Genomic DNA, 72,089 nt, shown 5'->3' with positions numbered 1-72,089 from the left:
GAATTATGTGATGTGTGGAAGAATGCTAGTATTTCATGTAAAAGAATGTGTAAACTATAATGGTCTTCGACCTATCAAATTGTTGAGTCTATTGAATTTTACTTAACTTGCTGGGACTAAAACCGCTGTAACTTGCCACTGGATTCCATGAGCCACCTTAAATATTCAAAATTATTTTTCCGATCTCTTGTGATTAGTCTCGATACTAGTATATTAAAGTCTTGGGATATTTCAGTTATTTTCTCCTTTTTCTTAATATGTAAATCTTATTCAAAGGTTGGATGGGTAATACTATAACTCATAAATTGGTAATTCAAAAACTGGTGTATCTTTGCTTACTAGACAACAAAAGAATGTAAAATAACTAAATTATTTTGGTAATTCATCAAATGCCGATACAAAATATGTGGTCTGGTATAATGACGTCAACGGTGTTACTTATATGTTTAACTCGGGTGCAAAATTTGAACTATTATCGCTGGTAAATTTGGACATGTGGAACTTGTGTAACTCCTCGAAGCATAATGAAATATTACAAGGTGTCCTGGAAACCTAGTTGGAAAAATTTTGTCTGTTCTAACATGTGTGGTTGAACCATTTTGGTTCAGTGTGGTCTGTAAATATGCACTTGGTCCCTCGCTTTTGCTCGTGTGTGTGGTGTTTCAGTTTTAATCGCGCGGCGTTACACCCATGCATCTGCTGAACGGAGAACTAGTGTATGAAATATCTATGGTTGCTTACTACGCCATGTGCTGGTGTGATTAAACTATGTTGTGTACTGTCAACTTGTGTGGTGTGTGATGTGACGCTGGCCACGTTGCATCTCCTTCGGTCACACTCAACGTGTTTATCTGCTGGTATTTGGTGAAGTTCTGCTATCCCTCAACCAAGTAAGACCTTTCCATGTTACTGTACTTAATATGTTGGACTATCATCTCTGTATCAACGTGTGAAGATTTATTTTGGACATTGAAATTGTATCATATAATTTTGTATCCCAACATCTTGACACTTCGCCTCCCCGTGTTTTGGCTTACGGAGGGGAGAACTGAGACAATAATTTACGATACCCTCATTGTTGGACATATACATTTGTGTGTGGGGGCTTTTATCTGCAATTCTCGGCCATTGTTTGCATTGCCGTTAAATTATGTGCCTGAAACTGTGGCGATTTAAAATGTATCTTCTTCCCATTGTTACGTCGGTTGCTTCGAAATTCTGATTGGCTCAAAAACCAAATTTTTGACTTGAGCGTGCGCAGTGTCGATGTTCAACTGAGCGACGCGCGGCTTGACTGCACTGAACGCCAGTCTGTTCCCGGCAGATCGCCAAGATGGACGCGTTTGGAGAAGTTGTGTACAAAATGCGATTGAAAGTTGTTGGAGTGGAGTTTGATAAACCAGGCTAATAGCCTCATTAATTAAGGCATTGCCTTAATTGTAGCGTAATAATGTTGTGTGTTTCAAATTTACAGTTTTTTAATATTAGTGTGACCGAACTATCTGAAGGAGGGTTCTTCATTACAAAATGAGCTAGAATGTAAGCTATTGGATCACAGTATATTAAATTGGACACCCAAAAATGTAAGTACAAGTATCTATTTAATTGTTTCGAAACTGTTCTGCTGCCGGATTATTTGGAGAAGAACGTGTGTATCAAGCAATCTGCGACAACTATTATATTAGAAGAAATGTTTTGGCAACGCTGTTAATATTACTTCGTCTCTACTCCGCTACTGTAATTGAAATTAGGCCTATAGTTTATGGACCTGGCGACCACCGTTTATTCATTGAATTAAGCTGGACTTTCTTCTTCATCGGACATTTTAATGATATAAATTGTATCTGCTAAATATTAAAATGTAACTTAACGTGATTTTGGTAATGTTCTATATCCAAATTATTCTTGTGGAGTTTCTGGAACATGGTATATGCGCGGGTGAGAGACCTATTATTCCATTACTTTAATTTAACTGAGATTATCGTTGTGCTGCCTTTTTCTGTTTCTTAAAGTTATTATTATTATTAATTTGGTTGGTGGATTACTTTTTACATTTCTTGGTTCATATTTGTGGCATCCGATGGACTGTTGACAACGTTTTGAAAGACGTTATGTGCTAGTATTGTTTTCGTAATGGCTCATTGTTTAATTACTTAATGGGATAGTTTATTTCCGGTCTTATTCGGCCATTACCGTTTTCCAAGGCCTCCTAAAATTAAAATTGTGTAACCGGCATTTAAATCCTTTATTAATATTTTGGTTGGAAGAAATGTTAAATTTAAAAGACTATACATAATTATTGTAATATTTTGGTTATAATAAACTGGAATTTGTTCCCTATTTCTTGATGATACTTTTGCCCTCCTCAGATTATTCGCGTCCGTTTTTCTTTCCTTCTTCTTTCATTATTGCGTGCCATGTTTTTATCTTATCTCCGGTACGCTAATTTCGTGTGGGCTTTGCCTATTGTCTCCTTAAGTTGGATGTTGGCTTCGGTTTTGGGAAGCTGTATGCTTCGTGTGTACCATTGTTTGGTTGTCTGTGAAATTTTATGTGTTTCCCTTCGTAATTTGTAGTTTATTTGAGACATATTTTTATTCGGGTTCGTGCGATTTTCTCTTGTGTCCTTTCAATTATTTACGTGTGGAAATTTTTTTTTTTTGCGTCTGCTATCGTTGCCTTAAATATTGTGTGTGTTTCCGTGTTTCGGGGTGATTGAAATCCTTGTGTACTGGTTCCGGAAGCAAATTCCAGTTTATTGTGATTAATTGTAGTATACTTACTCACCAAGAAAAGCTGGCCAGTTATGTAATTAATATTTAATGCACGGATCCGTTTTAACATTTGTCATTCATTTATCTAAGGCAAACTGTAGCTTGTAATCTGAGTGTGTTTTCACGATTTTATTTATCCTAAAAATAGACATTTGTCTCCTAATTTAATGAGTTGAATTATTATAATTTTTATCTTTCTTTTATTTACTTATTTATTACTACATGAAAATTATTTTACGTTGTTATCCGAGTGCGCACTCATAGTAATTTTTGCTTTAAAAATTTATTTTTACCTATAATTGAAAGACATTATTTACAAATTTATTATTTGTTCTACAGTTTTCATTCCTAAATTCTGTTTAAATTTTTCCCTAATTTTAAGTAAAGTTCAAGTTATTTAAACATTAATCTTGCTTTCATTTAGCAATCTTGACCTGGCAACCCCTCAAGTAGTTAGCTCGATCCAGTCCTTTCCCTTATGTTCTGTGCCCTCCACACTGGTTTTGTTAATACTGCTACTGCTCGATGGTAAGTATTTTGCTTCTTGTGCACATTTGGTTATATTTATGGGGTTTTATTATCATTCCTGTTTTTATCTTTGTCGGGTTGCACATTTTATTCTCATAGACAGCGTTAACCTGCGGGATACTTATTGTTTCTGGACCCACTTTTCCATACTCTTATCACGATAATGATGAATACTCTGCTTAAACGGTTTGTCCTATTGAACAATGGATCGCACCAAGTGCCTGAAATTTGATTTCACTGAAAAGAGTTTGTATGAATATTCTTCGTATCTCCAATAGTTTTAGAGGACAAAAATATTTTGCTGTGTTTTGGTGTATGCTTTATTCTTGGTCTCTTTATCTTAGTTTCTTTCACGTATAAACTACTTGAGGGACCATGCTGAAATTTGGCAAGCATATAACTGGAACTTTTGGTTAACATATAGGCTACCTCTATTGCAGTATCGGGCGAGTTGGCCGTGCCGTTAGGGGCACACAGCTACGAGCTTGCATCTGGAAGATAGTGGGTTCGCACTCCATTACCGGCAGCCCTGAAGATGGTTATCCGTGGTTTCCTATTTTCACACCAGGCAAATGTTTTTTTTGCTAGTGGCCTTACGTCGCACCGACACAGGTAGGTCTTATGGCGACGATGGGATAGGAAAGGCCTACGAGCTGGAAGGAAGCGGCCGTGGCCTTAAGGTACAGCCCCAGCATTTACCTGGTGTGAAAATGGGAAACCACGGAAAATCATCTTCAGGCATGCCGACAGTGGCATTAGAACCCGCTATCTTCCAGATGCAACTCGCCCGGTGGGAAAATGCTGGGGCTGTACCTTAATTATGGCCATGGCCACTTCCTTCCCATTCATATGCCTTTCCTCTCCCATCGTCCCTTTAAGGCCTACCTGTGTCGGTGACTGTTAAAAATTGTTTATAAAACTATTACAGTGTATCTTAAGTAGGTCCTTCAGGGAAATAAAGTGTGAAGAAGGTGATAGGAAATTGTATATCTGGACCCTTAAATGTGAATACCCTGTCTCAACGAATAGTCCCATTAAATAATAATAACACAATGCAACAAATTTTAAGGTCACAGTTTTTTTTCGAAAATGTAGGCGTTCCTCATGTATTTCGACCTCCTAAATACGAAAATGATACTGAAAACATCGTATCACCTACAGTTTTTGCACAAATCGCGTAAATTTGTAATTAATGGTGAAGCCATTTAATGATATAATATGTAAAAGCAGTGGCCACGAAGGTTAGATTTTTTCCAGGGGACGAAAGTATCAAGTGTGACCCTCTAGTGGAAAGAGACAGAATAATCTTGCCATCTCTGCACCTCAAACTGGGCATAACGAAGCAGGTTTTCAAAGCATTACCTAGGTGTGGCAACTGCTTCAAATATGTATGTAACAAGTTCCCCAACCTGTCAGATACTTAGTTGAAGGAGGGCATGTTCACTGCTTCCGATATTCGGCAACAAATGCTAGATGAAGATTTCCTTCATTCGGTGAATACCGTGAAGTGGGAATCCTGGACTGCCTTTAATTGTACGGTTCAAAACTTCCTGGGAAACAATCGTAGCCCAGAGTATGTCGACATAGTGGAGAACATGCTGACGAAGTTGAAAATTTTGGAATGCACAATGAGTTTGAATTTACATTTTTTGCATTCTCACCTCGACTTTTTCCCTCCAAACCAGGCTGCTGTAAGTGAGGAACGGGGTGGGAAGTTCCATCAGGATATAAAGGACATGGAACGACGAATCCAGGGAACTTGGGATGTTTGGATGATGGGCGACTACTGCTGGATGCTCCACCGTGAGCACACGGAATGGCCCATAAGAGGAAAAGCAGGGGCTACGCCATGACAACTTAGAAAGCACGGAATGAATTACGTCAGTGCATGTTTTCTACCACATTCCTTGTATACATCTGTTCAATGTGTGCATATTTCAATATGTTGTTGGTTTAAACTTGTATTCTAATTCACTATGATTCGTGTGCCATATATATGTACTACTTCAATATATTATATCATTCTTAGCAAAGTATACGTTTTGTGCCCAAACTGTAGGTGATACGATATTTTCAGTGCCATTTTGGAATTCAGGAGGCAGAAATACATAAAGTACACCTACTTTTGTGGAAAAAATTCCCCCTTACACTGTGTAATACTTATGATTATTAACAAATATTCTTGGGAGATAAGAAGAATGCACATGCCAGATGAGGCACGGGGCGAAGGGGTTTTCACCGGCAGAGCCAGTGACGCAATGGTTACCATAGCAACTCCGCTACTACCCAGGCGACTTTATATTATTTTCTACTGGCATCTCTTCGCTATTGTCAGTTGTAATCCAGCAAACTGCAAAGTGTGAGTCAATGTTTTCGTGTGGCAGATAAGAGCCGATCTGTCTGGGCAGAACGGGAAGTTCGTCCTTGCAGGCCACATTCCCCATTCTTGCATTCTTCTCATCTCTACACAGTACATCGCAATTGGGAAATGTACCGGTGGCAATGGTTCCTTACAACAGTGTATTAATTAGGCAAAGTTGAAACGTAATTACCCAAAAACAACAGCAACAAAAGTACAATAAGGAATTCCATAGAAATAAAATATTACAAGAAATACTACTAGCTTAACGTTCTAAATCCAGGATCGCCATATACAATTTCACACACAACTTAAATATTTCCACGGTTTAAGACTACGGCTTACAGTAATATAGGTTGAGCTTACTACTAGCTTAACAATACAAGTGATAATAAAGTTCAAACATAATTACACAACAACAACAACAACAACCACAACAACAACCACAACAACAAGAGTACAACCAGCAAATCCATGGAAATAAAATATTACAAGAAATACTACTAGTTTAACATTCTAATTCCAGCATCATCATATACCCAATTCTGTTTGTCATCGAATGTAGTTAAAACTATACTTCCTAGGAAAATGTTTGCAAGCATTTCCTTCGTAATTCTACCCGTATTCCAGTAAAGATATTTTACTATCATGTCATCTCTTAAACGGACCATGGGAAATAAGTAACGAAAGAAAATGTGAAGCAAATCAGAGAAACACATACTTCTGGGACACTTAAAATTGAATATAAGCAGCCTCTTATACATTTGAGCAGATTAGATGACCTTAAAATTCGATTTCCCAGAAAAATGTTTATACGAATTTTCTTCGTAACTCGAATAATTTCCGAGGAAAGAATATACCTGTGTTTCGGCACATACTTCTGAGGGTTACAGTGTGATGTCCTTACCTTGAAAGAGTCAATAAGTTACAAAATGACGAAATCTGTACCATTTAATTCAAGAACTGATGTACACATTCGCGTATGAATCGCGGCGCCCACTCACCCTCTCACATTTTCTTTACTTTCCACAATAACTAAGTACAAACCGTATACAGTACAACTGCCTCCGGTTCAATTTGAGGGCACTACAATAGCGCCGTGTGCGAGTCTATCTTATTTTGATTGCCTTTGATTGGCAAAGAATATGAATGGGTTAAACAAACGACGAAACAAAAACCGAAACACACTCGATTAGCTATTGCGGCATGGAGGTTCACTGCAATATAATATAATATAATACAATATAATATAATATAATATAATATTCAATTTTGAGTTTAAAATGTCAGTATGAACATGGAATGTCATAAATGGTATCACCACTCTCATACGCGACATACTTAAGCAATGGTTGCTCTTTTAGACGCATTCAATGACATTTTCTGGTGTATTAGTGACTTTTTCATATATATCGATGTTATCTACATTACCTGTACCATCAGTGACGAGATTTCTGTTAATTTATTCTAATTGTTTCGAGTGTTGCCTACGCTATAACACAGGGCCTTGAAACGCACTCATGAAAACGGGTGACATCCTAGTTAACCATTCAGCCAGATCTCGTTCTTGCCCCATTGTGTTCGCAAGGCAGTATAACGTCAGTAAGTAAATTATATCCCAGATAAAGAGAGCTGAATATTGTTGTGAGTATTTACAATACCTTGTTTGTAGATCGGTGCTTAATTGGCTTGGATAGGCCACTAAAGTTTTAAAACTTTCCTGGCTCTTATAAAGTTTGAAAACTTTCTCTCTTCTACTTGAGTGGCTCGAAGCAATGTTTTCTAATAGAGGTCTCAGAAATATTCGGAGTAGAAAAAGAGGTAGTTTTTCCTCTTTACACTTTCTATATTTAATTTCACTGATGAACATATCTTTCAGAAAAAAAGTACAAATATTCAGTAACTGTGTTCGGGGCAAGTAATGCACAGCAGAGGTGACGAATTCCGTCGTACACTGAAGAAATGCCACAAACGATTCTTTCAAGTATCTGAGGGCTCCTCGATACAATGATTGACTTTGAGTAACTGGAGAAGAGATATGTTTTATACAGCATTCACAATCTGTCTGTTCTTCTGTTCCACGCACTAAGTATCCTGCTAGCACAGTCCAGAGACAAATTAATCATATTTATAAACAAGCCAACACTTTACAATCAAGTATTGTTCAAACAGATTTGATGAGATTTACCTTGCAAGGGTTTTTAATAATATACATTACGTGCTCAGGAAGCTGCGAAATTTCCACATTCTTGTGACTTTCATGTCTCCTATCTTTTTCATCTATCTGGGACTCTCTAGATTGTAGCAAACTGATTCGTACACTATGGGTCTTCTCTCCATCCCTCAGCTCATCATTGCCATGTTTTGATGCCGCAATAATCCCAGTGTGGAGCGTTGTTTCGATCGCGTTAAGGAATGACCTTGAGTCGATCGTGTCATTGTATCCCACTTTGAGTAGTAGGTGGCCGATGAAGAACTCGATGTTATCGTTTGTTAGGTTCCTCTTCAAGACAAAATGGAAATGATGTATACTTACGAGGTATTTAACGGAGACAACAGTGGACTGGGTAGTCAAGACCAATGCCTGATATGTTTCCTTCATGAACCATTTCGCTTTCTCTGAATGCATTTGAATTTAATATGTGACTGGAAATCATTCATTACCCAAGTGGGGCGTTCTTCTTCAATGCAGAAAAATGCCAGTTTGTTCCCATTCCTGGAATATGTCCCATATGAGATGTTGCAGACGTCATGCGTGTCAAACCATTTCAGAAAAGGCTCCATTAAACAGTTTATTTTAAACTGTCCCTGTCTTTAGTACACTCGGGACAAACCACCTCCATACTTTTCAAACTCGAGATTGTTTCAGAGGAAAATACAGTTTTAGCTCTCGCTACATTCATTTTCCCCATATTTATCGGGCAAATTACTTTTCTGGTTCGTTTCATTACCGGCTTCATAACTGAAGTTTTCTGAAGTTTGAAAAGGCCTCTAAAATGATCGCCAGTCATATTAGGATTGTTTACAAAAAATCCAGTGACATATATTGGAATCGCACGATTTTTATGACGTGACTGAGATCAAATCTTAGGAACACAGGCCTAGTTTCATCGGCTGGATGCCGCATCACATGCATAGTGCTTCCTCCACTTAACGTTTCGAACATTCAACATGCACTGGAAACTTGTGAGATGAAATTCCACTGCATTTAAGTTCTCATGAACAAGAAACACAGCAAAAAAACCATGATTGGAAATTAACATCAGAAGAATACACACTTTCACAGCCAACTCACTCAATAAACACGTTTAAAGACGTGAACCTGGTAGAAAGGGGGCAAGAAAGCGATCCTAGCGGTCCGGCATTGAACTTCAGTGTGACCACTTCGATAGCATCTTATGGGTTCTATTTCAAGGCCTTGTATTATAATGTAGGCAAAGGTTTCGAGGCTTGTGATGCAGCCATTTTGTTTAACTTTTCTTTGACATTGATCATACACTGGGAAGATTCTACGAAGCCGCGCTCCTAAGAGAAGAAAAATACAAGTCAAAACAAAACGGCATCAACTAGTTGGCAAGAACTCGAACTATTGAATGTTACCTGCTTTCATGCATAGCACCGTCACAATCATCTCTTGCACAATCCATGACACGCCATTTTATTTCTAATTTAGCGCGTGAATAGCGCTGTGCCCGAATAACTTCACACACCATGCCGAATTTCAAGACTACGAGAACACCATAAGGAGAATTTTGACAACGGTTTTAACATGAAGGGCAATGAAGTTGCTTCAGAAGGGCTCGTCAAGGACACAAGTAGCATTAGTAATTTGTCAAGACGTATAAACGAAGTGCCTTGTCCTCATTGCTGTAAATTCTTCAAGGGTTACAGTGGTCTTGCGATCCATATTAGTAAGTCACATATTGATGTACTCAGAGAAAATTCTGAGCCGCCCCATATCCTGAAGGATAATTGACACGGCTCTTCGATATGTATACCCATTAACGGTTAGGAAATGAAGAATTTGCCACTGTCAAAATTGTTCCATTTCTTGTTAACTTAAAATCAGTTGTCCCTGTTCTGCGTCGTGTTCCTAGAAGTGCTCGCTCAACTGTAGCCGACGCCTTGTGTGAAGTTGTTCGGCGTGTGGTGGATACCAACGATACTAGTGCTTGGACTGATCTTCTTCTTTTTCCTTTTTCTGCTCTCACTGTTTCTTAGAAATCATATAAGGTAATTAAACTTACGTCGTGGGTTAAACTGAGAGTTCGATGTTGGAATGAGGTCCGCGCTTTACCGTATCCTTCCCTTCTTTACATGATCGGAATTCTCACTCTTCTTTCAGTTCAGTCAGTTCACAGCGTGAAGAACACACTTGCCGATGGTGACGTTCTTGGAGCAGTTCAGTATTTATGATGACACTGTTACCACGCCTGGTGCTTCTGTAATGGAAGCCCTTCGTGAGAAACATCCTGCCCACTTAGGTCGAGTCGTTCTTCCAGGTCCTCCGAATACATCAAGTTTTGTTTCTGGTGTGATGACCACAAAACTGTTTATGCCGTCTCCTCTTTTTCTTCTGGATCTGGTGGTGGACTGGATGGCCTTCGTCCGTGGGCCCTGAAAGGCCTTCTCCAATGTCAAGAGCATGATTCTAAGGAGCGATTCATACGATTCTTTCGTGGTTTACTTAACCTCATAATTTCAGACAGAGTCCCTTTGGAGGTTCGCCCAATATTTTATGGTGCCTCACTCACTGCATTGAAGAAGAAATGTGGTGGCATTAACCCTATTGCTGTCGATACCGTTTGGCGTCGAGTGACTGCGAAAATCTTATGCTACAGAATCCGCACACCAGCTATAGACTTCCTATCACCCCACGAACTTAGAGTGTGTGTTCAAAATGGAGCTGAAGCTGCTGTCGATGTCACACGTACCTATTACTCGTCCCCTCATCAGTGCCCGAGAGCTTTCATTAAATTAGACATTCATAATGTTTTCAACGAGTTTCATCGTGATGCTATGTTGTTGGCAGTGAAGAATGAGTTTCCTTCCATTTATCCGTACGTCTATCAGTGCTACTCCCAGCCTAATGACCTTTTCCATGATGAAGAAATTATACTTTCTCAATGTGAAGTTCAACAAGGTGATCGACTCGGTCCTGCTCTTTTCGCAGTTACTCTAGAGCCGACTGTCAACTATATTAACACCGAATTAAACATTTGGTATTTGGATGATGGTACCATTGCTGATGAATCTGACTTTAACCTTTTATCTCTGGATAATATTCGCACAAGAGCTTCAGAAACTGGTCTACACCTTAATTTTTCTAAATGCGAGGTGGGTTTTCTTGGTTCTAAGTGCGAAGTGGGTTTTCTTGGCGTTCATCGGGAACAAGCTGAGATCCTTTACGAGCAGTTTAAAGCTTCTGCCCCTGTAATTCGTCTCTTAACAACATCCATTACTTGTCTACTTGGTGCAGCGCTCTCCTCTGAAACTCTGTACAGGATAATGGCTGAAAAGACGACGAAACTTAAGTTGCTCATTTCACGTCCTTCCATGGTTTGTGCACATTCAACCTTCTTCTTGCTCCGCGCATCGTTTTCCATCACGCGATTGATGTACTCCCTGCGTTGTTCTCCGTCTTGGCAAGAAGCCACACGGTTGGAGGAATTCATTTTGTGTCGAAAACTGGCCTCGAAACCATCCTCAATTACTCCCTGAGTGGCAATGCCTGGTTACAGGCTTCTCTTCCTGTTGGTTTTGGTGGCCTCGGCATTCGTCATGCTGTGTATTTGGCGATTCCGTCATTTTAGCGTGTTTCTACGGTTCTCTTCGTCTTGTTGAAGCTCTCCTTCCATCTGGTGGATGCCTGGACCCTGATGCTGCCATACAAGAGAGCACATCTCGGTAGTCAACCTTAGTCGTAGTTCCCCCATATATTAGCAAAAGAAGTATTCAAGCTGCTTGGGACGCTCCTCTTATCAGTAATCTCCACTCGTTTCTGCAGAAGCCAACTGGTAGCCTTCAAAACAAAGCCCGTCTCCGCGCTGCTGCTTTTCCTGAACCTGGTGCATTGCTCCAAGCATTACCTTCGCCTTCTCTTGGTCTTCAGCTTTCCAATGAGAGTTTCCGTATCACTGTGGCTTTATGTTTGAGAGCAGCTGTTTGCGAGCCTCGCCGATGCTCAGCTTGTGGTGCCTATGTTGATCAACGTGGCCTCCATGGCCTTTCCGTTTAAAAAGCAAAGATACATACGCCACTCAACTATAAACGATGTCACCTTACTGGTTCTGATTTCAGGAGAAGTTCCTTCCATACGAGAGCACACTGACTGCTGCCGTTCAGACGGTAAAAGGCCGGACGGAATGACACTTGTGCCATGGAAAAGGTTTAAATCTCTCTTGTGGGATTTTACCCGCGCCGACACTTTCGCCCAGTCCAATCTTCGCCTTTTTTCCACTGAGTGATGGAGGTGCAGCCGCGAATAGAGAAAATGCAAAAAGAAGAAAATACAGCCATTTGTTGGACAAATTCTTCTTCGTGCCATCAGCCGTTAAATTGGGGGGTACCTGGGGTAATGAGGGCCTCAATCGGATTTCCGACAATAAGCGATCAACTACTTATCTTACTCAGCAGATCAGCATAGCTCTAATTCGTGGTAATATCACATCCATTCTCGGGACACTACCACCTGGTAAATAGCTGGATGAAACTTTTCTTCTTTAATGCACGAATTTGTATTTGATGGATATTCAGGATATATAAGATTACTAATTTAATAACTCTTTGCACAACGTGCGAATTCAATAAATTATTGTCTATTCTAATATAATATGAATGTAATATAACGTAGATCGTTTTACCTCTTGCTCAGTCACAGCCTTCCCGATTCTTAACATTCTCCAAGTTGTGAAATATTTTAGCGGTATGTCTTGGAAACATACTGATTTTAGGGAAATGTTTTAACCATATCCATACGTAGGCCAATTATCCCATATATAGCCAATAATAAAATAACAATAATATATATCATTATTTTTTCTTTAAATTTGTACTTACGCAGATTCACATTAAAAAGAGCCTTTTAAGTTAACAACGCTGCCTTTTTGGCTTTCTCTCCATTGGCAGATCCTTTAAAACTTTCTGAGGGTGTGAAAAGGCAGGTGAAGAGTTAGTTTCTACCATTATAATTAAAACTGCCCAAATCTATTGTGACCGGCAGTAGGCAAGGGTACCTGCCATAACAATTCAAACTCCTTAACGCGGTCTTCACACGAGAAACGACGTATGGTGACCTCCCCGTGGAATTTCTAGGGCTACACTGAGAGCTAAGAATTTATTAAAATCATACTGACAGCGAGTACACTACTTCACGTAAAATTCTGTATACAATGCCCGGCTCCATGGCTAAATGGTTAGCGTGATGGCCTTTGGCCACAGGGATCCCGGGTTCAATTCCCGGTAGGGTCGGAAACTTTAACCATCATTGGTTGATTTCGCTGGCACGGGGGCTGGGTGTATGTGTCGTCTTCATCATAATTTCATCTGCATCACGACGCGCAGGTCGCCTAGAGACGTCAAATCAAAAGACCTGCACCTGGCGTGCTGAACATGTCCTTGGATACTCCCGGCATTAAAAGACATATGCCATTTCATTTTTTTTCTGTATACAATGTAGAATTCCGTTGCAAAGTGTGGGTATATCGGCTAGTCCAAATATAATAAACCATAATGATATCAAATTAAGTGTTTCAGCAGAATACTAAATTAAAAATAGAAGCGCAGCTCTGGACTGCAAGTGCGCATGGGATGGAGGGCCGGCAACATCGCTGTCAGTGGACGTGTAAGACAAACACTGTTGTCTCCTCTCTCTCTGCCTGGCCAAGGGCCTTGCCTAATGGTGACTGGTATATAGTGAAAGCGAAATGTCCCAAATAGACTACTGGATGACGAGACGAAGAGACCTTGCGATGGTCAAGGATAAAAAAGTGATTTCATATAACAGCATTGCTCCTCAACACCGACCACTATTACTAGATACCAAATGAGGTCTACACCTAAAATTGAACGCATTAAATGGTGGAAGCTAGTAGAATATTGAGCTGCTTTCAAAGCAGCATGTGAATCATCGATCTCAAATTCTACAATGCCATCAGTAGAATATATCTAGAACGCACTGTCTAAATCCATCAAGACATGTGACACATCCACCCTGGATGTCACAAAACGAAATGAGACGTTATTGACAAGTAGACCTGGTGGTGGAATGGTGATGTGCAGCAGGCAACCAGGCAAAAAGGTCTGATTTTAAGGCATAGCATCAGACACGCAGCACAGAGAATTTAGAACGGTTCCGAGCTCTTAAGTCCACCGCCAAATGAGCTGCAGCAACTCCAAAAGCAGCACATTATCATGTCATCTACGACCAACTGGGATAAGCCTGATAGCACGAATATAATATGCAAACCTGCCCGCAATCGCGATCACACCACATAAGATCTAGGTCAAGTTATAAATATCATGACGAAAGTGGGCTCCTGCAACAAGGGGAAGGAGTATTTTGAGGATACATTAAATTAGGTGTTCCATCATCCACCTCTACCTGCAGCCGATCCCATTCATGACCCATTGACCATCATCACTTCGGAAAGTCTTCACTGCCGTAAAAGAAATGAAGCCGGAAAAGTAACTGGTGTAAACGTTATCCCAGCCTAAATATGGAATATTCTTGAAGAACAAGGTGTTATATGGCTTACTGACTTCGTCGAGAATATTATTAAGAAGTCCTGGCAAACCAGTACAACAATTTCGATTTGGAAAGGGACAGGAGACATACATGATTTGCTCAAATTACAGGCTAATCCATCTCTTGTGCAATACCATGAACATTTCTGCGCGATTATGAAACATCATCTCTGCCTCATCTAACTTGTGTGTTTTTGTCACTAACAGCGGAACAACAGATCATCCATGCGCTTCATCTACTGACCCAAAGGCACCACGAGAAAAAGAAAGACAGTTCACTTGGTCTTTCTTGATTTGATAAAGGCATTTGGACATGATCTCATTTAGCTGGCAATTGGAATAGAGAATGTATCTGAAGTCTATGTCAACTGGGTGAAACTTCTAATGTATAAATTCGATACGATGTGAAGCAGGAGTGCCCAGTCCCTTCGAAATCAATGTTGGTATCCATCAAGGATCAGCCTAGTCCCCATTGCCCTTCATACTCTACATGAGGGCCATCACAAATGACATCTAGACGAGGCACCATACAAGTTATTATACACTGGTAATGTCATCATAGCTAACGAGCCTCGAACAGGAAGTACAAATGTGGAAGTTGTAACTCAAAAAATTTGGTATGAAATTAAATCTGAAGAAGATGGAGTACTTGGAATGTAGTGACCAAACAGATGTAGCGATGTCTTCGGGAATCAACTTAAAAACGACCCAATTCAAGTACATGGGGTTATACAACACCTCGGACTGCAGCACCATTCTCAATGGATGAAGTGGTACCATGTTACTAGAGTCATGTGCGATAAGAAAGTTCCATTGCACCTAAAATTCTAGAGTCTAAAGTACGCTGGTTAAATAACTGGCTTCTTATGGAGCTGAATGCTGACTTGCAACATCGAAGCATGAACAGGCAAACATGCAATGGAAATGAAGATGCTGTAAAGGTAATGGTTTGGCTCGACTGGACCATATCAGCAACGATGATGTGTTGAAGAAATTATAGGTTACCTCATTCACAAAGAAAATACATGAATCACGCTCGCTTCTCCCTTTATTTACACACAGTTCTTCGCAGACATTCCTTTGCTCTTTCTACTACAGCATCCCTGTATAACTCATTCTCTTTCTACATCTTGGATCTTCTTACTAATAATAAATTCACAAAATGGAAAACACTCATCAAGCAATGATTATTATATACAACATAGTGTCGGTATCCCGGAATGCTAAATTGGGTACAAAACTGTAATCCTCCCCGCAGTTTTACATGGAATAGAGTAGTTTCTGAATATATGCTCGGATAGAATAATAAGCAAAACAGTAAAGGGAATCTTAAGGAAAATGATTGGTTCCTATTTGGGAGAATGGCATAAACACCTGAGACCAGAACAAGATTTATACAAAAACATAAGAAAAAATAGGCGATGCGTTCAGAAAAGGAAGATTAATTTTGTTAGAGGTTACCTGTACAGACTGGACAGATTAACAAAAACAATTTTGAACATTATGCAAATAAAAACAAAACCAGCATTTTTCAAAGAAGCCTAAGAAAATTTGGAGCGACTCAACTTTAGAAAAGAACAAATTGGAAATAGATAAGAATTTAGAAAACAGTGTTTGATGGTAAATTTCCAGAGAAAGCCAAGAAGAAATCAGGCATTAAATGAACAGAAGAAAAACACCCAGAAAGGATGAAAGAGTTTTCGGGAGACAAGAAGAAGAAAACTGTTTCATGTGATTTCACGTGTGAAAGAATTAAATAAAAATAATGTTTAATTGTTTCGAAGACCTTGTAAAATGTTTTTGTTTGCTAGACTGACTGCCGTGCACGTCGTCACTATTCACCGTGGTCAATGCAGACCATGACGGTAATTTAACAAAATCAATAGTGGAACCGACAAATACAATGGTGACATATGCTTGGCACACCAATTATTGTGGCTTCTATTAGGAGTGAATGAAGGCCCCTCCCTTTCCAATTAACGTGACATGCTCGCAGGTGATCAATTCTGTATTACATCACACTGTCTTCTTCAGATGTTGCTTAAATTATACTGGAAAGCGTTCTCTGCATTGTATTCTGACTGACTGCAGCCTGCATTGTTAATGAGTTCAACTCCATACAGCAGTTCTCAGCCGACTACAACTTACTGACGAGTGTCCCTCCAAGACATCGAGGAATTGTTAAGACTAACTTCATTGATAATAATAGAGTCGACCCCTTTTGTTGGCTTCAGCACACTCTTAACTGTAATTCCATATACCGGCAGGTGAAAAGATTGCACTAAGCCCTGAAATTTTAGATTATTAAATAATAAAATTAGGTTTCTCAAACAGAAAAATGTAAAAGATAAGCATCAGACTATTATGATGTTGCAATAACTATTACAGTTACATTAAAATATTAATATAATATTATTATTATAATAGTTAAGTCTGAAAAGTAGTCTCGTGATTCACGTAATTATGACGAAATGTCTTATGGAAATATTAATATGTTTTAACAGGCTATTTTATTTACAACCTGTACTTTTTATTAAATCTCTACACCCACAATCCACTCATTTAGTTAGTGCTCCTGACATAACCTGGACAATGAAATGTTTTGATATATTTTCAGGAATTTATAACCGTTAGGTTCTTAGTTTGGGCAGACTGTTTTAAATTAACTGAGTCCAATCTGAAAAAGAGAAGTAATCAGATATTACAGAAAAACATTTTCAGAAGTAAAACTTCTTCTGTCTTCTGTTAATGTCTTCTTAAACGCTGAAAAACAGCGCTCTACGCCTCACGAGCTAAGGGGTGCGCTAAATTCATATCGGAGGTTTCTTTAGGAGCCAAAGCCAGAGTATCTTCCAACTTCTCTCCACGGGGAACACGGCCTACTAAAGGAAATAATCTCGTTCACTATGGAATGCTGCTCTGGAATTTCCTCAGCTAAATGTTGGCCCTCCCTATATATTGTTCCACATTGCAGATCATTCCTTTCAATGAACATCGTCTGTCAACTAATTTATGCTACAATCAACACCAATACTATTTTAGCGAGTTTCTTAGGTAATTCATTTTTAAAATTTCAAACTTCTCAAAAATTTTGTACTGCTAGTTTTCTGATGCACAAAACATAGTGTAAGTTTGTAATTACTTATTTCTAACTGGAAACTTTGAATATGACGAGAATCCATACACTTATCACCCGTTGCTTTAGAGTGCACCTTTCAAAATCATATACAGTACTCTAGTAAAAAAAAAACGTACTGAAAGGCAAGCCTAGACACTAGACAAAGAACGAATGGAAAATGCCCTGCTATATGAGTTCAAGATAGGCACAGTTTGTGACACACAAGGAAAATAGCTTTAGCATATTGCTACCAATCATTTGAGGATTAAGGAGTCATATTTGGGTGGTTTGATCTCATCCCACGACGTCTTCCAGCAAAAACCCTGAATTTTCATTAATTCCGAACTGTAAAGTTAATTTGCTATATTCAACTAATTTCAACTTTATAGTTACCTGTCTTAATTTTTCCTTATGTATGAGAGAGCTAATCCTTGGACTCATCTATCATTGAGTGATATTATACAATATCGTCGTTCCCAGAACAAAACTTTCTACGTGATAATATTTTTGGAGATATACTGACCCGCAACACATACATTATGAAGACAGAGAATGCCTTGACCATATTCACACAATATTGCACCTTAGATGACAGAACTTTGCCGGTCAAAGTTCTAAGCTAAAATATTTCACGTAGGAGGTTTTGTCCCGTCAGCGATGATATTGTTTTCGTTAATTTTTTCCTTCTCGGTCAATGATTTCGCTGATTGAGTAGAAAACGTACCGTTAACTGGAACTTACTTGGAGTCAGTGTGTGACACTTTTGAGAGATAGTGCCCTTCACTACAACCACTAAGAAAAACGAGGTACCAGTGGAAAATCATCGTTCAAAGCTTAAAAACACCCATCCATATCTACAGCGTCTGAGAATGATTCTATACGTGAGGCTGGTTTGAATGCGGTCGGATTTTGGAAGATAGTTGGAGAGCGATGCTGAAAGTAGGCAAGGTTCAGCTCGCAGAGAGAACGCTCTAAAGCACTTTTAATAATTTTAATTTACGTCCCACAAACTACTACAAAGTTTCCAGAGGCGCAGAGGAGCCGAAGAGTATGTACTGCAAGAATTCAGTTCTACCGGCACGAGGTTGGTCCGTGAGAGTCTGCCATATATGAGGGTCGAAGAATGTTCAAAGCGAACTAAACACTCATGGGGGCCATGGGTATTATTCTGGCTGGCGTTAGGGGGTATTCAGTGAACCCACTTCACCGTCTACATGTCATGCTCTAAATGTATATCTGCTTCAGCTAAGTTGTGCAGAAATCTGTGCCTTCCCAAACGTAATGGGTAGCTCAACCAGTTATAAATAAAACGGAGGAAAAACGATGTGTGATTTGGCGTTTGTGCTCTAATTAGAAGTTTTCAGTCCCTTTTGAACTTTGTTTGATGATGATCCACAAGAATTTCTTCCAATTGGTGATTATTTTGAAAATACCTTCATTCGCGGAAGAAGAACAAGGGGGAAACCAACAAGCACTTCCTCCTCGATATCCAGTAGAACGATGGAACCAATATGATACAGTACGTCAGCGACTTTTGAGGACCAATAACCTTTCCGAGGGGTAGTGTAATTGCCTACAACCTGTTGTGGAACGCCATCATTAGTTCTTAACCGGACTACAGAAGGAACACGTAGACACTGAAACAATACTAAGCCTACTACAACTTGGAGAAACAGTGAGGAAATTGCAATGCCAGTGTCAAAAAAAATTGAGTCCCACATTTTAAACATTGTCTTCCTAATTCCAATAATAGAAAGGGCACTTAAAATCTAATGGACATTGAATTCATTGAATTTGGAACTAGCTTGTTTGCCGATGTTTTACTCGGGAATCAACGTTAATTGTGAACAACATTTTTGGGAACTACATTTATTGAGAAAAATGTATCGGGAAATATGTCTGCTAATCAGATATATCCTGGTGTTCTTAAAATAGTCGGGCGAGAACTACGGCAACTTACCCACCAGCCGCGTTGTGCATTTCAACACTAAAACCTCAAGTAAAACATGTACATTGAACTTAAGAAAACAGTGGTTTTTCGAAACCTGTAGTAATGCGAGGAAAGTAATGAACAGAGTTTTCAAGTATCCTTAACGGGAGAAATTCAGAAGATGCACAATATTTCACTCGGCTTGGATATTAACCATACGTAGTGTAACTGAAGACCGAGGAAACCTGAGAATTCCTGGATGATGATGCTGTAATAATAATAATAATAATAATAATAATAATAATAATAATGATAATAATAATAATAATAATAATCTGCACACAAAATCTCATGGCTCATGTATCTGCACTTTTATTCATGCGTGATGCTGATCATCTGAAGGATTAATCCCTTTGGTGTCAGTCTGTCTGCTTATCTATGTGTTCGGGCGCCTAAAACTGGAAAACTGCTGGATATATGGTGGTGGGGGGGGGCTATCAAAAAGTTTCCGTTCGACGGCCGTATAGTCTTTAATCGGGATGCCAATCAGGCAAAATAGCCATGAGTGTCGAGGCACTCATCCCACGGACGCACCAGGTTGAAGATCTCCGTGTGCTAAAACACCGTGTCCTGCTGCGTGAAGAAGTCAATAACCGCCTGCTGTACATCCTCGTCCGACAGAAAGCATAGACCTTTCGAGGCCCTTTCGAGGGGACCTAAAGCGTGATAATCACATGGGGAGAGATCAGGACTATAGGGCGGGTGCTCGAGTGTCTCCCACTTGAGTTCCTGTCCGTATTGGTTGAGGCTGGTCTCTCAGATCGACCGGCGTCTTGTGTCGAAACGCTACCCGCACAGAACTGGGTGCACCAGTCCACAACGGTGGTTTTTGACAGACATGCATCCCCATACACAGTCTTCATTCCCCGATGAATGTCTACCGGTGATGGTCCTTCGGCAGCCAAGAGCAGAATAACAGCACGCTGGTCCTGTTTGGATGCATTTGGTAATAACGTCGACATTTGGCTGAATTTGATGCACGCACCTCGGCACGACACGACTGCCACACTAAAACCTTTGCCTACATGTCCGTGATTATTTACCCGCATCGGAGTCGCGCGACGTTGCATGTGCGCTGCAGGAACGCCCTCAAACGGAAACGTTTTGATCACGCCTTATATTTTAAAAAAACTCCGTACATGGAATCTACCCATTCAGAATTGTGTTATCAGGTGTATATGACTTCAAAGTCATAATATGGAGCTTGAGTTTATAGGAAAATTATTCCTAAGAATCTTCGTTAACATTAGGTCTACCAATAAATTGTATTTAATGGACTTCTAAGAATTAAATTCCGTTCGTTTATGCCATATATGTGTTTATCTACGACGCATAATATCGCAGATGTTTACAAAAAATGGATATTTAGGAGAAGTCCCGTGGGGTACTTGATGCATGTCACTTCAAGGTGGGTTTACGTGGAGGAGAAAAGGGCCATTTTACTCTTTTCGATAGAGCAGCTAATAAAGGAGGTATCATCAACAATGAATTTCATGAGTCTTCATTCACAGCGCTACGCCGCGCCGGAGGACAGAGAAACAACAACATATGACTTAGAAGCAGGGAGACTTTAGCACAACTTCGAAACAGAACTGCACCGTACATAAATTCGGAGATTGTCCTCATTTTGTATCGACTCTGTTCATCTTGGTCGTACTTCACGTTACTGCCATGTGCTTTTGGAGAAAAATATCAGAGCAACATGCTGTATTAAACGTGTGAATGAAACTATGATATTTCGCATAAATTTATGAACGAAACTTTGTAAATTCCCGTTCGCGAAATGGATACGAATGCTACGAATAGCATTAGATCAAGGGATTAATTAATGGCCAAAGATATCTCGATTTCCTAAAGTATAATGAACAGCAAAGATTACGTTCTGAATACCTATTCAATTTTATTGTCCGTAGGCGTTATGATGACTTCAAACTAGAATGCAAATCTCGGAACTGTACTTTATACAGGAGAAAGTTTGCTTTAAGGAAGTATTATTATTATTATTATTAGCGTATGGTAACGTACACAAAACAACACAAAGATTAAATATACAGCAGTGACAAAGAATAATACGCAGTTTATAAATTATAATTAGCTCCTGGTCTCTCTAGGACATGGATCGAATGTTCCTAAGGTAAATAAATCTTTATACTCCTCACCTCTGATTAGCATATTTCATACTCCATGTTGTGGTGACTACCATCAGTCAAGGTCTTTCTTAGGCTAGCAATCTTTTCAGTAAAGGTATAGGTCACAGAAGCAGCTTGAATGTGTTTTATAAAACTATTTATGAAATGCATTTCCGTTCCGAGCTAATGTACAATTGTATGAAGTATGTTGTGGAGGATTAACGATTCCATTATTTGCTCTCTGTATGGATACTTTTAGTACCTTCTTTGACCTCACTATGTTTTTTGTCTTTGTACGAAGTGAAGTGTAATTAAGAAAACTTATGTTTACATATACGACATACGTGGTGCCGAAACCCAGGAAGTTTGGAGAAATACGGAATGAATTACGAAGATTCACCAACACGAGACGACAAGTTTGAAAACTTTCACTAGTTAATTTAGAATTTGCGAATAAAGTGAACGAAACTGTCAACATTTGAATTAAACGAGCTTCACATCGCGATCACATGGTACTCCGCCACGAGACATCGGGAACGCTGATAACTATCCAAATTACTTATGTGAATTACTTTGAGATATTATACAGGAGTTATTCATTGAACGTTTGCCAGTTAAGGGTTGATTTGAGGTTGTATACCTAAATGCCAGATTATTTTATTTGCGAGAGAGTGGCCGGTAATATTGAAGGAAAGAGCAGCCATCTTGTTTTCTTAGATACAATGAGTGCTAAAGGAATCTAAGAACGTACATGTGACTAGTGCTGCTATCTATCGGATACTCACAGCAACATAACCGACAAGAACTTCCCTAGCAGTCTGTTTAAAGTAATATTTCACGAGTATGGCAGCCGAGAACGGAGACAATGCGTTAATGTTGATGAAGAGGAAACGAAAGACAGTGCAAGCAAACATAACCCAATTCAGTAATGACATTACAAAAGCAGAGTCAGATGCAGAAATAGATCACGAAAATAACCGGACGAGATTGCAAGAGACCTTAGATCCACCCATTTCCCTAGATAATGGCATTTACGAACTTCTACCAGACGCTGAATATGACGCAGACGTCATGGAGTGTGAGAAAACATCGAGGTCGCGAAGCGCGCGATATTTAATTCGACACGCGTCATTCGTGACAAATTATCTGAATCGTTCGGAAACATGAATCTTGACCCTTCCAGACCTTCATCCGCAGTACCAGAGCCATCACACTTATCCATCATGCAATCTGTAAAATTACCCACTATCAAACTAGAACCATTCGTAGAAGATGTAGAAAAATGGTCCCGGTTTTGGAAGCAATTCCAGTCAGCGGTACACAACAACCCGGCCGTCAACACTATCGACAAGCACGTCTTTCTTCGTAGAAACTTGGAGGGAGAATCTAAGGAGATAATCGATGGAATAGGGGTGACTGCAGACGCATACGAGGAAATCAAGAGGATTCTTATTGGACGATATGGCGATAGGAACCGCATCATCCAGACGCATCTGGATTAGCTGGAGACCATGAGACCAGTTAGCGATGCTACGCCCGACGCCCTCAATTGTACATATATAGAATGTAATAGACGTATTCAGGCTTTAAGGGCATTAGGGGAAAACGTCGACCAGTACGAGAGAATGCTATTCCCCAAACTTTTACGTGAATTTCCGGATGATGTCTGTAAAAGGTGGATCATCTACGTGAAGAGAGAGAAGATTTCCGAAGCGCACATAACAAGACTTATGGAATTCCTCAATGGAGAAGTGCAAGCCACATTGACGGCGCAGAAAATCAACAGCTGCTGCCTTGCAACTCACCAGTAGGATGGGCCAGACGGCCATGAAGGCGAAGACGTCACCTTGTGTCACCTTTTTGAGCTTTTGCGAAGGGAAAGACCATTGGGCTCAAAATTATACCATGATAACAGATGTCAAACAACGCATAGGCAAGCTGAAGTCTATTTTTTTTTGCTAGTTGTTTTACGTCGCACCGACACAGATAGGTCTTACGGCGACGATGGGACAGGAAAGGGCTAGGAGTGGGAAGGAAGCGGCCGTGGCCTTAATTAAGGTACAGGCCCAGCATTTGCCTGGTGTGAAAATGGAAAACCACGGAAAACCATTTTCAGAGCGGCCGACAGTGTGGTTCGAACCTACTATCTCCCGAATACTGGATACTGTCCGCACTTAAGCGACTACAGCTATCGAGCTCGGTTGAAGTCTATTCAACGACGCTTTTTGCACCTAAACAGAAGTCACACCTTGAGAAACTGGAGCAAGAAGAACGAAGCGTTCTGCACTAACTGTAAGGGACCACATCACATATTATCCATCTGTGAAGGACGAGTAGGAGTAAGTGTAGGGAAAGTAGATGTTAGCATGCCGACATACCTCCAAACAGCTGGAATTTGGGTCATCGGACCAACTAGTCTTCTGAAAAGAACGCGTTGCATTCTGGAAGCCGGAAGTCAGTCAGGCTTCATCAGCTCGGAACTGGTAGATGATCTGAAGCCGAAAGTCATTGATCAAAGAGATCTGTCAGTCACAGCATTTGAAGCACCATTGAGTACATCAATGACTCGCAGATTGGCCAACTTCAGCATAAGTGGAATGTGGACGAAAGAGTCCGTGCGAATCTCGGCATTCGAGAGCAGGAACACGTACTCACCACACCCAACCGTCCCACGTGACATCCAGAGTCTATCATGCCTTCGCAAACTGCAACTAGCAGATCCTCAAGATGATGCAGAAGATCTGACGATTGAGGTCCTGATAGGAGGAGACCAGTACTTCCAGGTGATGAAGGACGAACAGTCAATACGCCTCTCGAGTTCCATGGTACTTCTTCCCTCTAGGTTTGGTTGGATTCTTGGTGGGAATAAGTCTGGTACTACAGTGAATCACGTGCCCTTAAACTACGTCAGTATCAATGCAGAATTAATATTTTCCGAGGACAATCTACGTAAGTTTTGGGATCTAGAGACACTAGGGGGAAAAAAAAGTCAGCAACGAGCGCTCACTGCGAGAGAATCTGCAATTTTTGAAGGCTTCTATGAGTCATTCAGAATAGAAGATGGACGGAGGTTTGTCTCCCTACCAACGAAGGAAGGAGTAATACTGCAATCAAATCGCAAAAACGCTTGGAGAAGTTTTGATTCCCTTAAGTACAAACTTAATGGAAACAAAGAGTTCCGAGAGATATACCACACTGTAATGACCGACTACTTCGCAAAGGAACATGAAGAGATGGTCTCCGAGGCTTAATCGATTACCAACACCTTCTATTTGCCTCACCATGCTATAAAGATGCAAAGAGACAGCACAACGAAGTGGGGAATAGTTTTTGATGCTTCAACTCATGAAAGGGGTTCCTTGAAGGCAGGGCCTAATCTCCTACCATAAATTCTGGCAACACTACTCCGCTTCCGATTCTACCGACTAGCTTTAACTGGGGATGGAACCCAAGCCTTTCTGCAGTTGTGTCTGGATAAAAATTACAGAGACTTAACGGCATTACTATGGTTTGTAATGGAGAGAGGGGAAAATGGAGAATGGAAGACAACTTACAACACTGCAGTATCCAGATTCGCCCGTTTGCCGTTTGGACTTACATGCAGCCCATTCCCTTTATCAGCTACATTAAGTGAATTATCTTCCAGATTTTGTGACAAATATCCCTTGGCTACAAAACTGCTATATCAAGGGACCTTTATGGATGATTTCACTGCCAGTATATAAGACGACAATGAAATCATTGCTGTGCACTACGAGATAACAAGGCTTCTCCGAGTAATACAAATGCCATTGTCAAAGTCGGCGACCAATTCAGCACTGTTGAATGATATATGGAGAGCCGAAAGGTGCGAGGAGAATATAGTCGAGTTTTGGGTGTTAACTGGAACACGCACTCGGATTGTCTTCTTTTCGACCCTAAAGACGTCATCGGAATGCTACCAGAAGAGCCGGCAGCGAAGAGACAGGTACTACAAGCTAAAGCAAGTTTTACGATCTGCTTGGTTTCCTGTCGCCAATATCTATTACAGGAAACATCCTGTTCCAGGACATTTGGTGTAGAGGGGTAGCATGGAACGATCTCCTACCCATAGACCTAGCAAGAAGGTGGCAAATCTGGACTTCCAGACTCATTCACTTGTCTGCCATTCAAATCCCTCGATGGACAGGATGCTCTTCTACAACTCCAGAGAACTATCAAGTGTATGCATTCTGTGATGCTTCGGAGAGGGCTTATGGTGCCGTACTTTATCTCAGAGTGGTGGAGAGCAATACAGTCTCGGTACACTTGGTTTGCAGCAAGAATAGACTGTCACCTATCAAACGAGTGACCCTCTCAAGACTCGAACTCCTTTCAGCGCTAGTGGGTATAAGCCTTCTAAAGTATTTCTGTCAGTCTATCACGAGGGCAACACTACGGAGTAATTTATGGTGACACTAGGCTGGATTCACAACAGTCCAAATAGATGGGAACCATTCGTCTCCAATCGTGTCACGGAAATCCAGCTGAGGTCCAATCCTGCAGATATACTGTCACAGGGGGTGTTCGCGAGAAAGTTGCAGAGCTCAGGATGGTGGCACGTATCACGGTGGCTTGCCAACGCTCCCTACTCCTGGCCTCAACACTCGGTGTCTAACACCACCCCACTCCCAGAGGCACGAATGAACGCCCAGGTATTAACAGTTAGCACATGGGAAAGTCCCATAGACGCCAGTCGATTCAGCTCGTATTGGAAGATGATTCGGATCATGGGTTAGATTTCACGGTTTATTAAGTATGTTCGAAGCACGGAGAAACACGACGATGAATTAACTGCCACGGAGTTGGAGACTGCGAAACTGCATTCGATCTACACCGTATAACTTGGAAGCTTTGGTGCAGAGCATGCATGTATACGAGAGAAAATGAATCTCCCATGTATGTCCAAAATTGCACGCTACAATATTTTCCTGGAGGGAGATCTCATCAGACTGGGGGGACGCCTGGATTATGCAGATCTAACAACTCAAGAGAAGCATCCACTCCTCCTCGAAGGATCCCAATAATTTTCAAAACTGTTGATCAAGCAGACGCACATCCATCTACAGCATCTGGGAGAATTGTGCTGAGCGAACTAAGCTCGCAGTACTGTATCTTAAAGGTACGCCAGTCCATTAAGAACGTCATTCACGCTTGCCTACCTTGCAAAATCGCCACTAACCACCGAGGAGACAAAATAGAAGCGCTCCTACTTGTGGATCTCACACAATCCACTAAACCTTTCATGGTCACGGGAGTGGACTTCGCCGGTCCACTATATGTCAGGGTGGGGATCGTGTTACAGAAATCGTATATCGCACTGTACACGTGCGGCACTGAAAGGGCATTGCGCCTGGAATTAACATCGGACATGAGTACTGACAAATTCATCATGTCATTCAGACGCTTCTCTAGCAGACACGGATTACCTCACACCAATTACTCGGACAATGCGAAGACCATTCTCGCTACGAGCAGAGAACTGGCGGAATATTCTCGGATATTCACGGACCCACGTACGAGCCAGCATTTCGCGCACAGCGGCGTATCCTGGAAGTTTATTTTTCCACGGGCGGCGTGGTGGGGAGGCTTGTGGGAACGAATGGTGGGCAAAACAAAACGATGCTTGAGAAAAGTGTTGGGCACGTCTCAAGTGGACGAGGAAACTCTGCGGACAATACCGGCAGACACAGAAGCCGCCTTTAACAGCAGAAAAATTACACAAGACGGTCCCAACGTACTGACAAAAAACCACTTCATAAACGGGGGAATATTAACAACGTTACCCAATGGTCCAGAACCTAGCGTCTATACAGATCTGCGGAAAGGAGCAAGACTAAGGGCAAAGATGCTAGACGACTTCTGGAAGAGGTAGAAGAAGGACTACCTTCTCGCACTAAGAAGATTCCACGAGGTGCGGCAACCAGACGGAAGATCGACCAAGTGCCGGAAGCGGGTGTCGTCCTCTTTCATGAAGATCTGCGTCCACGTCACGTAATACAACGAGCTCCCATCTCTGTAGTGAGACCTGGCCGAGACGGGAAGGCGAGGACTCTCATCTTCCGACTCAGCGATGGAACGCAGATCACTCGAACTGGTCGTACCATTGGAGATTGACCAGGGTGGGGAGGATGTGGAGGATTAACGATGCCATTATTTTCACTCAGTATGAATACTTTTTGTATCTTCCTTGACTTCACAATGTTTTTTTTTCTCTTTGTACGAAGTAAAGTGTAGTAAAGAAAACTTGTGTTTACATTCTTCTTGTTAAGACGTCGTCTCCAAACGGAGGTAGACGATCCACACGTCCATGCCTTGTGAATTGATTGGAATATCTCTCAGGATATTTAATCCAGTGGTTTCCCGTTGCCTTCTGTATCTTAATTCCGTTCACATATACGACATATATTGCTAACAAAGTAGCTCTTTACTCATAGAATGATTAAGCAAATTATTTCACGGGAGGACACCATACGGATTATATGGTGTATACAGTGAACGTTCTCTTAACCATTCATTAGATTAACCGGCACAACCGATGAATAAGGAAATGACGTGAAATCACTTTAAAAGACACTGGAAACAAGAAGGAGCAAAACATCATTACCGTACAGCTAACTGAAAGTAAATTTAGTATTTTAATGAGATAATCTACTTTTTTACGTTTTCTTAAGTGAGTACAGTAAGTTATTTTGCTGTGAAGTGAAAAATAAAGCTAATGAACCATGAACTGAATCTCATATTTCGTATGATGACAGACAAGATCATTGGTATGTACATTATGTACCATAATAATAACCTTTTTTTTCATGTTCAAATAAGTTGTACCGGGTGAGTTGGCCGTGGGGTTAGAGTCGCGCAGCCGTGAGCTTGCATCAGGGAGATAGTGGGTACGAGCCCCACTGTCGGCAGCCCTGAAGATGTTTTTCCATGGTTTCCCATTTTCACACCAGGCAAATGCTGGGGCTGTACCTTAATTAAGGCCATGGCCGCTTCCTTCCCACTCCTACGCCTTTCCTATCCCATGGCCGCCAGAAGACCTATCTGTGTCCGTGCGAAGTAAAGCAAATAACAAAAAAAAAGTTGTGAATTGAAACTATGGTTGTTGAAACATGAACTGGATCTATTTCATATCATGGCAGACACCACACGCCTAATGGTTTTCTAAATACGATCAAAGCATATATATTAAATTTAAGTATAATGCAACAAATTGCTGGATAAGTTCTTTATTTTAATATTATTGGTTTAACCGCCCACTTCGTTGTCCGACCAGCCTGGTCCAAAGCAGCCCTGTTAAGATTGGATCCATTGTAGACGTGGGTTTTTTTTTCACTAACTCAGAACCAGCCATGTTGAACGTCCGTACAGACACAGAAATTCCACAAGCTGCTATGCTATAAAAAATATTCCACTGTAGAAAATCCACATGTTGATGAAACTTACTCAGAATGTTTTTTTCACATTCATCCGTGTTGTACAAGTCTGCCAACATTACATTCATGTGCTGAATTAAGTCCCTTAATCCACGTTTGTATTTCAAACCAGTTGTTAGAAAACTGATTCCTAGTATTCGAACAATAATTTCCTTTAGGCACATTATTCACATGCAAAGAGCGGCGCGCTGACTCTGGTACAGTGGATAACACACCAACTCCGAACGTGTTTATCTCAATCGAGTTTGAAATATTAGCTAAATCCATATCCAGTATCATACTCTGTCTTCCTACATTTCGCTGCTTTTGACTGAGTCTCACCTTTCAACGCGAAATTCTCCATGACTAAGAAGATTCGTGTTCTTGAACGCGTCACGAGCTGTCAGCGAACAAGAAAACAATGAATCTAGCGGAGAGAATATGCTCGCGCTAGTTTAAACTTAGTTTTACGGATGTCATGTCTACCACAAAGAAAACAGCTCAGCGTTGAGGGAATACATTAGCGTCCAGGTTTTCTGAGGTTCAAACCACTGAAACACAGAGTATGCTCTGAAGGCATGTAGCTCATCTAATGTAGCCCAATAACGTTAATGTTGGTGTTTTTGTGTCACTCTTCAGCTCGGAGAAAAGAACTACTAGGAAGAACTCTTGGTTCCTGTAAACAAACTCTCCTCCATTTTAACGCCTTCTAGGTTAAGACATATTACCACATGCCTTTACTCCTTGAGCAACTTGTAGTACTCTCAATACAGGACTTTGATGCCCCGTTGCATTGGTGAATGGTCAGCATATTGACTTTCGGTCCTCCGGGCTCCGGATTCGATTCCCGGGCGGGTAGAGGAATGTTTATCTTAAATCTTTAATTCCCACCATACTAACACTCAGTTTCTATACACAACAGATGCTGCCAACCCTCGAAGGAGGGTCTGACTTACAAGGGCTGCGCGAGTCATACGAAATTATTATTATTATTATTGTTATGTAGGTTGCGTGGTGGACAGAGGTAAAACAAAATGTGCGGGTATGAGTGGGTGGATATAACACCATCGAAAGATTGATTTAAAACTTTAAAAATTGCAGTTTTATTTCTTCCCTTAAGCTTCCCCGCCCCCCTTTCTTTCAATATGTTCAATTTTATGAGAACAATTCGCTAAACAAATAACACAATCTTCACAGTTTGCCAAATAATTAACAAAGCTAGCCCGTAGCTTGAAATAATACCTTTAGAGAGATCTAAGATAACAATTTTACATGCTGAGCTTGAAGCTCTCAATTACAACTTTACACGAGTACAACTGCTCTCTTCCAACCCCCAGTCACGGAGAAAGATCTCCCAATTCCTTTTACACCATTAGAAGACAGAGTATCCAAAATATGCAATCTTCCAAGAGCAGTTTTGCTCCACAAAATTATGTAGGAGGCTACTCTGCAAATATTATACCTTTCCAGCTTTCAAAAGGCACCATTCAACCTTTACATTAATCGGAGGAGCGTCTTTGCACTATCGGTTTACAATTAGGAATCTATTTTCGAAAATTCTTACTTCCCAGGCCTCTCTAGGCACAACCTACATTTAACATAACAGTATTAACTGTCTTCAATGCTCAACAGTCAGGTATCTTTAACATGAAACTGAATGACATTGATTGTAACAGGAGTAACACGTATCCATTCTACAAGGCCTTTGGTAAAACAAAACGTTAAATGGCGTATGGGTTTTAGTGCCGGGTGTGTCCGAGGACAAGTTCGGCTCGCCAGGTGCAGGTCTTTTGATTTGACTCCCGTAGGGACCTGCGCGTCGTGATGAGGATGAAATGATGATGAAGACGACGCATACACCCAGCCCCAGTGCCAGCGAAATTAACCAATTAAGGTTAAAATTCCCGACCCTGCCGGGAATCGAACCAGGGGCCCTCGAGACTAAAGGCCAGCACGCTAACCATTTAGCCATGGAGCCGGACCCTATACTACTGAGGTGACTAGATGGAGATAATATTTGAGCTACGGAAATTACAACATAGAAAAGGTTACCAAATCATAGTCACCCCAAAGCTACTTGAAAGAGAATTCGAAAGGGTAACTCACGCTCTATTCCCTGATTTCGGTTAAGTTATTTCGAGTAGTTTGAAATAAAGTTTGATATTTACATTTTTAGAAAATAAAGCTACATTGCTAAATATTTGAAACCTTCCCCTCGAGCTGGCTTTCAAAGACTATCACATAGTTAAGCTGGAAATGCCATTATCTTGAGCTGGTGAAACTCTCGAATATGGACGAGGCGTCCCGGCCTCCTTTGCAAACACACATAATAATTTATTTAACGCGCACAATGTGCAAAGAATTACTATATAAAACATTAGTCTTCGTTGCAAAATTTCACCAGTGATTCTGATCGCTGTTTACAATTTAAAACGTGGTACCTAGTACAGTGTGCACCACATCTTAAACAAACACAGTTCAAACCTGGTTCATGATAACGCTTTATATTACACAGTTTATAATGGAACCCATGAACGGAGAACCTTGTCAGCAGGTGTCGCAGTTCATATCCACCTTGAACCCACTCGCGATTTAGCATGGCATCGGTAGAGTAGAAATCTTCCCAGATGTCAGCCTTCTTCGATCGTAGGTCTCGAAGCAGATGTATATAGGGTGTTGTTGCTGGAAGTAACAACTGTAACCTTAGCTCTTCCACATAAAATCCCTCTCTGGATAGATCATACACGAGCCGGGAAGGAGAATATTTGGAGAGGCACAGAGCCCGTTTCAAGTAGATTGTCTTCAACTCGATTTTATCTAACTGTTTCATACTCAAATGTTCCCAAATGTTTTCCAAGCCATATGTTGCTATAGGGCTGATTTTTAGATGAAAGAGTTTTATGGCCGTTTCTAAAGACAAGTTTCTCAGGTGCAAACACACATACTAGACTGGAGCGATGAATGAGACATCCTGGTCCGAAAATGTGCCAGATTTTATACCCGAGGAGAAAGTTCCAGAAAACTCTAAGCTAAGGCCCGAAACACCCCCAATTCTTATTTGGTAATTAAATAAATACCAGACAATGACGATTGGATAAAAAATAAATATACAACATTTTCTATTGGTCAACATCTTCAGTTGGCGGGAAGAAATAGAAGTGTTGTAAATTTAACACACCAAAAACAAAGAATAAACAATTCAGTTTAGGAAACCTTTACATACAAAATTACTTTAGAATTTTAATAGTTCACCTTCACAGCAGAGGGCAAAACATAAGTTTATCGTAGCGACATCTGTCTAGACATGTTCGAACTTCTTGTGCTAGTTGTTGCGAGTTTTAGATCTTAGATGGCATTCTCCAAGGCGCTTCATTTAAATGTACGGGGTGGGTGTAACTCCGGTACAATTATTATTATTATTATTATTATTATTATTATTATTATTATTATTATTATTATTATTATTATTATTTACCAATGGATCGTCCGACTCATTGGCTGAATGGTCAGCGTTGAGGCCTTCGGTTCAGAGGCTCCCGGCTTCGATTCCCGGCCGGGTCGGAGATTTTAATCACCTCTGATTAATTCTTCTGGTCCTGGCACTGGGTGTTTGTGTTTGTCCCAACAGTTTCCTCTTCATATCCATACAACACACTACACTACCAACCACCACGGAAACACGCAATGGTGATTACATCCCTCCATGTAGGGTTGGCGTCAGGAACGGCATCCGGCCGTAAAAACAGCGCCATCCACACGTGCGACGCAGTTCGCACCCACGACCCCACAGGTGTGGGAAAATATGTATAAAGAAAAGATGAAGATTATTTACCAATGGATCTGTTGGAAAACGCAGTGCTTTTATGATTCGCCTTTCTGATCTTCTACACAGTTTTTTTTTTTTTTTTTTTTTTGCGTGGGCTCTCTTCTTTTCTGAACTCCACTTGGTTTCTAGTGTCCTTGGAACTTCATTCTTTGGCTGTACTGCCCATCTGTTTACTTTTTTACCGAACAGATTTATGTCTAAAATTTCTGGGCTTTCTCCAGGTCCTTTTATGACTACTTGAATGTATGGTACTCTTCACTTTACTTCTGCATTGCATGATCTTGTGTGTAAGCCTTGTTGGTGGGAGTTTTCGAACATGTCCATAAAATTTCAATCTTCGTTTTCTATTACCTGCTGCCAGGTTGGGCAGATTCTCTGTTGCTTTACTGGATTTCAGTCTGTATCCGTCTTTAGTTTATTCTTGACCAAGAATTTTCCTCATGACCTTTCGCTCTTCCTTCAGAACATTTTCTATTGAGTACCTGTGTTTCGCTCGCGTATAGAACTTCAGGTTTGATCACAGTATTATTTTAGTGCCTGATCGTGTGTGTGGACATGCATTTTATGTTGTAAATGTCTCATGTTCTCCAGTACGCTCTCTTGAGTTTTTGTAGGAAAATTTTCTATGCTTCCTTTTATAAACCTGTTGGTTCCTCAATTTCACCGCGGTATTTTAAGTGTGGAATCCGTTTGATCTGTCCGTATTTTGTATTTAGTTTCTGAATTCAATCTAGTACAAATAAACTTAGTTTTCTCAAACGAAATTTGTAGCCCGACTTTTTCAGCACATTCCTTGAGGACTTCTATCTGTTTGATTACTGTGATTTCACTGTCCGCTAGTATTGCTAGGTCGTCCGCGAAAGCCAAGCAACCGATCTTGATGTCATCATTTGTTCGTCCAAGTTGAGTAGGTTTCCATGGGTTCTGATCTGTTTTCTTTCTCCCACTCTCTAACTTAATAACTTTATCCAGGACTAGATTGAAAAGAATTTGTGACAGTTCATCGCCTTGCCGAACGCCACTCTTAACCTTGAAATGATCTGATATTTCGCCGATGAAATTTATTTTTGATTTTGTGTCAGTGAGTGTTTGCTTGATGAGGTTTAAAGTCTTTTGGTTAAGTCCCTGTCCTTCTACAATATCAAAAAGGGGCTGTCGGTCTATTGACTCGTACGTCTTCTTGAAGTCAATGAACGTGCAAATGTTCGGAAAGTTTCCGGTTGTCCTATATTTCAGTATAATTTTAAAATTGAAGATCTGTTCAGCACAGGAACGCCCTGGTCGGAAGCCCGCTTGGTATTGGCCGATCTTATGTTCAAGTTGCTCTTGTATTCTTTGAAGCAGAAATGCCGAGAATATCTTGTGACTTGAAGGAGGGAAATCCCTCTGTAGTTATTTGCATCTATTATTATTATTATTAGTATTATTATTGTAGTTAGACTCGTTGGCTGAATGGTTAGCGTACTGCCCTTCGGTTCAGAGGGTACCCAGTTCGATTCCCGGCCGGGTCGGGGATTTTCATCTCTTCTAATTAATCCTCCTGTCTCGGGGAATGGATGTTTATGTATGTTCTCACACTCTCCTCTTCATATTCAGAGAACACACCACTCTACCAACCACCGCAAAAACACGCAATAGTAATTACATCCTTCAAGATCGGGTTGGCGTCAGGAAGGGCATCCTACGGTGAAACAGGGCAAAATCCACATGTGCGACGCAGTTTGCACCCGCGACCCTACAAGTGTGGGAAAGCTGAATAAAAATAAAATTAATGTTATTATTATTATTATTATTATTATTATTATTATTATTATTATTATTAATACCGAGCTGAATAGCTGCAGTCGCTTAAGTGCGGCCAGTATCCAGTATTGGGGAGATAGTGGGTTCGAACCCCACTGTCGACAGCCCTGAAGATGGTTTTCCGTGGTTTCCCATTTTCATACCAGGCAAATGCTGGGGCTGTACCTTAATTAAAGTCGCGAACGCTTCCTTCCCACTCCTATCCCTTTCCTGTCCCATCGTCGCCATAAGACCTAACTGTGTCGGTGCGACGTAGAGCCACTTGCAAAAAAATGTTTATTAATATCATCATCATCATCATCATCATCATAGTCATTTAGGAATCTGGTGCACCGATTTACGATGTTTAACTCTACATTTCGTCGAATGTTTCTTCATTGTTATCCCAAATATTTCTGTGGTCACTGTACCAAGTAAGCTCTTTTCTTTCTTGCTATGGTTTAAGGTCGCAGTGACTCACACAGGTCTTAGATTGCTTCGCGAGCAGCAACTTGTCAAAATGGAACAGAAAAAGACTATATAATCTAGCCAGTTTGCAGCTGGTTTTCTAAGCAAACTTCGGATAACTTTTGTTTTATTTTGCGTCATATTTCCAAGTTATAAGTTATATTTTGGTATTTTTAGGTATAAGTGCATCCATATTTTAAGGATTCTTAGGTCATAAAATTCGAGCTCTTATTATGATATGTAATTTTCTCAAGCCCACTGAAATCCTACAAATAATCCACCCTGTGAGCGACACCCTCACAGGGCCTGGATCACAAAAGGAATAGTATTAATAGAACAGCTCATAATTCAATCATTTTCAAATCGTCAAAGCCAAATATGAGAGAGACGGGAAGAAGAAGGTAACAAACTTGTCCAAGCCTATACTAGAAAATTCATATCTCAACAGATATGGATGGTGGTTTCTTATTTTATATGTTACAGTAATATCAGTAGCCATGTGTTTGTTTAATGCTGAACATTTAACTCGAGAACTGAGATAAGGGTTCAGAACTAGATATTGTAAATGGGATTATTGTAGTATTTCCCAAAAGTAGATATAAAAAGTCAGGTGCTGGGAACCTCAGCATAGGCGTCGGTGGATTTTTCTTGAGGAAGGGGGGAGGGGGTGGTGCTCTGCTAAGGGCCAGTAATTGGAACTGTTACAGATGACGCTGATGAGCACCAAGCACCTTTACCAACAAAAAATAGTGCTATTAATTTAATACTTGAACTTTTAGATATCAACAACTGTAAGATAAAGGGGACAAATTCCGTCCCCGCACCTAATTTCATCCGTCTAGGGATTTCAAGTTTGCACAGTTGGTATCTAATGTTTAGCCGCGCGCACACGCGTAGCCTCATCCCGTTGTCTTGTGGGAGTTGGTTGTGTGCACCACGTTTAGTTTCCGTGTTTAAGGAGGATTCATTTTTCATGCTGAGATGAGTCAGTTCAGCATTCAAATTAAGAGCCTCTTATCCCTAAAGTGGGCACTGATATGTGTATGAAATATTGGCCTGTATTTCAGTCGTGTGGTGTGGTTCCTGGCGTGTAACCGCTACAGTGAGGTGGTTGGCGTGAGCTACTGTAGCGGCCATTATAATAAATCAGAAAATGTTCGTAATTTCGGCCCCCATCATTTTATTTGTTATTTATGAAGTGTATTATTATTTTCAAATGGGAAAACGCAAGCAGTGGTATGAGGAGGCTATGAAAAGTGCTATTAAGACAGTGAAGGACAAGATAATGGATTACAAATATTGAAGTAAAGCGTTTAACATCCCCCGATTAACGATGAAAGACTGTGTTAAAAAGAATGCCAGGGAAACATTTTTCATAAATGGCCTTCAAGTAATTCATTACAGGGAAAATGTTTGGTAAGGTTAGAAAAGAAAAATATACAAAAAAATGATTGTACTCTTCATTAATTTGGTGGGGGACGAAATTACGAACACATTTCTGGCAGGTAAGTTATTACAATGTTTATGTTATAACAGTTTCATTGTAACTTGCCCGTAAGTGGAGAATATATTCAGTAATATATATACCAATGTCTAGCCTTGCTCATAATATACCTGAATTTCCACAAGTCCAAATCTGATAAAGGGACAAAATATGGTCCCCCTACCTCATGTATTGAATTAAAAGGTGTATATTTGATTTACTATTCGTCTCGATTTCCACATTCGGGACGCCCATGATAATTAGTTAACAGCCTAGTTCCTCCTTCTCCTACGCTTTCTGTCTGAGTTACAGCAGATGATACTGTCTAATAATCGTCTCTGCTGTGATACCTTACAGCTATGACATGGAGAGGGATGATGGTAACGATATTTTGGGGGTGGAAGTAAGCACTGCCGACAGAGTAATGAACTGTAGCTCACTCGATAAAACTTTTTCTTCCAAACTGTCCAATAAGCGAAGTGATGTTAGGTTGAGAAGGCTTACTAATGCCACATAAGACCTGAAATGATGCAGGTTGGTGGAAGCCACATGGTGAAAATATTTGTATGCATGCATGCTCGAGTAACGTATGTCGCCATAGTTACACTGTAAGAGATGAGATGCTCGTTGCTCTTCAGTACTGAGGTTCAAGGCGTGAAGTTTGTGTACGTGTTTTAACTTATTTTACATTGAGCTTATAACAACATAATGGACACAACGGAAAGGGGCCTTTTCCTGTTACAACTCGGGAGGAAAGTGTGGAAATAATACGGTTACTCCAGGCCAACTCCAGGGTTTGTAACATTCTATTCATATTATTTTCTGTATATTTGTTCGCTTGATATTTCTCCTTCGGTTATTTAAAATAGAGTGCAGCTCACATTTGATTTCTTACACGACCTCCGCTAGAATGAAGATGCTTAAGGTGGGGCTGGATTAAAATATTCATTCCATATCCGAACAACGTACTAACGACCATTTATCTGTAGAAAATGCGGAATCGCTGGGGTAAAACGTACACAGTTTAGTCCCCGATAGTTCAGATAGCCCGCAAAGAACATCACAACTTCGACATCTTAGCCCTCTTCTGCAATCCATTAGGTAATATGCACCATACCCCCATAAGTTATAAGTTATGCTGGGCAGCTACCATATAAGTGACGTGTCCTAGTGTGATACAGAGGTGTGAAAATTATTAGACTCGAGGGAAATGTTACAACACAAAAGGGCCCTAGTTTTAGTTTCCATCCTCAGTTGTCTTTCCAATTCGCACCATAGAACTTACTGCCTTTCAGTCAAATACTAAATCGATTAAAGTAGATTTCTGAAATTCAATATTTTATTACTCATAATTTGTAAATATTGTGTTGAGATTATATCTTTCTATATTGTCAGTTGACACTCCTTTAATATCACTTTACAAGAGTTTGATTAGTACACTAAATAGCTCAAAGCACAGCGAATGATATCAATGCTAAAATAAAATAAATTATCTCAGAACCAGCTCATGTGATTCCATTTTATCTACTTGCACTCAAAAGCGACGTGAGAAGACATCAACAATGAGTTATTAAATATTGATATAAGAATGTAAATTACCTGCAATGGCATCACTGCTGTCATTTAAAGACAATAAAGGCTAACTAGTGGTCTGTAATTTACTTTAAGCAGACAGCAAGTGACTCGTGAAAGAGTTCGACTGCAACACAGCGATTTTTATGGACATTTGTATAGGCAGGGAGTAAAAAGTGATGTACCGGGCGAGTTGGCCGCGCGGTTAGAGTCGCGCAGCTGTGACCTTGCATCTGGGAGATAGTGGGATCGAATCCCACTGTAGGCAGCCCTGAAGATGGTTTTTCGTGGTCTCTCTTTTTCACACCAGGCAAATGCTGGGGCTGTACCTTAATTAAGACCACGGCCGCTTCCTTCCCACTCCTAGGCCTTCCCTATCTCATTGTCGCCATAAGACCTATCTGTGTCGTTGCGACGTAATGCAAATAGTAATAATAATAAAAAGTAATGTGACAACGGAAATAACCAAAACTGGCGTTTAGTCTAATAATTTTCAAACCTTTGTAAATGTCATGTCTTCTAAGAACCCAAGGGGTACTACCCTGGGTAGAAAAATCAGTGACCGCAATAAGTACCAATTTCATAGTTCAAGATAGGCGACACCCACAAGGCGGCTCGAAAAGTGGATCTAACCTTACCAGGCTACGGCTAAAGAGGCTAGTTATATCATAACTGAGATACACTCTATTGAAGGAAAACTGTCAAACTGTGGAGTTGGCCACACACAACAGAAGGTATCAAGCAAAACGCAGTGTTAGCCTAAGCACACTGGATCCCGCCTAAAGGAAAACATCCGTGGAGTAAGTGCAAAAAAGGTTTCAGGCCAGAAATCAAAATGCTATAAACATGAGAATGACTAGTGTATTCAAGTTCGTATGTCGAGACTTAGTTACAAATCATAGTTCAATCTTGTTCAACACGATTATGGATGGGTAATTTTTTCCAAAATTAAAACAAAAACATACATTTAACAAGATCGTCACTCAGTAACATGGATGTTAAACGTTGGCACGGTGATTTTTACACAACTTTATTAATAACAAAATTAATTGGGGTAATTCTAAATTTTACATGCAACATTGACCTTTATACGTAGGCTATTGCATAAAAAGCTTTATACTGCTTGAAACTACTCTTAGAGTACAAAGATCGACAACTATAAAATGCAACACTAATTTGCAGCTTAAGGCTTACATTACTAAAACAATGCACCTGGATCCCATGCATAATAGCAAGATTTCCCTCAACTTCACACCTATATAAAAGACGAAAAGGGTCACACTGCTGGCATGATGAAAGACATGGAACAAGGGAAGGAAAATGCAATAGGGGAGGCACAAAGAAAGGGACGAGGAAACAATTTCTATAGAAAGTTCACGAGCCGTACGATCTTCAAAACGACCTGCACTGGCCTTGAAAAATCCACACAGTGTTCTTTAACTAAGCGTAGGACGAATATCCTAGTGCGAAAACCACACGGGATAACACCTGGCACAATCGAGTCCCTTTTACGATTACGGCTACTTAACACGGACAGAAGGGCCGAGAAATAAATCTGAAGAAAATATATATTCCTCTCTCTAACTCACCTCATATTGTTGGATCCTAATGCCAGAGGAGAACCAGCTCACGCAATTAACAGCGCAGTGCCCAAACCAGCAGCAACTGCAGGTCATTATGACGTCAGAATAAGACGAAAAATGGTGAGCAGAGAGAGGTAGTTGACTAAGAGTCGTGTAGACGGAAGTTCGGTGGAAACACACGCATATTTTAATAGTAATATCCCAGTGGATATGGTGAAATATTCAAGGCAGGATACAATTCTCATGTAGGATAAAGTGCACATATGCGATGATATACCCTCGTTTGCCCATCACGGGAGGTAACTCTGCCGAAGTCCCACTGTCTTTTACAAAGCTTAGGGTGAATCGCAGGAAACCATTGGGCACAGATTGGGCTCCTATAATGAATATGGTCGTCCTCAACCTTGTAACTCGTATTGTTGCGCTGTCTTTGTAAGCATGCATGCAGGTGGTTGTGGCCGTGGCCTATGTGAAAATTATACTGCCATATTTTGGGTAAACACCCGGCTCATCTGCAATTAGGCCTATCAATTTGACTTATAGATGATACGTTGATTTCACCTCGCCTCTCATTATAACCTATGTTATAGAATATTGTGATTGTTACTGAAAGATGCACTTGTTTACTTTCATTATTGTTTTTATCTCTTTTAAACTCTCGCGCTAGTTCGGATTGTGTGTCTCTTGAATCTGCTTACTTTCGACAACGAGAGACCGTTACTCGTAGATTGACCATCATTGAAGGAGCAACCATATTTGATGATCTTATTCTAGGCGGTGACAGACTGAAGATGGAGGCTACCCCAGTCAGGCCGTACATTCTTCTGAACAAAGGCGATTGCGATAGCTGACCATGCCCACCAAGACCAACGCACAGGGACATCTGACATCTACCACGACTCGAAACAACCAACTGACCTCCTGAAAACTCAGAGTATGGCCTAATTTGAATCCACATTCTCACAAATATGTACCTGATTCCATTACGAACATTTGAAACTAAAACAAGCAACCGATAAAAACTTATTCTAAAGTTAAAATTTCTTGTTAACGTCACGTTACGCAAAGTGCTTTCCTCCGTCACGAGAATACCGTTATCAAGGTGGTCTTTCAAAGTTAAATCTTTTACAGATTTCCAGAACGGAAGTTATACAAGCCAAACCCCATGAGACCTTTTCTTAAATTTTCAGTACATTTTTCAAAAGTTCTTGTAGAAGAAGACACGTATAAATACGAATACAGTGACCCTATATTACCATTTAGTACGTTCAGGTATGCCAAGGGATGAAAGAGAATAAGCTGTCCCAGCTGTGTTCAAATTTGAGGGTAACGTTTAGGTATGAACACAGGCGAATTATACCAACAACTCTATAAGACGGCAATATCTGGGTGATGATCTATTTTACTTCTCTGCCAAGAGAGGCACTAGAGTTAAAAAGCACCTTGACTCAGTGAAGTGCATTTGGAACAGAAAGCCAAGCCTCGTTTGTCACATGGAGGAGGAGAAAAGTGGGGGTAGTTTTATGGGCGGCAGCCGTCAAATAACTCAGACTCCCATTGTCCCGAACTGTGCACTAAAATATTAAATGAAACGCAGCGTGCACATGAGCCCAGCACTCCAACAAGTTTAGCTACTCGGTCATCATAATTCGTACTGAAGCGCCCTCCAGTTGCATACCCCACCTAGAGCAGATTTACCATTTACAAGTTGTTGCTGTATACACAGCTCCAATAATCAGCTGATAGTGGGCTCATTTTCACAACCATGTTTCCAATTTCCTGCAAATGCAGCAGCAGCATATTTGATTTATTAATCATTTTTCTGTTATTAGTTATTTAACAACTACCATTAATATGTGAATACTCTAATAGTCTTTTGATTGAAAATAAGTTCGATTTCCAGATCTGCCAGCGACGTAATGTCACCACCTAATACAAAGTTTTTACTCATGCAGGCAGGCATTTATTATTATTATTATTATTATTATTATTATTATTATTATTATTATTATTATTTTGTTAGTAAAGAAATGAATCACCCTAAATTTGGCTCCGTACGTCGCCAAAAGACCTATCTGTATCGGTGCGACGTAAAACCAATAGCAAAAAAATTTGGCTCCTACACAGAATCTTAGATCTGATTATTAGATATTTGATTTTTTACATTTTGCTAGTGGTTTAACATTGCAAGAACACATCGAAGGCTTTCAGCTACTCAAGGATGAGAACGTGATAGGATTGGAATAGTAGAGGCCGTGACCGTATTTAAGGCACAGCCTCGGCATTTCCTGGTACCCGAAAATTCGTGGAAAACTGCCGACGGTGGGATTCAACTTACCATCTCCCGAATATAAGCTCATAGCTACGCGACCCAAAACACGCAGCCAATTCACTCGATTCTTAGGACAGTAAATACCTGCGTTGAGGCCGTCTTAGTTCTACACAGAACAATTATTGAAATACCTGCCTAACCGAGGCAGTAAATACATGTTCGATTCAACTATTAGGACGTAGGCTCGATTCTCCATTGCAAGACCAAAATTTAAAAAGGAAACTTATATTTAGGGACAGGCACATGGCCCTGAGCTTCACTCAGCCTACACCGTGAATGAGTACCTCAAGGCGAAGACGGTCGGGCATAGGGCTAACCACTTAATCCCACTTACTGCCAAGGTTATGGATAGTGGAAACATTTACCTTCCACTCCTTCAAGCGCCTTCATGTTCTGTAAGGAAATGTTTATGTATGATTTAGGGCGTGTTAGCTCTTCAAAGAACTTCCCGATTGAATCTCACAACTGACTTCAATTAGTTCGAGTACAACTTCTCTCTGCTGAGAAATTAGAGAGTTGTTGTAATTTCTTAATTGTTTAAGGCTCTATAAGATATCCCACACACGTATCTGTACCTTATAACATTTATCTTCTAAAGCTCACCTTTTCATGTGCTACGATCATTAAAACCGTCGTAGTTTTTCAATAATAATAATAATAATAATAATAATAATAATAATAATAATAATAATAATAATAATAATAATAATAATAATAATAACAACATATTTCGTAGTCGGAGAGAATCATCCTTTTACTTCGGAATCTCTTTCTTATCACTAACTACATACATTTATTGCGAAGCAAGGGATAAAGTATATTTCCAAACATTTATTTTTTCGTTCTTCATATTAAATTGAATTCCAGAATCATAAATCTGTAAATCAAGTAAACCGCACTCGACTATCGGCTGAATGTTTGAAACCATGACAGTTATTTAATCTTTGTTGGACGTGCCTGCTCAGCTGTTTCTGATAATGAAGCGCGCGCTAGTGTAAATTTCCATTTTCATCTGGAGTGGTTATGATCAATAAACGCTGATATATTACGCAGTTTAATGACTCCCCTTTGATCAGTTGATGTCGTCAAAATTATTATACAGTATTAATATCAAAATATAAAGACAATAGTGCTGAAGTCTCTCTCTTGATCATGGAAGTGAATATTGTTCGAAGGTTTGAATAGACGACTTAATCACCCCTTCATAACTGCAATCATACGGAAAAAGGAGACATCTGACCTTTCGAAGAATGAAGTTCTCGGCTAAAGAAAGGGAAGCTATATGAAAGGAGTGAAGATGAAGGACTTCCCAGGCTTCACAAATTTAATAGTGGTTCAACATAGCATCAACTCAGACGAATTTTCTGGCGACAATAGGATAAGAAAGATCGGACTGGAAAGGGAGTGACCACAGCTTTAATTAAGGTACAGCCCCGACATATGCCTAGTTGGAAGAAATAATTCTATTAGGTCTTCCATATTAGCTAACACTCGAGGACAATGCGTGAGTCACTCGTCTTTTATAAATTTTTAAAGCACTCTATACAACAATAAAACTCTGAACATTAGGGCGGATCCTGCACCGTGAGCAGAGATTTGATCCAGCTAGAGTACTGTCATCCCGGGTGCATTATGGCTGAATCGCAAATGTGACAGTTACTTGTGAGCCTTCAAACAGTAAAATCCTTGGTGAACAATTCATGGGTTAAAGCAGAGTGTTGTTGCTATGGAATGACGAGGGTAGTAGAGAACAGAGATATCATTATTTAAATATTAGCATGATGAAACTTAACCTCGCCATAAACATCAAAATCATCGCTTTAACAAATAAGGTAAAATGAAATTACACCAGAGTTTCAACAAGATATTTGCAGGTAATAATAATAATAATTTCGTGTGGCTATTTCTAGCCGAGTGCAGCCCTTGTAAGGCAGACCCTCCGATGAGGGTGGGCGGCATCTGCCATGTGTAGGGAACTGCTTGTTATTGTAGTGGAGAATAGTGTTAAGTGTGAGTTGCAAGGATGTTGGGGACAGCACGAACACCCAGACCCCGGAGCCATTGGAATTAACCAATGAAGGTTAAAATCCCCGACCCAGCCGGGAATCGAATCCGGGACCCTCTGAACCGAAGGCCAGTACGCTGACCATTCAGCCAACGAGTCGGACTATTGGCAGGTGAGGTATGAGAGATGTCGTGATTGCATGACTCACACGTTGCGGCATGAAACGTGTGCGGATCCTGTTATTTGACTTCATGATTTGACTACAATCACTTACTGTACGTGTGCCTGAACTTTCCAATCAAATCTACAATGGTCATCTTCCAGGTTTCCTTTAATTTTCTTGCCTTTTATGACATTTCTACATTCTATATTTCTATATTCGATAACTACATTTTTGAGGTATCTGACCTCTTTGTCTATCTGCCTTCCTTTATTGATTTCTAGGAGTTGATAATCTCTCTTCTTTGCTCAGAAGCATTTTAGCTTCATCTTCAGACTCCTTCCTACCATTACGTGGCACGGAAGGTGTATTTGACGTAGTTTTGTTGCCCTCTTTTCGATTTGTTCTTAGCAGCATGAACTGATAATTATTCAGAATAATAAGTGAAGGAGCAAATGGAGCTTACCACATTTTACTTTTCCATAATGATATGGCATCTTCAAATGAAAATGAATTAGACTCTTAGTCCTCTTTGGTGCTAAGGTTAATCCTGGGGAGAACGTGGATTGTTTCAGACAAAATTATCTTCGAACGACTAACTTTCAATGCTTACCGAGTCCTTCGAGAAATATATTGAATGTGGTTGTTTCTTATACAACATGTGTATGGTCAGAGCACTATTATATGGGTTTGTTAATGGCAGGGATGTGAAATAAGGAATTCCATTGTGAGAGGCGCCTTGTTGCTGATATATTTGCATTTGGATAAATATGAATTGTAACACCGTTGAAGATGGTTTAATGTGATTTCTGATTTTCACACAATAAAAAAATGCCTTTTTAATTTTTTTTGTTAAGACCTCAAACTCTGCCTCATCATTTCTTGCCTTTTCCATTCTCAGAGTCACTAACTTTGTTAAGTATCTAAGGAAAGTGATCTGAACCATCGGACCATGAGACACAACGTGTGTCTCTTGTTTACCTCTCTACAGAGACTTCCCTTTCAATACAGCATGTCTGTTGATTGATGGGGTAGGATTCTATATTGACGTCTACTTCAACGAACCTTAAACGACCTATATGGTTTCGTTTAGGAGACTTTTAACTCGCAACTGCTTGTGCGGGACAGATATGTATACTTTATTACGATCAGTTTTACGTCGTACCGACACAGATAGGTCTTATGGTGACGATTGAGTGGGAATGGGCTAGGAGTGGTAGAGAACGGACCGTGACCTTATTTAAGGTAAGCCCCAGCATTTACCTGGCATGAAAATGGAAAACCACGGAAATCCATTTTCAGGGCTGCCGACAGTAGGGTTAAAACCAACATCTCCCGAATGCAAGCTAATAGTTACGTGACCCAAACTGGAGGTATATGTAATACCAGAGTTGAGGTATTACTAGAATTTTGGCACCGGATCCTCCTTTTACTTATCTGATTTATCCTTTGGTAGAGGCACAATGCCACTTGCATGTCATGGTAGGTTCAGAGTGATACCCAATATGGAAGTTTTGTTGCCTCGACAAGTAATTTCAAGCACTCTACTTATGCACCTGACGTTCAAGCGTTTTACGCCGGGCTTTTTTTTCGCATCGGGGATAATGCCCACTCAACCAGTGAATTTGTCTTATTCGTTTTTATGGAACAAGGAAGATGGGTTCGCCTTCTCGTCATAAGGCCTTTTATGACTTTTAGTCGTACACATGAGGGTACCTCATGGAACCAACAGCAGGTGGAACTGAGTTGAGGTAGGGCAAGATTGACGCTACTTGAAAGTAAATGCATATAATTTGAGGTAGACAGACTGGTCACTTCTGTGGAGAATTGACGTAAGAATAGGCGGTAAGTTCATGAATGGATGATATTATGTGTTGGTGTAACAGTGTCTTCAGTGGAGAACGAGAGATTCAACCATGTTCCATGAAACAGCTACCCAGCTCTGCACCCTTGGTATACCAGTGATGATCGTTGCTGATATATAGGTCTAAAGTCTCCCAGCATGGGACCACCCTGCGGCTCGAATGGAAGGCATTATGGAAGTATTCAGATAAGTGCATTACTATTAGTAATTATGAATGCGTAGTTTGTAAATAAGTCAATAGTAGATTAGGATGTATTTTAAAAAGAAAATTATATTTAGGGGCTTAGCGTAGGAAGCTTGTTGAGTGAGTTAATGTTATTGATTTGCTAGAAATCATGAGGGAATTGATGTAAATAACTCACTTTAACCATTGGGTTACAGTAATCATGTAATTCATTTTGGGAGCGGGTTAGATGTCCAGTTTTTATTATTTCTAGTAGAGACACGTTAAAATTTACTTTGTGAGTACATTAGGTTAAAGATTAAGGTGATGGAATATATAAATTAGGCCTATAGTCACTGCATGTAAATACAGTATAATTAATGCATGTATTTTTCTCTTGAAGGAGGTATACACTCAATGCATTTCCTTTAAATGTCAAATTAGTAGTAGATTTATAACACAAGGTCTTTGGATACAGATATGTTGTATGATGTATGATGAACAACGCTGGGATTCGAATCTACAACCTCCATTTAGATAGGAGTTTCCGTAAGGAAGCATTTTATATTAATTCTTCTATTCCTCTGCATTGTAAAAGAAGTGTAAAGTTTCTTATATGACTAATTATCGAGTTTAAAGCACTGTTTCCTTTGTTATTCTTCGGCGTGCTCAGTTCACGAACCCAGGTCTATATTTCTTGAGTCTGTGTCAGCGTGAATTAAATAGTGAGAAGATCCCTGTTAATGATCTAATTATTTAGAGTTGTGATTTGCTGTCTTACCAAAAAGGGCACTGATACGGTTATATATATACGAGAAGTTAAAAGCAGGTGATTTGTTTTCAATAGAATGAGAAGTTTAGAATACTGTGTAGGGTCACACAGGGATTTTAAAGAAGGAAGTTGTGAGCGAAGGAAGACGGGTGGGTGAGGTTTCCCATTTGTTTCGGCTATCACTCTGAAATGTATAGCTGAGGGGAGACAGTATTAAAGACACACCAGTGACCAGAATCGTATCCTCTGTCACAAGGAGTTGTAAATGCATTATGTTTGTGTTGTATACGAAGAAATTTTTCGGCCGTAGGTCCAAGTACTTAATTAATGAATTTAGTCGATAGGAACCCTTTGCAAATAAAATAGATAGGATTTTTCTTTCAGCAACCCACTACGATACCAGGCGACCCATGATTCGAATTCCGGCCCATCCAACATGAAATCGCCCGGGTTCCTTTGACCTGGACAGATATGTGCATACAGCCAGTGACTGAATGTGTACTTTTAATTGTTTTTATTTGTGTTTCTTGATTGTTTATACAAGTGACTTGATTGTCGTTCTGAGTAAATTCTGACTTTCCTCACGTAATGATGATGGGTTCGTGTTTCTCTGCACTGAGCAATGGACCACTCTATTGTGTATGTAATTTCATTTCATTTCCTTATTAGTTTATTAATGGTAAAGGGGGAGGGACATTAATCACTCAACCAGTTTCAAGTGTTTTCTTGTTTAGTTGTAACTTGGTTCCCTGCGACGAAGGGAATGTCATGTAGGTTTTGCTGACGCATTCGTAATTACAGTAATATATTAGATACTATATTGGAGATGCATTTATCTGGATAAAGATTAACAATCATCTTGTCAGGGAAATTGTCATTGTTCTTTGTTAATTTACGTATTTCGGAGTTACATGTACTCCGTGGTATGGTCCCAAAGACTTGTATATTATATTATCTTAAAGTATTATTTTATTTTGCCAAGGACATTAAAATTTAGTTTGTTCCTATTAGAAGAATTTCATTTTGCCGTAGAATAGTGCGTCCTGAATTTCCTCCACACTCTTAAGCCAGTAAGCTACATATACATTTATAGATACGGAAAAACCACCACAGGGGATCCAGTTTTTAAGATCAAGGGTGCGGAGAAGTATGTGTTCGAATCCTGCACAGGCCCTGGGCGTTGCCACATTGTTGTCATGGGCACTTGAACTTTGCTTTCACTGTGGCTTCGTATCCCAGGCCAGAAAAGGGTTCAGTATCCTAATGACAATAACATTTTAGTAGACATGTAGTGCGAGCAAAGTGGTGTGGATATTCAAAGAATACCTATGTGACTGAGATCTGCAGCAGTACTCCCCAGCGAACCATGTGACCTTGCCGCGTTGAGGAGGCTTGTGCATCCCAGTGACCGAGCCGAAGTTGCAACCATGTTGGCTGGGTGTCTGTCGAGAGACCAGACTAACAAATGGTTCATCGAAAGGGGCGTAGCAGCCTTTTGGAAGTTGCAAGGTCGGCAGTCTACATGACTGACTGGTATGGCCTTGTAATAATACTTAGCATGGCTTAGCTATGTTGATACTGCTACCGGTACACGGCTGAATGCAACGGGAAACTACAGCCGTAACTAACTCCCGAGGACATGCAGCTCTTTCTGTATGAATGATGTAGCCTACTGATGATGCCTTCTTCCCGCGTAAAATATTCCGGAGGTAAACTAGTCCCCCATTCGGATCCCCGGATGGGGACTACACGAGAGGGGGCGATCGTCAGGAAGATGGATACAAACATTCTGCTAGTCGGAGCGTTCAATGTTAGAAGATTGAATCGTTGTCGTAGGTTAGAGGATTTTAAAAGTGAAATGGATATAATAGGTGGGCATAATTATGTGAAGTACGTTGGCAGGAAGAACAGAATATTTGGTCAGCCGACTACAGAATTGAAAAACGAAAATCCACAGTATGTTTCTAGTCATTCGACCGGGTCAGGAATGGAATGAATGAAGCTCTCATCTAACGGTAAGTATAGGAATTATGCCGGCTGCCAAAGCCTATCACTCTTCTCTCCGGCAATAATTAATGACTGACAGATGAAATGAAATGATACTGGAGAGTGTTTCTTGAATGATAGATGACAGAAAAAACTGGAGTACCGGGAGAAAACGCTGTCACATCTCCGCTTTGTCCAGCACAAATCTCACACAGAGTGACCAGGATTTGAACCACGGGACCCAGCGGTCAGAGGCCGGCGCACTGCCGCCTGTGCCACGGAGGCCCCACGACTACAGAATTATCAATACAAAATCAAACTGGAGAAATGCAGGAGTTGGCTTAATAATGAATACAAAAATAAGGCAGCGAGGAAACTACTACGACCAGCATAGTGAACAGATGGTTGTTCTCAAGATGACACTAAGCCAATGACCACCACAATAGCGCAGGTCTATATGCCCACTGGTTAAGCGGATAATGACGAAATTGAAAGAATATACGAAGAGAGATATTTAATACAATACCGGTATGTAAAATATGGCGAGAATATAATTATGAAGGGAGACTGGAATACAGTGGTAGGCCAAGGAAGAGGAGGTAATGTGATGTACCTAGGAGAAGTCGGATTGGGACAAAGGAATGAAGTAGGAAGTCGGCTAATTGAATTCTGCACCGATCATAATTTAGTCGTTGCTAATACTTGGTTCAAACACCACAAGCGACGGCTATATACGTGGACAAGACCTGGAGACAATGGAAGGTATGAAATAGACTTCATTATTATTAGACAGAGATTCAGAAGCTAGGCGTTGGATTTCAGATACAAACCTAGACTCTGGCCACAATTTGTTGGTCATAAAATGCCATCTTAAGTTAAAGAAATTGAAGAAAGGAAAGAATGCAAGGATATGGGATCTAGATACTTTGAAAGAAAAGAGTGTGAGGGACTGTTTCATGGAACATGTTGCACAGGGACTAAATGAAAAGGCTGAAGGAAATACAACAGAGGAATAATGGGCAGCCGTGAAGAATAAGGTCTGTAGGACTGTTGAAAAAATGTTAGGAAGAAAGGAAAGATCAACTAAGAATCAATGGATAACTCTACACCGCAACAAAGGTTAAAATATACGTATATCTAAGATTGTGAAGTACGACCTTCAAATACAACACGTACCAGTTGTCGAGCCACCAGTACAGTCCGTTCCTCTCGTACGATTTTACGGTGGAAGTGATGTACTTCTAATATTTCCTTATCCAAGTGTATTTCTGAAAGTAGTTTTCCCTCCGAGAATGTCGTATTTATCGCATCAATTAGACCAGCTTTCCCCGTCAATTGCCTTGGTATGTAAATATTGATCGAAGGGGATTTTAACTGTGCAAGCCTGTTCGCACAGATCCCATAAAAGAGTTCTATTTGCACTCTATTACATCCCTTCGTAGTAATGTTCATTATTTCAGTTCGCATGTCTGGTAAAGGGCCCTAGTACACAGTCCTACGGCAGAGGATGTAACCGGCTGATGTGTTTAGTTACCATGCCTGTCATATCAGGTTTATGTTCTGCATACACAATGAAAGGACCTTCATCACGCAGCTTATAGAAGTACGACTCAGGCTAAGGGCTACTTCGTTCCTGTTGACTTGGAGCGAGCTGGCTTGCTATAGGCTGTGATGTAATCACCTCCACAGGCTGTACGGCAACCATAGTTGGGGTGGCCAGCTAGTCTGACGTTGCTTTTCATTCGCACTGATATTTACTGTCAACGCGGATTGTTTCTTCCCACTTAGTCCCTCTCCATTCCAGTAATTAGGAAGTCCGTCCGGGCGTTCAAATTTACGCAGTGTAGATACATGAGAATGTATTTGTTCTATATCGCATACCTGTTCGGCTGAATAAAACAAATTTTATGCAGTTCCCACAGCTAAAATAACTAAATTATGGTTAGATAGCGTTCCTGAATCTGACGATTCTTCCATCATCACTGAGTTTCGGGGAACCTCGTGCACAAATGAAATTAAAAATAATCCATTATTTGAACTTTTCCATTTTAATGTTAGTCAATTTGTCTCAGTGAAAGAACAGTTCTGTAAGCACAGTTCAACGGGCACAAGGTGATAGCGAACTCTAGAAAGCGTAGCAACACACAGAGCGCAGCAAACAGGCTTCTCCGACTAAAGCCAAATAGCTTAATATGATAATAGTAGAAACTCTCCTCACTAAGGGAACCGAGTAGTGTGGAATGACCAAAAATAGCATTTTTTGTTTTTAGGTTCAAAAAATTATTCATTTTTTCCCCATTACAACAATATATAACACAAAGGTATAGAAACCACATTTGAGGTCATCATTAATACTTTAATGTAACCATGCATACGTCAGTTACGTGTAACGACATGCCCTCTTTTTGTTTTCCGGGAATATTTCTTTTTCTACATCGTGTAACAGAAATCGGGAAAGTTTGTTATCTTGGGAGATTCTTCTGTTCATCACATTGGCTAGCCTGAGCACGCATTAACGATTTTCAGTCGTCTTACCGCCTTTCTAATGTTTATGTTAACCTAATGTTTACTTTGCCATTGTGCTCGTATTCAAATTTAAACCTCATTTTTCTCAAAACACAATTGTTGATCGGTTATGTACCTTTTTCTTGGGAACTAAAAACTGTACAATCCTGAAATTTCTACCAGATACTGTGCAAGTACCAGTACATAGCCTGTAGCAGAATCGCTTTGAAACCATTAGTAGATGAGATAAGTTATGAAGTATAACCAAAAAATGCCATTACAAAATGTTCAGAAAGCTTGCTCGATTTGATTTTTGTTTAAAATCAACCATCAAGCCCATCAATATACATCTGCTACAGGCTATTAACCACACATTTGCAAGTACATACTCCAATACTCAAGGTTCCGAGTCTTCTAGATCACAAGTAAATGGTACAAAAACAAAGCAGTCCTTTTTTTAAATTTAACCTTACGCCACTGCTCATAGTTTTTTCAATCATCACGAAATGCATTCACGAAATCTCATAAATATAGCTCAAGTAGTTTCGGAGATATTCAAGATTTATTGGGAACTAACGTTTACACTACCCGGTTCCCTAACACGCAGACCAGATGCGACAGAGCGTAGTGCTGCCATCTAGCGGCTCAAAAAGAACACTAACACAACGGGCGATTAAAACACTACACATTTCGACTTCGAACCCAACGAAATACAGATTTTAAGATGTTTGCGTCGTTCTTGGAACATAATATAGGGAAGGAAAAAGGTGGATGTTGATCTGAAAGACCCAGTGATAAGAATAAAACAAATGTAATATCAAATTAAAACATTCGTTCGTCATGTTATGACTACGGCCTACAATCTCTAAGAGCAAATCACACATGCAATATCTTTTTCAACTTATTATTTTTACTGGCAAGATTTTTCTGTGTTGAATCATTGGTTCTATTCACATGTGCCTTTATAAGGACTTTTGTTAGTCAGTAATTTTATGCACCTGTTACATAAATGCCTTCAATACATTCGTTCAATGACAAAAACCTGTCAGTTAATTTTCTTCTTCTAATTATATGTGTACTTTCTAACAAAAACTGACAAAACTATCTTGAAATGTTCCTGATATTTTAGCACCTAACCGGGCGAGTTGGCCGTGCGGTTAGGTGAGCGCAGCTGTGAGCTTCCATCCGGGAGTTGGTGGGTCGGAACCCCACTGTTGGCAACCCTGAAGATGGTTTTCCGTGGTTTCCCATTTTCAAATCCAGGTAAATGCTGGCTGGTTAATGAAGGCCACGGATGCTTCCTTCCCACTGCTAAGACTTTCCTATTCCATCGTCACCAGAAAACCTATCTGTGTCGGTGCGACGTAAAGCAAAATTGTAAAATATAAATTTAAAAAAATTAGCACCTAACTTCCCCCACAAATATTTGGAAACGTCATTTTAGAATTATCATACTTCTTCATTTCTATGTGCAAATTTTCCATGGTATAACCATTGTCATAAGATGGCAATACATCGCTACACTCAGCATGGAGAAACTTCCTACATGCCCAGCCCATGACATAATGGTATGCATTTTTCTCTGGTCCTCAGAATTTCATCTAAATCTGCCCTTTTGCTCTTCACAGCTCACTGAGTACCCCTAAGAATAGATTAAATGCATAGATTTAATAATAACAATGTTTTAAAGAAAATATGTTCACATAAATAGAAAAAATACAGACACGTAAACATTAACAGGTAGTCCTATACTCACAGCACTTTGTTGTTAGGAAATCTGTAAAATGACTTGCGATCACTTTGTCTTTTGTAATTTAAAACTCCCATACATAGCACAAATAACTCCTCTTCCTGGCATTTCCAAAATAGTGATACATAACAAGCTCAAAACAATCTGAAGTATAAATGAGACACTTCTAACATACACAGCTGACAGCAGTAGCAAGTGTAGTTAGCTCCTCGAACCGCTAGATGGCACGCAGAAACTGTGTCGCCAGTTTCTCGCAGGAGTTTCCACTGTTATCATATTAAGCTATTTACTAAAGCTCAGGAGGAATTGTTACTCTGTATTTGGTTATTATTTTTTTATGTTCTTATATTCCTTTATTTTTGTCTGTACGTTTTTCTTCTTTTTATTTGATCTTTTCTTAAGCAGACCAAGCAGCCAGCTAGATGATTTGATATTCAATAAAACATTTCCTACTTTACAGCACAAAAGTACAAAGTGTCGCGTTCAAATTTGAAGATGAATGTCTTTACCATAGCGCTTAATAATAGTGTATGTTATTATTAGAAGACAGGAATAAAATCTTGCTGCATGTTAACAGATGTTGTAAGCGAACAAAAGATTGTATCAGGTTTATTAGATGTAAGTGGTAATCTGTACATTTGAAAATTATTTAGATCCTATACTAAAGGCCCAGTAAACTCGTGAGAATCGATTTTTTCGCTTTTAATTCAGTTAGGTTTCATGTAGAAGATTGGAATGCCGAAATCTGAACTTGAAAATCTCCATTAGGTTGCTAGGAACGTCACTGTTGGCTTTCGACAGGATATCGCGCGCCACTTCCGTCTGTCCACGAGTGTTTTTCAGCGTCTGCACATTATTTCGAATGAACAACCATGTCCATAAAAGTGAAGCCTTATCAATTTGAACCAAAGTGCATAAGATCTCGACTAGAGAACGAGCCACCAGCATCTGTTATATCGGAAAGACAGGGAAACACCGACAGGTGTAAGTGAAGCAATGCCACTGCCACTGAAACGCTGAGACTGAAACAATAAATGAAATGGCACGACGGCTTTTATAATGTCGTCTTAAATTACCGTGTGTTAAGTACCACACGTTGTCTTCATATACGAGATAAAACGAATATCCCGTATGCTCTCTATTTTGTCTTAGGAGTTCGGAGTTGTATTAATCGATAGTTCATAGCCCTTATCTCTGAAATGTGTAGAACATATGAAACTAGGTCAAGTTGTTGAGAAATTAGCACGATAATTTTTTTATAACCAAGCTCGATATCTCTCTGGAGATTTCTCTCGATTCGGGGTTTCTGTGAAGACATACACCTTCTTCCTTCGATGTTTTCGAAGTGCTTGCGTGGTTGCAACCATAAAGTACGCCATGTTGTCACTTAGGTATCGTTTACAATAGTTAAATATGCCGAACCAATAGTCTGTCTGATTTTGCTACACCGAGTAATAGCGCGTAGGAGGCGGCTCGCGAACAGCGACGTTACTCGCTAAAGCTCTGTGCCCGTTTTCCGTTTATACCTCCTGAACCAGATAAAATAATGCAATAGGGTCTTCAGCACATTCAATAAGATTTAACCTTGCATTCAATGAGTTAAGAAAATAAAAGATCCAAAATAAGTTGCCTGGGCCTTCAACTGTCCATCACATTTACAGCACGGTGTATCAGTTATACAGATGCAGTAGAGATCACTTTTAAAGCTTCCTTGGTTGAATCTCATTCCAGTAATGTATGCTATGTAGCGTCTTTGTGAATTCTATTTTGAGAACCAAGGACTTCGTGATGGGTCCTTTTGAATCACAGAGTAGTGTCTTCGTCAGATCTGTGCATGTGTTGTGTAAGCTGGAAATAGTGTCCTAGAACTAAACGCACGGTGCATGTTCTTTATTATGATCGAGGTTAGCGAAATCTACACCAGGAATGCTGGTGAAAGTCACTTTGATCAGGGATTAAGTCATTAATCTCTGAATTTGCTTTCCTCTCAGTGTATGTTTCTTAACTTGAATGGGGTTGAATGTAGGTGTATTGTATAATGCACAGGAGAATACCACATAAACAGCTTACAGGGGAATACAATGCTCGCATTAGATTAATACCTAACATTGAACAAATTGACATAGCCTCTCCTATTATATTAGGAAGTTCGTGGCTAATTCCCTAACCCAAATTATTATTATTATTATTATTATTATTATTATTATTATTATTATTATTATTATTATTATTAACAAATACATCGCAAGTGGGAAATATCTCGGTGGCAATGGTCACTTACAGTAGTGTAATAATAAAGTAAAGTTCACATAATTTCCCAACAATAACAAACAAACAAACAAACAAACAAACAACAAGAGTACAACTAGCAATTCTATTGAAAGAAAATATTACAAGAAATACTACTAGTTTAACATTCTAAATCCAGCATCATCATATAAAAATTCACATAAAACTTAAGTATTTCCAGCGCTTAAAACTACGGCTTATAATACTATAGGTTGAGCTTACTACTAGCTTAACATTATAAGTGATAATAAAGTGAAATTAAACCGTAATTACCCTACAACAACAACAACAACAACAACAATAACAACAACAAAAGAGTACAACAAGCAATTCCATGTAAAGAAAATATTGCAAGCAATACTACTAGTTTAACTTTCTAAATTCAGCGTCATTATATACAAATTCACACACAACTTAAGTATTTCTAATACTTAACACTACGGCTTACAATACTATAGGTTGAGCATACTACTAGCTTAACACATCAGGTGATAATAACGTAAAATTAAAAACATAACTAACCAACAACTACAACAACACGACTACAAAAAGCAATTCCACGGGGAAAAAATATTACAAGCATCATCATATACAATTTCATACACAACTTAAGTATTTCCAGTACTTAACACTATGGCTTACAATACTATAGGTTGAGCTTACTATTAGCTTAACAACACAGTTATAATAAAGTAAGGTTAAAACATTATTACCCAACAACAACTACTACTACTACTACTACCGCAACAAGAGTACAACAAGCAATTCGGTAATGCTTTGTACGTAGGCAAATCAATAAGTTGGCTCTATTACAGATTAACTGCTGCTAAACGGTACGTCATATCAACAAATGGATTCTACCATAATACGCCGTTTAGCGATCTAAATGGCTGGTCCTAAGCTATTTCCTCGTGTCACATATATTCATGGGTCAAATTGAGTTAGAAACGTTGAATAGGGTGAAATTTTGGTGAGATTGTCTCACAGTGCATTACCCTTGGGTTAATTATGTGACAGCTACAAACATAGCATGGCTCACATATGGCTACTGGGTGGGCCAAAGTTCATAAAAAAATTGATAATTCTGTCTTACCTATGAGTAACAACATAGTATTTTACAATTGGCTTAACGTCGCACCGACACAGATAGGTTCTACGACGATGGGATAGGAAAGGGCTGGGATTGGGAAGAAATCGGCCGTGGTCTTAATTAATGAACAGACCGAGCACTTGCCTGGTGTGAAAATGGGGAACCACGGAAAACCATCTTCAGGGCTGCCGACAGTGGGGCTCGAACGTACTACCTTCCGGATGCAAGCTCACAGCTGCACGCCCCTAACCGCACGGCCAACTCACCCGGTGATTCAAAGTATGAATTACGCGTGTAAAAAGTGCGAAATTTACTTACAGTCGAGAAATAGAGGCAAATCTAACGAATAAGGAATGGAGACACGATAAAACCTCATAGGACCAAAGTTGTAGATCACTCCAAATTGAACGGAGATTGGACCACCCGTCGATTACAGGCTAAAACATATAATTTTGTCAAATTTCAATTCAATTTTTTAGCTCGTCTGGCAGATTGTGCCGCAATCTTGATTTTCATGGAGGGGGGTAAATTTAGGACCTTCAGGAAACTAAAGCTAAAAGATATGCAGATGTTCATTATTACCCCTTGAACGGATAGCTGTACGAAAATTTTGCCCAAATAGTTAATGTACAGACACACGGTCGTTATGGTTTTATTTATAAGATAATGAATCTGCTCTACGTATAACACCATTTGGGCTTTGTCCGCTGCAGTTAGCCTGCAAAACCGACCATTCATGATATCTCCCTTATTAATCCTCCTGTCGAAAAAATGCACATGAGAAGAAAGTTTTAGAAATGGATTTCCATCAAGGTGGTCGATTTCCAGTCAAGCTGGTCTTGTGTACATAGTGGGAGAGTACAACAACTGTTTCCATTCCCTATGAACCACCAGCCCATTACGGGAATTTGAAATGGTATGGACCTTAAAACCTACTTTGGACAGGTGGATGTTAAGTATAAAGTTTGGTTGAAATATCTTCAGTAGTTTTCAAGTTATAAGAAATTGGCTTTACACGCACCCGTTTTTAGTTCACTCCATTGGGACTTGTGCTGAAAAACCGTAGGCTACATTAATGGTATCTCCCTTATTAATCCTCCTATGGAAAGGATGTACATGAGAAAAACGGTTTAGAAATTTCCATAAAGGATGGTAGATTTCCATTAATTTTATGGGAGTGCAAAATCATGGTTTCGGTTTCGGATAAACTCCCAGTAAATTTAGGTCTTCATAAATAATATTGCCCCTAAAACCTACCCAAGGACAAGCGGAAATATATTCAGTAGTTTTCAAGTTTTAACAACTCAGATAGACAAGCAAACACACGCCAAAGCTAAAAAATATGCAGATGGTCATTATTAAACTTGAAACGGATAACTGTACGGAAATTTTGCTGAAACATTCAATGTACAGACACACGGTCGTTACGGTTTTATTTATATAGAACCTAATAACACGTATAACTGCGGTTCATGGTAAACAATATGGTGCAATCAAGTTGAAAGGTATCTAACATAGGCCTTCCTCTTTAGACTTAACACTGAATAAGATTTCTGCCTGAGAACAGATTGGGGAAATGGCCTAACTGAGGTAGAAAGGCTGTACCTCGATTACTTGGAAAGATATAGATTCGATTGTCAATCGAAAGGATGCGTATGATATGAATCCCACGTCTGGAGAGATACATGGGTAGGATTCACTCAGCTTATGAGTATAGTTTACGTTTGTTTGCCTGCGGGGTTCGCGTTGTAGCTGTGAGCTTTTGTTCGGAAGATGATAGATTGGAATAATGCCATCGTCAGCAACCCTTCATGACTAGTTTTTAGAATTTTGGTTTTACGCGGCACCAACACGGGCAAGCATTTCGGCGACATTGGGATAGGACAGGGATAGGGCTAGGAACGAAGTGACCTTTGCCTTAATTAAGGTACAGCCCCAGCTATAGTGTGGTGTAATACCAAGCCAGGCTGAGTGGCTCATACGGTAGAGCGCAGTATTCCTGAGCCAAGTTGGTGGGTTCGATCCCGAGTCTGCTGTAGTATTGAAGGTGCTCAATTACGCCAGACTCATGTCCGTAGATTTAACGACAAGTAAAATATATCTTGAGGGACAAAATTCCGGCACATCAACGTCTCTGTAAACTGCAGTAGTAGTTAAGGGATGTAGAAACGAATAACATTCTTTTAATGTGTCAGGATCATCCTTTAAGGTAAAGAGATACCCTTTTAATCCCTTCCACAGAAAGTCTTTATCTTTCACTCGTCCAGAGATCTTCAAAGGCTTGTACTGAAATGACTTGGTCTTTGTTAGACAACCGTAAGCTCATGGATGAGGGCATATGAACTGAATAATGTGAACTGATCCTCTGGTATACAACATGTATACTTGTCTATATCCTATATTAATGAAAGTAACAGGAACGTCCATATCAGAAAAGAAGTGGAATGAAGACATAGAGAACACGCCCACTTAATAAGAAATCTAACCGCTTCAGCTTATCCGCTCTGAAGTACACAGAGAAGCTGATTTCAGGGCAGGCCCTCCACTTCTCTAGTTTTTCTCTTTCTAGAAGCGGAGCAGAACGAATGCAATTCATAGTGGAAGTTTAGGACTACACCGGGTTGAGCAGCTCAGGCGGTAAAATGCTGATCTTGTGGACTCAAGCTGCTGGGTTCAGTCTCGGATCAGTGCGTCGTATTTGAAGGTGCTCAAATATGCCAGCCTGATTGATAGGCATGTCAAGGAGCTCCTGCTGGGACCAAATTCTAGCACCTCGGCTTCTCCGACATTTGTAAAAGAAATTGTTATTTTTTCGTTTAGGGTCAATAAAGATCACGTTAAACAACTGTTACACATTTTTGAAAGTATTTTTGCAGCCCAGAATCGCTGTATTCTTTCCTTGGCAGCCTGTTCTGCTTTTCTTCTATTATTATTATTATTATTACTATTATTATTATTATTATTATTATTACAACTTCACCCACAACATTCCACTTTCTGGAAAAAAGTGCGGATGCAGTTCTTTATTTATAGCCGACACTATGGTTCTTTCTACACCTACATCTCTGATTTTGAAATTAGTAGTCCTACGGAGTGTCTAACTATCCTCTTCTTTGTTTACGTTGGCATGGTTTCTTTAGCAAAATAATGTACCTGTACATCGGTCGGTCTTGGTATAGAGCCAAAGTAGTTCGAGTAAAAGGTAGGTATCACGCGAATGTCTCTCCACCACGCTTCGCCTTCTGTGACGCCCTATCTCATCGTCGCCGTCACACTTCATTCTGAGACCATAATTCTCCTCATAAAACCTCCTTCAAAGTCTGGTCATATGTACAGATTAATCTACTTGAATTTTTCTTCGAATTCGATAGTTATCTCTTCACTACGAATGCCAATTAACCATTGTTCCCATCCGCTTGTACCAGGAACCAGTCTCACTAATTTCATGTCCAATACCTCCAGTTTCGGAGGTATGATCGTTAAGGCGTTGAAGTCTAAACGGTCTGATACCAAGGTTCGCCGGTTAGAGCCCCTGGTCGAAAAAAGTTTCACCACCAGAATGTCGGCCGGTAGGGTAGGGGAGATGGTAATACATAATTTCTAATAACTTGACTGCGTCCCAAAAGCCTGGATTAAATTCCAAACCTCTCCGCAGTGCTCATATCGAGTGAGGGAATATGACGCTCTTGATGGTAATTCGTTCATCGGATGGAGACGTTAAGCCTTGAGCAGACCCCTTGGTGCTCTTCGATAGGCGTATGCTACGTGCCGGCACCGGGTTTCACCCTCTCCCTTCCTAGTATCATATATCAAGTCATTCATTTAATCTCATTAGCTCCTCTGATGAGGTTCACGTCAGGAATGGCATCCGGTCATAAAAACCCGCCACGAGAGATTCATTTCACCTGGCGTCATACCCGACCCCGTAGAGAAACGGGACAAGGCTTGGACAAAAACCTCCAGTTTCGGTTGATAATCAAGTTGTTCTGTCCCTTAAAGGAGAAATGAGCCTCACCCCTTACAGTTTATTCATCAGATATATCGAACCCTTGGTGGTAAAGGTCATGGGTTCAATATATTCCGAGCGAGTTGGCCGTGCAGTTAGGGGCGCGCAGATGTGAGCTTGCATTCGGGAGATAGTAAGTTCGAACCCCGCTGTCGGCAGCCCTAAATATGGTTTTCTGTGGTTTCCAATTTTAATGCCAGGCAAATTGTGGGGCGGTAACTTATTTAAGGCCACGGCCGCTTCCTTCCCACTCCTAACCCTTTCCTATCTCATCGTCGCCATAAAATCTATCTGTGTCGGTGCAACGTAAAGCAAATTGTAAATATATATATATATCAAATATATAACAATATATAAGCACCTTGGCAACTGAAGCTAAAGCCATGCGATACAGATTTTTCCCTTGGGCTATAATTATTGATATCAGGGACAGTCATGCATTTGCTATATGAAGGGGAACGGTGAATAACCAGGTCACATAATATGTACTAGTGTCAGTCACATCAGATATCCTTTAATTAAATATCAAACGGATGTCAGCAGTGTGAAATGAAAGTATGGGAATAAAGAATATTATCAATTCTTCGAAAATATTTATATTTTAAAAAATGCAATAAATTAATATAGACTAATTACATAAATGTTACTGTATTATTTTCATAGGTCTGATACGGAAAATGCCACACAAATTTCACGCAGCCGTTCACTCCACACAGCATTCCACGTAACGGTTAACATTCCACACAGTTCGTGGTATTCCACACATTTCGGCAAAGCTAAAATTTTTGAATGTAAAACATCATTTGGTTCTATTAAAAATATAAATCTCCATTCAAATTAATTTGAATTTAAATTCAAAATTCTGGTTGAAAGACGTCCATTTTAATTTTCAATAACTTTTTAGTGACCATTTTTAAATGAGTTTGCAGTACCGATACAACGTTTGAAAGCCTGAACACGACATCGCTCCTTATAAACTGATGTGAGAAGTTCCCTTCACCACTGTACTGAAATGCTGTTCATTATGTCATTCCTGTCTAGCATATTATCATCAGTCAAGATTATGTATGTCAGCAAATTACCCCGGCACTGCATTGTACAGTGCATCTAACACGACTGCTAGCCACAGGGTTCTCTGCTCATAGTTCTGACAAGGATAAATAGCATGTTCGAATTACCTTCCATTCAGCAACACCAACAAAGTGAGGTATTTTCCCTTTCTTACCGTAGTAAGGAATGCTAGTAACGGACGCGTACTGTGGGAATATTCTTCGAGACGTTTTGAATTCATAAATTTAGAAACTTAGGAATGCATTTTCAACTCACTATAAGAGGTTCACAATGTTCCAAATTTTCAATAATTATGTAGTTGAAGGACTTGTGTAAACGCAAAGTTATGCTAGAAAATGTTTGAAATGTTTTAACTCATTAAGAAATGGTTTTAAAAATTGTGCAATTGAAGAACTTTAGCAAAGAGAAACCATATCGGAAGTTTTCTTAGTGCTCAGGTTACGAAGCTTTGTTGATTAAAGATGACGGATGACAAGTAACAGAACTTTTCAAATTGCCCGCTACTACAGAGAGCAGCACGGCGCTCTGTAGATTAAAGATGGTGGATGACAGCTGACGAAATTACCCGCATGATGTACACCATTAATTTATTCCTGTAAGCCGTACTGTAAGTAGAGAAATGTGCGTACTTATAATACGTTATATCATGGATGCAGTCAGAAGTAAAAGTATGTAGAGAAATTGACAGAAAACAGCTGGTTTATTTTTCACTATCACGTTCCTACACATCGGTCAGACTTGGTAAAGAACCAAGGTAATTATAATTCGAGTAAGAGGTAGGTATCACACGCATGCCTATCCACCACGCTGGTCATCTGTGACGTCATCAGAACCCAGACATGTATCAGCGCCTTGTCTTCCGTATGAAGTAATACACATCTGTCTACCCACAAGTCAAAGATAAGATAATGATACTTGTAGTTTAAAGGGGCCTAACTTCTAGGTCATAGGCTCTTCAGAGATGAGAAAAATTGCTGACATTTTAAAACCAACTCAGCCAACACATTCCACTGTTACATGAGACTAAATACAACGTGATGAAGGTAACGGTCCTAAAATATTAATAAAAGAAAACATTCTTCAGCTTATAACACCTACTCCTTGGGTCACTGGAGCTACCCAGGATCATTTTGGTTTTGGCCGAGGGTTTAAAATCACATGCCCTTCCTGATACTACGTGTTCCTTGAGATAGACAGGAGTTAGAACCTCAGCCTTTCGGGTGGAAAGCCATTGAGATAATTATAAATATTCATACAGTCTATATAAAACGTTGTAATAATGCTGAGAGGTCCAATTCTACGTTAACATTAGATATACGAATTGATAACCCAGTATATCAACACTTGTAGCACTGGTTTCATATACAGTGCATTTAAACTTCCTTTCATAGAACATAAACAGGAAAATGTTCTACATAAAGAAAATAACTGATGTGTTTTAAATAATATTATTAAACTGATCTATAACATTAAATGAATGTACTAAGTTTTTTCATTAGTTATTTTTATCGGTCTTGTTTTCACTAATACTCGGCCTCCAGGATACCCTTATCACGTGGCAACTTCTAATGTTGAACAGCGTTTGGTTTCAGCTTTCTTATGGACATTAACTGAAGTCATTCTGACTGTAAATCTCGAGGGTAATCATCTCCAAAATGTACGGAAAAGTCCTAGCTTTACTTGTTTAAAATCACGTCTTTTACAAGCCTAGACCCGCCGTTTATTTACGTGAGTCACTTTCGGGAAGGAATGAATGAAGAGAAATGTTTCTCCCCTTTGCGTGTCTGCTATGATCTGTGCAGCCTACGATGGCGTATCAAACTTAAATGAAAACTATACACAATTACGATCCTGTCATCTGTGTGCACAACGATTATTATTCGAACTATTATTATTCGGTACCTGTGGGTACCGCGTGACGTCACAGCTTCGCTTGCTACTGTGCATCCCTCCCGTGATACCTACCTCTTATTCTATATACCTTGGTAAAGATCGTCACCTTGCTAGGCACAATAAGACGACTTCATAGCATCTTCCATACTCGGCACATCTATCACCACCTGTCTTCCTCCTTCCGCGACAAGAAATCATCTGAAGGGGTAACGATTCGCAAGCGCTGAAGAAGTTACTTTAAATACTACGAGAACATTGAGAGCGTTTTCATAAAGTGGTTTCCAGCAATGCTTCCAAAACCTTTACACGCGTTGAGGACACTAAGGCCAAAGAAGTAATAAAATTTACATATGATAATAATGACATTTACAATAAGATACAAAAGTTGAAAACTAGAAAAGCGGCTGGAATTGTTCAGATTTCTGGGGATATACTAAAGACAATGGGTTGGGATATAGTACCATATCTGAAGTACTTATTTGATTATTGTTTGGTCGGAGGAGCTATACCAGATGAATGGAGAGTTGCTATAGTAACCTCTGTGTATAAAGGAAAGGGTGATAGACATAAAGCTGAAAATTACAGGCCAGTAAGTTTGACATGCATTGTACGTAAGCTTTGGGAAGGCATTCTTTCTGATTATATTAGACATGTTTGTGAAATTAATAACTGGTTCGATAGAAGGCAGTTCGGTTTTAGGAAAGGTTATTCCACTGAAGCTCAACTTGTAGGATTCCAGCAAGATATAGCAGATATCTTGGATTCTGGAGGTCAAATGGACTGTATCGCGATTGATCTGTCTAAAGCATTTGATAGGGCAGATCATGGGCGACTACTGGCAAAAATGAGTGCAATTGGACTAGACAAAAGAGTGACTGAATGGGTTGCTATATTTCAAGAAAATAGATTTCAGAGAATTAGAGTAGGTGAAGCTTTATCTGACCCTGTAAAAATTAAGAGGGGAATTTCTCAAGGCAGTATTATCGGACCTTTATGTTTTCTTATATATATAAATGATATGAGCAAAGGAGTGGAATCGGAGGTAAGGCTTTTTGCGGATGATGTTATTCTCTATAGAGTGATAAATAAGTTACAAGATTGTGAGCAACTGCAACGTGACCTCGAAAATGTTGTGAGATGGACAGCAGGCAATGGTATGTTGATAAACGGGGTTAAAAGTCAGGTTGTGAGTTTCACAAATAGGAAAAGTCCTCTCAGTTTTAATTACTGCGTTGATGGGGTGAAAGTTCCTTTTGGGGATCATTGTAAGTATCTGGGTGTTAATATACGGAAAGATCTTCATTGGGGTAATCACATGAATGGGATTGTAAATAAAGGGTACAGATCTCTGCACATGGTTATGAGGGTGTTTAGGGGTTGTAGTAAGGATGTAAAGGAGAGTGCATATAAGTCTCTGGTAAGACCCCAACTAGAGTATGGTTCCAGTGTATGGAACCCTCACCAGGATTACCTGATTCAAGAACTGAAAAAAAATCCAAAGAAAGGCAGCTCGATTTGTTCTGGGGGATTTCCGACAAAAGAGTAGCGTAACAAAAATGTTGCAATGTTTGGGTTGGGAAGAATTGAGAGAAAGAAGAAGAGCTGCTCGACTAAGTGGTATGTTCCGAGCTGTCAGCGGAGAAATGGCGTGGAATGACATTAGTAGACCAATAAGTTTAAATGGCGTTTATAAAAGTAGGAAAGATCACAATATGAATATAAAGTTGGAATTCAAGAGGACAAACTGGGGCAAATATTCATTTATAGGAAGCGGAGTTAGGGATTGGAATAACTTACCAAGGGAGATGTTCAATAAATTTCCAATTTCTTTGAAATCATTTAGGAAAAGGCTAGGAAAGCATCAGATAGGGAATCTGCCACCTGGGTGACTGCCCTAAATGCAGATCAGGATTGATTGATTGATTGATTGATTGATTGATTGATTGATTGATTGATTGATTGATTGATTGACTGATTGATTGATTGATTGATTGATTGATTGATTGATTGATTGATTGATTGATTGATTGATTGATTGATTGATTGATTGATTGATTGATTGATTGATTGATTGATTGATTGATTGATTGATTGATTGATTGATTGATTGATTGATTGATTGATTGATTGATTGATTGATTGATTGATTGATTGATTGATTGATTGATTGATTGATTGATTGATTGATTGATTGATTGATTGATTGATTGGCATACAGAAGTGTGTCAATAAAAAAGGGAAATATTTTGAAGGAAATCTTTATAAATGTAGAGTGATTTTATGCTGTGTTAGTAACAAATTCTTAAAGCTACAATGTATATATGGAAACTTAATGGCTGGTGATAGCCGTGCACATAATGTTCCCACATGATTTCAGATGGTGAGCAGCCGTTTCAGATGATAGCTCACTTACTCTGTCATCATAACAAATCTTACATGCAGTTTATTATTTCATAGTCGGCTGACGTTGTATTACTTAAGGCTGTAGGAATTGTATTTCAAAGTGCGGTTTCTCGCAGTATAAATATTGAAGAAAAGGTAATAAAACTCTAGATCACCAAAAGAAGAAGATATTGGATGAGGTGTCTGTCTCTTAAGTCTTCAATCCAGAGTTTGGCTGAATCCTAAATCAGTAAAGGTTATGCGGTTACAGGGAAACCGCAAAAACCTATGGCGGAATCATAATGAGGCGCACAAGTCATGACTAGGAGTGAGTTAGATTGCCATTGCTTTCCTCATTGAGATAGAAAGTGAAACTGAAATACGACTAACCCTTCCTTTTTTTTTGCTAGTTGCTTTACGTCGCACCGACACAGATAGGTCTTATGGCGACGATGGGATAGGAAAGGCCTAGGAGTTGGAAGGAAGCGGCCGTAGCCTTAATTAAGGTACAGCCCCAGCATTTGCCTGGTGCGAAAATGGGAAACCACGGAAAACCATCTTCAGGGCTGCCGACAGTGGGATTCGAACCCACTATCTCCCTGATGCAAGCTCAGAGCCGCGTGCCCTTGACCGCACGGCCAATTCGCCCCGTACTAACCCTTCCATAAAGATTTCAAAGTAGTAGTCGTGTTCCATTGTCATTACTAAAGTGAGGATGAAACTCTAGTGAAATTACTGAAACAATGTACCCTCAAGCTAAACTACAGTTGACAACTACGTATTTTTTCAAGATTTGATTTTCCGGAGTAAATTTATGCCTCGTTTCAGTCAGGATATTTCTAAACTGAGAAAATCTTCTCTCGGCTTCACTGAATACGGGATTAATGTACTCATTTCTGATGATGATAGCTCCAAAGTCGTGGCTGAAGAAGTTTTACAGAAGACATCATCGATCAGAATTCCTTTGCAGAATCTTTCTGAATTTGATCTGAAAGCTTTTCCTATATCTCTAGGAATTTCATCGAAGTTATTTTCCGAATTGTAGACCATCTCCACTGTATTTCTCTACCTCCAACGATAATATGACAGACGACAGCGTTCCAAAACCTCGCCACTGTGGGCAAGCATTCCACCTTTCGAGACTCCGAAGAAGGAAAGAAAACTCTGCGCGTCATCACGGCTTGTCCATTCACCGCAGGAAGTTGCCATGTGTTTGGTCATGTGACCGTAGGTCTGTACATTGATTGGATGTAGGAGAACACAAAGAGTACCACATCGTATGCTGTCTCTTCCGACGATCATACGTGGCACACTACTTTCTTCCAACCAACGAGATATATCGAAGCAAGAAGTAAAATTGAAATCTGCATTAATCGCAAAGGTTGATATAAATGGTTAGTGTGCTGGCCTTTGGTCACAGGGATCCCGCGTTCGATTCCCAGCAAAGTCAGGTATTTTAATCATAATTGGTTAATTCCTCTTGCACGGAGGCTGGGTGCACGTGTCGTCTTCATCATTATTGCATCCTCATCACAAAGCTCAGGTCGCCCACGGGTATTAAATCAAAAGACCTGCACCTGGCGAGCCGAACATATCCTCGGACACTCGCGGCACTAAAAGCCGACTCAAAGAGCTCGAATTTCAAGCGACTATATTCATCTTCAGTACTGCATTTCAGTTGAAGATCCCTATTCTACACTATTAAATTGACATGGAAACACGAGTGAGTTAAGTCTAGCAAATAAGTTACAAAAGAAGCCTTGAACTCATCTGCGAGTATATTTATAGGTCTGTATTCAGTTCCAAATATAGGTATGGAATTTGCGTTCTCCAATGCCGAATGACTCAAGTCATCACCCACATGTGAATATTCCACGAATAAACTGATTTTACGACATCAAATATTTATCATTCTGAGTGCTAATCGTTGTCAAAACTGGAATGATAAAAGAAGCAAAACGAAAATTCTTGTTTCAAGAAGACGAATAGTCATAGGAAGGCTTGAGGGGGAAAGGGGGGGGGGGCGGAGACGACGAATATCACTTTTATAATCGAAATTCTACTTGCGTCTCAATCAGGTAATTATAAGCAAGTATAAAACTATTGGAAGCGGGAAAAGTGATGATTGCTATGACGTTTTACAGAAATAACGATGATAGTTCATAGTTTCATTCAAACCAGTTCCCTTAGCAATTTTTCTTAATCATTTGTCTTAATTACTGCTTATCTCTTTGAGTTGTATTTATATTCGTGTTTAAATTTCAATGTTGGTTATCCAGGGTGTTATTTTGAATTGTTGCCATAGGTTTTGCCATTATTGATTACATAATTATGTATCGTAATTCATTCAAAAAAACCTAGCAATTCTTAAAACGATAGATGAAGAATGTTATTCCATTCAAGAGCAAATAAAACTTGAAACACGCTTCAATGGAGTTAAGAATGGCTTCTAAATTTGAGAGTTGTTCTGCCAGTAAGTTTCAAACCTCCTTCGTGAGCAATTGAGTAGAGAAGAAAATTGACTAACTTTAAATACTTCCAGAAGTACTAACTGAACGGATTATTCATTTTAATATGTGTATTAAAACAAAGAGAGTACGCAGTAATTAAGACAAATGACCAAGGAAAATTGCTAAGGGAACTGGTTTGAATTAAACAATGAACGTCTGTCGGAGGTTGTGGATTCTATGGAATAACTTCAAAGTTGTATGTTACATAATGAAAGTTTAACATTTACCACATACAAATGTAATACAGAGTCAATCTTCTAAATGCTTTCCACTTAGTCATATTCAAATTCACCAATTGCATCACAGCTTAGTTTATCTTTCTTTCTTTCTTCCTTTTCGTTCGTCTTTCTTTGTCCTTTTTTCTGTGTTCTCAAGTGTGACTATTGCGAAATAGCGTTATTATTAGGGAGCGGATTTTTATGTGCTAAAAATGTGAACAATATTTATTTCTTATGTGTTGAAAAACTTTAAAATATGTGATAAAAATTGAAATTATTTTCCTTAAAATATCACATAACTAGTCGCGCTCAAGAAGTAAATAAGTATAATGTTTTGTATTAGAATATGGTGCTACCAAACGTGCTCCTTAAGGCAAAATGATGTCTGTGTATGGAAACTTGCTGTATGGTATATTCATTTTTGATATGCCAGAGTAGATATTATGAATGGTTATTTTTAAAGGTAATGTTTTGTTTAAATATGGCAAAAGCAACCTATCATCTTTGAAAAAATAGTACCAGTTCGTACTCACCCATCACACGCTGGAATATTAGTTGCTAGAAGTAGTCTCAGAATTGCAGTGAACAACAAAGGTCATCTCCAAATTGTACAACACAAATGCATGCCGATTATCTCTAAAGAACGCCTTATATTGCGAAAACGATCGTTCCACATCACAGGAAGTCAGACGAGCATAGTTAAAGAGAGGAATGTCACCAACAATAACGCCATCAATTTCGCCAACATGAGCACCCTCTAATACATTAGAAATTTGGCACATTGTTTGAAATCCTCTGTTTTTCCTGAACAAATTTTGATATTCGACCTTTAACAGTCCCTGTACCTGCGAAGCCGGGAGTGAATCTAATTTATTTTCAACAGCGCGCACTTCCTTCACTGTTTCGGACAACAGGTTAGTGGATTTTTCAAGTATGTCTATAGTTTTACACAAGAAGCTTAGGTTGGCAGATATAAACGTCAAATCATTTTTCAAAGAGCTGTATTTTAATATCTATTGAAGAATCTCAATTTACGACGCTTCGTTTTTATCTAGCACGTTCACAACGGATGCAAAACTTTCGAAATTGTCTGCGTAGTATACCACAGCGCTAAGCCAGGTAACCCACCGCGTAACAATAGGCAGATGGAGAAGCGCAATATCCGGGTTTTTCTCTTTAAAGAGATCGATTCTTGAGGGTGCTTTTACGAAGACTTTTTTTGCCATTAGACACTAATTTCTCCACTTGAGGATACTAAGCCCGCACAGTTTCATATAACCTGTGTAGAGCATGAACAACGCAAGTTACGTGTATCATTTTCGGAAAGCTCACAGAAAGGCCTTCGGCTGCCTTTTTCATGTAAGCTGCACTGTCAGTAAGGAAAAGCAATATATGGTCGTATTTTATACCTTTTGGCCAAAGTAAGTGCATGGCTTCATTGAATAACATAGCTACAGTGACATGGTTTGCAGCAAGCATTTCTTTACACGCTAGCAAATAAGAATGTTCGCAAGCAGTTTTGTCATTATGCAACACACCAACTACAACATTTCCTACTTTTCTGCCACTTGAATCAGTGGTTTCGTCAATGCTCACCCACAGTTTTTCGCTATCACACACTGGCGAATTCTCTGTAAAGTTTCTTCGTAACATTTTGGGAGATAGTTTTTCCTTAATGTGGATTCGTCTGGAGGCTCAAAATTAATGTACTTTGTTAGGAAATTTTTCAGTCCCGGATTATTTATTTTACCAAGAGGAATGCCGGCGCAAACAAATGTTCCGCACACATCTAAATAATACTGGGAATATTCAGATGGGCCTGCATTTGAAGTAGCTGGTTCAGCTATTAGTAACTGTCGCGAACGCACACGCGAAGCAGCCGCAGTATGCTTATTTCCAGACAAATGCTGGATTACTTGAGAACGTTGATCTTCACGTACTGTTTTACCATACGGTTGGCGAAATAAATACTTTTCCATCGGTAGTGAAAATGCTTTTAAATTCCACTACATATTGTTGAAGACGCGACCTTGTACTCGACTTCTCTTTTGGCATTATTTTGCAGGTTACGACACACGCATTTACGGTGAATCACTGTTTCAATAAAAGAATACCAGCGGACACTGAAGGAAATATTTCTTATAAATCCATACAAAATCACACGACCACGGGAATGATATATGGACCCGAACAGCTAACCTTACTCTTAGGAGTGATGAAATTCCACTACCTAATGGTGGGGCAATATTCTTCCGAGTCTCCCATGTCGTAACGGAATTACGTCACCTTATCTCTCCGTGATTGCCTTTCGCTGATATTCTATAAACAAAACCCGAGAGGTCTGACTCATAAAGAGTTGGAATGACATCATGCAAAGAAACATCTTGTGCAGCAAATCAAATCGCTGTCTAAATGTAACGACGTAGCCAGTGACCAGCAAGTTTTAGAACTTATGGAGGGAGGTCCATAAATAGCCGAAACATTCAGATAAATTATGTTAAATACACTGTTAAAAACAATACCGTAATCGTAAAATGAAAATATGAGCATTGTTTTATAACACAGAAGCATTTAAAATTTTATTGATCAACAAATATTGCCGATTTATGTGTTTATTATAGATTTTCTTAAAATATGTATTTACATAAAGAAAGTGTGAAAATATGTGTTTTTATGTGAAATAAGATTCAGTTTTTACACTTGGTGTGCACAATAGGAATAATGAAATTCGTAACTTGCGTTAAAACTTACGCAAAAAAAATATGTAATTACATAAAAATCCGCTCCCTAGTTATTATCCATAATGAACACTGGGACATTGCCATATGATAACGACGGCTGTAATTTACATCTGATTCAGCAACTTCACTTTATGTTCATAATCTTCCAGGATAGAAGAAATTACATTACGGAAAGACTTGCACATATCTACTGAAGAAGAAAAAGAACTCGTGCATTAAGAAACTGTCAATAGAGAAGAGGGCGTGAATGGAGGATTACACGGGAGCAATCTCGAGGCTGAATGCAGAAGTACCAGCTCTTAGTTCCCCTAAGGTCGTATATTACCAAGTCCATAAGTTGAAGAGTTGAGAATTAGATTGGACTACATACCATGAACCTGCCAATTTTGAATTTGCTGAATTGGAATTTCAGATTAGTTTAGGGTAGCACTAATAATGAATAAATCAAGATTGAAACATAATTTATAACTTTTAGGTTATTCAGTCTGTCGAAGCTAATCTTATAAATAAAGTTGTTGGGGGTCCGCTGTCTGTAATTACAAATATTTCGCTATATTCTGAT

The sequence above is a fragment of the Anabrus simplex genome, chromosome 1 (assembly GCF_040414725.1).
Source record: "Anabrus simplex isolate iqAnaSimp1 chromosome 1, ASM4041472v1, whole genome shotgun sequence".
Classification (NCBI taxonomy): domain Eukaryota; kingdom Metazoa; phylum Arthropoda; class Insecta; order Orthoptera; family Tettigoniidae; genus Anabrus; species Anabrus simplex.
This window is presented reverse-complemented; position numbering follows the sequence as displayed.